This window comes from Coturnix japonica, unplaced genomic scaffold, assembly GCF_054131305.1.
Source record: "Coturnix japonica strain WE unplaced genomic scaffold, WE-NBRP24 Scf045, whole genome shotgun sequence".
NCBI lineage: Eukaryota > Metazoa > Chordata > Aves > Galliformes > Phasianidae > Coturnix > Coturnix japonica.
In genome coordinates, this window is record NW_028188948.1 from 84,868 (window position 1) to 156,585 (window position 71,718).

The 71,718-nt window shown below is 42.6% G+C and overlaps 1 protein-coding gene and 1 long non-coding RNA gene across 2 annotated transcripts; both read left to right on the forward strand.

Annotated features, from left to right (window-relative positions):
• Positions 1-34,066: 34,066 nt before the first annotated feature.
• LOC146752405 (uncharacterized) lies at positions 34,067-36,244 on the forward strand. Its single transcript, XR_014940602.1, has 2 exons — positions 34,067-34,342; positions 36,189-36,244. It is a non-coding gene; the product is annotated as an uncharacterized LOC146752405 (long non-coding RNA).
• A 4,461-nt stretch (positions 36,245-40,705) lies between these two features.
• On the forward strand, positions 40,706-59,315 carry LOC146752406 (kinesin-like protein KIF20B). Its single transcript, XM_085531869.1, has 18 exons — positions 40,706-40,968; positions 41,613-41,882; positions 42,519-42,785; positions 43,414-43,680; positions 45,437-45,685; positions 46,181-46,242; positions 46,446-46,565; positions 47,785-47,980; positions 50,431-51,634; positions 52,075-52,213; positions 52,943-53,065; positions 53,465-53,626; positions 54,577-54,741; positions 55,376-55,495; positions 57,004-57,204; positions 57,643-57,723; positions 58,452-58,578; positions 59,116-59,315. Exons 1-18 carry the CDS (start codon positions 40,719-40,721, stop codon positions 59,286-59,288), a joined length of 4,176 nt encoding a protein of 1,391 aa, XP_085387995.1. The 5' UTR covers positions 40,706-40,718; the 3' UTR covers positions 59,289-59,315.
• The last annotated feature ends 12,403 nt before the right edge of the window (positions 59,316-71,718 follow it).

Below are 71,718 nucleotides of genomic sequence, written 5' to 3' on the forward strand. Positions count from 1 at the left end.
TTCTAATCTAGGCATTGAGGATTCTAAGCATTGAGGATTCTAAGCATTGAGGTTTCTAAGCTAAGCATGGAGGATTCTAAGCATTGAGGATGCTAAGTATTGAGGATGCTAAGCATTGAGGATGCTAAGCATTGAGGATTCTAAGCATTGAGGATTCTAAGCATTGAGGATTCTAAGCAAAGTATTGAGGTTTCTAAGCATTGAGGATGCTAAGCATTGAGGATGCAAAGCATTGAGGATTCTAAGCATTGAGGATTCTAGGCATTGAGGATGCTAAGCATTGAGGATGCTAAGCATTGAGGATTCTAAGCATTGAGGATGCTAAGCACTGAGGATTCTAAGCATTGAGGTTTCTAAGCAGTGAGGATTCTAAGCTAAGCAATGAGGATGCTAAGTATTGAGGTTTCTAAGCATTAAGAACTCTGTGCTTTAAGGTTTCTAAGCATTGAGGATACTGAGCTTTGAGGATTCTAAGATATGCATTGAGGATGCTCAGCATTGAGGATGCTAAGCATTGAGGATGCTAAGCATTGAGAATGCTAAGCATTGAGGATTCTAAGCATTGAGGATTCTAAGCTATGCATTGAGGAATCTAAACATTGAGGATGTTAAGCATTGAGGATTCTAAGCTAAGCACTGAGAATGCTAAGTATTGAGGATTCTAAGAATTAAGGACTCTGTGCATTGAGGTTTCTATGCATTGAGGATGCTAAGCATTGAGGTTTCTAAGCATTGAGGATACTAAGCATTGAGGATTCTAAGCATTGAGGATTCCAAGCATTGAGTATGCTAAGCATTGAGGATTCTAAGCATTGAGGATTCTAAGCATTGAGGATTCTAAGCATTGAGGATTCCAAGCATTGAGGATGCTAAGCATTGAGGATTCTAAGCATTGAGGATTCTAAGCTATGTAATGAGGATGCTAAGCATTGAGGATGCTAAGCATTGAGGATTCTATGCACTGAGGATTCTAAACATTGAGGATTCTAAGCCAAGCATTGAGTTTTCTAATCTTTGCTGTTTCTAAATATTAAGGCCTCTATGCACTGAGGTTTGTAAGCATTAGGGATGCTAAGCATTGAGGTTTCAGAGCAATAAAATTTCTAAGCAATGAGGATTCTACGCATTGAGGTTTCTAAGCAATGCATGGAGGATGCTAAGCATTGAGGTTCCTAAGCAGTGAGGATTCTGAGCTTTGAGGATTCGAAGCTAAGCAATGAGGATGCTAAGCAATGAGGATGCTAAGCAATGAGGATGCTAAGCATTGAGGATGCTAAGCATTGAGGATTCTAAGCTATGTAATGGGGATACAAATCATTGAGGATGCTAAGCATTGAGGATTCTAAGCATTGAGGATTCTAAGCTAAGCATAGAGCATACTAAGGATTGAGGATGCTAAGCATTGAGGTTTCTAAGCATTGGGGATTCTACGCATTGAGGATGCCAACCACTGAGGATTATAAGCCTTGAGGTTTCTAAGCAGTGAGGATTCTAAGCATTGAAGTTTCTAAGCAGTGAGGCTTCTAAGCTAAGCACTGAGGATGCTAAGTATTGAGGTTTCTAAGCATTAAGGACTCTGTGCATTGAGGTTCCTAAGCATTGAGGATTCTAAGCATTGAGGATTCTAAGCATTGAGGATTCTAAGCATAGAGGATTCTAAGCCAAGCATTGACTTTTCTAATCTTTGAGGTTTCTAAGCATTAAGGCCTCTATGCATTGAGGTTTGTAAGCATTTGGGATGTTAAGCAATGAGGTTTCAAACAATAAAATTTCTCAGCATTGAGGTTTGTAAGCATTGAGGATTCTAAGCATTGAGGATTCTAAGCTAAGCATAGAGCATACTAAGGATTGAGGATGCTAAGCATTGAGGATTCTAAGCTATGCATTGAGGATTCTAAACATTGAGGATGTTAAGCATTGAGGATTCTAAGCACTGAGTTTTCTAAGCAAAGCATTGAGGATGCTAAGCATTGAGGATTCTAAGCATTGAGGATTCTAAGCTTTGAGGATTCTAAGCATTGAGGATTCTAAGCATTGAGGATTCTAATCTAGGCATTGAGGATTCTAAGCATTGAGGATTCTAAGCATTGAGGATTCTAAGCATTGAGGTTTCTAAGCTAAGCATGGAGGATTCTAAGCATTGAGGATGCTAAGCATTGAGGATGCTAAGCATTGAGGATTCTAAGCATTGAGGATTCTAAGCATTGAGGATTCTAAGCTAGGCATTGAGGATTCTAAGCATTGAGGATTCTAAGCATTGAGGATTCTAAGCAAAGTATTGAGGTTTCTAAGCATTGAGGATGCTAAGCATTGAGGATGCTAAGCATTGAGGATGCAAAGCGTTGAGGATTCTAAGCATTGAGGATTCTAGGCATTGAGGATGCTAAGCATTGAGGATGCTAAGCATTGAGGATGCTAAGCATTGAGGATTCTAAGCATTGAGGATTCTAAGCTATGAATGGAGGATGCTAAGCATTGAGGATTCTACGCGTTGAGGATGCTAAGCACTGAGGATTCTAAGCATTGAGGTTTCTAAGCAGTGAGGATTCTAAGCTAAGCAATGAGGATGCTAAGTATTGAGGTTTCTAAGCATTAAGAACTCTGTGCATTAAGGTTTCTAAGCATTGAGGATACTGAGCTTTGAGGATTCTAAGATATGCATCGAGGATGCTAAGCATTGAGGATGCTAAGCATTGAGGATTCTAAGCTTTGAGGATGCTAAGCATTGAGGATTCTAAGCATTGAGGATTCTAAGCTATATAATGAGGATGCTAAGCATTGAGGATTCTAAGTATTGAGGTTTCTAAGCTAAGCATTGAGGATGCTAAGCATTGAGGATGCTAAGCATTGAGGATTCTAAGCAATGCATGGAGGATTCTAAGCATTGAGGATTCTAAGCATTGAGGATTCTAAGCATTGAGGTTTCTAAGCAAAGCATTGAGGATGCTAAGCATTGAGGATGCTAAGCATTGAGGATTCTAAGCTATGCATTGAGGAATCTAAACATTGAGGATGTTAAGCATTGAGGATTCTAAGCTAAGCACTGAGAATGCTAAGTATTGAGGATTCTAAGAATTAAGGACTCTGTGCATTGAGGTTTCTAAGCATTGAGGATGCTAAGCATTGAGGTTTCTAAGCATTGAGGATACTAAGCATTGAGGATTCTATGCATTGAGGATTCCAAGCATTGAGTATGCTAAGCATTGAGGATTCTAAGCATTGAGGATTCTAAGCATTGAGGATTCTAAGCATTGAGGATTCCAAGCATTGAGGATGCTAAGCATTGAGGATTCTAAGCATTGAGGATTCTAAGCTATGTAATGAGGATGCTAAGCATTGAGGATGCTAAGCATTGAGGATTCTATGCATTGAGGATTCTTAACATTGAGGGTTCTAAGCCAAGCATTGAGTTTTCTAATCTTTGCTGTTTCTAAACATTAAGGCCTCTATGCACTGAGGTTTGTAAGCATTAGGGATGCTAAGCATTGAGGTTTCAGAGCAATAAAATTTCTAAGCAATGAGGATTCTACGCATTGAGGTTTCTAAGCAATGCATGGAGGATGCTAAGCATTGAGGTTCCTAAGCAGTGAGGATTCTGAGCTTTGAGGATTCGAAGCTAAGCAATGAGGATGCTAAGCATTGAGGATGCTAAGCATTGAGGATTCTAAGCTATGTAATGGGGATACAAAGCATTGAGGATGCTAAGCATTGAGGATTCTAAGCATTGAGGATTCTAAGCTAAGCATAGAGCATACTAAGGATTGAGGATGCTAAGCATTGAGGTTTCTAAGCATTGGGGATTCTATGCATTGAGGATGCTAAGCACTGAGGATTATAAGCATTGAGGTTTCTAAGCAGTGAGGATTCTAAGCATTGAAGTTTCTAAGCAGTGAGGATTCTAAGCTAAGCACTGAGGATGCTAAGTATTGAGGTTTCTAAGCATTAAGGACTCTGTGCATTGAGGTTCCTAAGCATTGAGGATTCTAAGCATTGAGGATTCTAAGCATTGAGGATTCTAAGCATAGAGGATTCTAAGCCAAGCATTGAGTTTTCTAATCTTTGAGTTTTCTAAGCATTAAGGCCTCTATGCATTGAGGTTTGTAAGCATTTGGGATGCTAAGCAATGAGGTTTCAAACAATAAAATTTCTCAGCATTGAGGTTTGTAAGCATTGAGGATTCTAAGCATTGAGGATTCTAAGCTAAGCATAGAGCATACTAAGGATTGAGGATGCTAAGCATTGAAGATTCTAAGCATTGAGGATTCTAAGCTATGCATTGAGGATTCTAAACATTGAGGATGTTAAGCATTGAGGATTCTAAGCATTGAGTTTTCTAAGCTAAGCATTGAGGATTCTAAGCATTGAGGATTCTAAGCATTGAGGATTCTAAGCACTGAGGATTCTAAGCACTGAGGATTCTAAGCATTGAGGATTCTAAGCATTGAGGATTCTAATCTAGGCATTGAGGATTCTAAGCATTGAGGATTCTAAGCATTGAGGATTCTAAGCATTGAGGTTTCTAAGCTAAGCATGGAGGATACTAAGCATTGAGGATGCTAAGCATTGAGGATGCTAAGCATTGAGGATGCTAAGCACTGAGGATTCTAAGCATTGAGGATTCTAAGCATTGAGGATTCTAAGCTAGGCATTGAGGATTCTAAGCATTGAGGATTCTAAGCATTGAGGATTCTAAGCATTGAGGTTTCTAAGCTAAGCATGGAGGATACTAAGCATTGAGGATGCTAAGCATTGAGGATGCTAAGCATTGAGGATTCTAAGCATTGAGGATTCTAAGCATTGAGGATTCTAAGCTAGGCATTGAGGATTCTAAGCATTGAGGATTCTAAGCATTGAGGTTTCTAAGCAAAGCATTGAGGTTTCTATGCATTGAGGATGCTAAGCATTGAGGATGCTAAGCATTGAGGATGCTAAGCATTGAGGAAGCAAAGCATTGAGGATTCTAAGCATTGGGGATTCTAGGCATTGGGGATTCTAGGCATTGAGGATGGTAAGCATTGAGGATGCTAAGCATTGAGGATGCTAAGCATTGAGGATTCTAAGCATTGAGGATTCTAAGCCAAGCATTGAGTTTTCTAATCTTTGTTGTTTCTAAACATTAAGGCCTCTATGCAATGAGGTTTGTAAGCATTAGGGTTGCTAAGCATTGAGGTTTCAGAGCAATAAAATTTCTAAGCAATGAGGATTCTGCGCATTGAGGTTTCTAAGCAATGCATGGAGGATGCTAAGCATTGAGGTTCCTAAGCAGTGAGGATTCTGAGCTTTGAGGATTCTAAGCTAAGCAATGAGGATGCTAAGCAATGAGGATGCTAAGCAATGAGGATGCTAAGCATTGTGGATGCTAAGCATTGAGGATGCTAAGCATTAAGGATGCTAAGCATTGAGGATTCTAAGCTAAGCATAGAGCATACTAAGGATTGAGGATGCTAAGCATTGAGGTTTCGAAGCATTGGGGATTCTACGCGTTGAGGATTCTAAGCACTGAGGATTCTAAGCATTGAGGTTTCTAAGCAGTGAGGATTCTAAGATAAGCACTGAGGATGCTAAGTATTGAGTTTTCTAAGCATTAAGGACTCTGTGCAGTGAGGTTTCTAAGCAATGAGGATGCTAAGCATTGAGGATGCTAAGCATTGAGGATGCTAAGCATTGAGGATGTTAAGCATTGAGGCTGTTAAGCATTGAGGATGCTAAGCATTGAGTTTTCTAAGCTAAGCATTGAGGATGCTAAGCATTGAGGATTCTTAGCATTGAGGATTCTAAGCATTGAGGATTCTAAGTATTGAGGTTTCTGTGCTATGCATTGAGGATGCTAAGCATTGAGGATTCTAAGCATTGAGGATTCTATGCTATGCAGTGAGGATTCTAAACATTGAGGATTCTAAGCATTCAGGTTTCTAAGCAGTGTGGATTCTAAGCTAAGCATTGAGGATGCTAAGTATTGAGGTTTCTAAGCATTAAGGACTCTGTGCATTGAGGTTTCTAAGCATTGAGGATTCTAAGCATTGAGTTTTCTAAGCTAAGCATTGAGGATTCTAATCATTGAGGATGCAAAGCATTGAGGATGCTAAGCATTGAGGATGCTAAGCATTGAGGATTCTAAGCATTGAGGATTCTAAGCATTGAGGTTTCTAAGCAAAGCATTGAGGTTTCTAAGCATTGAGGATGCTAAGCATTGAGGATGCTAAGCATTGAGGATGCTAAGCATTGAGGATGCTAAGCTTTGAGGATGCTAAGCATTGAGGATTCTAAGCATTGAGGATGCTAAGCATTGAGGATGCTAAGCATTGAGGATTCTAAGCTATGTAATGAGGATGCTAAGCATTGAGGATTCTAAGTATTGAAGTTTCTAAGCTAAGCATTGAGGACGCGAAGCATTGAGGATTCTAACTATTGTGGATTCTAAGCAACGCATTGAGGACTCTAAGCATTGAGGATTCTAAGCATTGAGGATGCTAAGAATTGAGGATGCTAAGCATTGAGGATGCTAAGCATTGAGGATTCTAAGATTTGAGGACGCTAAGCATTGAGGATTCTAAGCATTGAGGATGCTAAGCATTGAGGATGCTAAGCATTGAGGATTCTAAGCATTGAGGATTCTAAGCATTGAGGATGCTAAGCATTGAGGATTCTAAGCATTGAGGATGCTAAGCATTGAGGATTCTAAGCATTGAGGATTCTAAGCATTGAGGATTCTAAGCCAAGCATTGAGTTTTCTAATCTTTGTTGTTTCTAAACATTAAGGCCTCTATGCAATGAGGTTTGTAAGCATTAGGGTTGCTAAGCATTGAGGTTTCAGAGCAATAAAATTTCTAAGCAATGAGGATTCTGCGCATTGAGGTTTCTTAGGAATGCATGGAGGATGCTAAGCATTGAGGTTCCTAAGCAGTGAAGATTCTGAGCTTTGAGGATTATAAGCTAAGGAATGAGGATGCTAAACAATGAGGATGCTAAGCAATGAGGATGCTAAGCATTGAGGATGCTAAGCAATGAGGATGCTAAGCAATGAGGATGCTAAGCATTGAGGATGCTAAGCATTGAGGATGCCAGGCATTGAGGATTCTAAGCATTGAGGTTTCTAAGCTAAGCATTGAGGATGTGAAGCATTGAGGATTCTAACTAGTGAGGATTCTAAGCAATGCATGGAGGATGCTAAGCATTGAGGATTCTAAGCATTGAGGATTCTAAACTATGCATGGAGGATTCTAAGCATTGAGCATTCTAAGCATTGAGGATTCTAAGCCAAGCGTTGAGTTTTCTAATCTTTGAGGTTTCTAAGCATTAAGGTCTCTATGCATTGAGGTTTGTAAGCATTTGGGATGCTAAGCAATGAGGTTGCAAACAATAAAATTTCTCAGCATTGAGGTTTGTAAGCATTGAGGATTCTAAGCATTGAGGATTCTAAGCTAAGCATAGAGCATACTAAGGATTGAGGATGCTAAGCATTGAGGTTTCTAAGCATTGGGGATTCTACGCGTTGAGGATGCTAAGCACTGAGGATTCTAAGCATTGAGGTTTCTAAGCAGTGAGATTCTAAGCTAAGCAATGAGGATGCTACGTATTGAGGTTTCTAAGCATTAAGGACTCTGTGCATTGAGGTTTCTAAGCATTGAGGATCCTGAGCTTTGAGGATTCTAAGATATGCATTGAGGATGCTAAGCATTGAGGATTCTAAGCATTGAGGATGCTACGCATTGAGGATTCTAAGCATTGAGGATTCTAAGCATTGAGGATTCTAATCTAGGCATTGAGGATTCTAAGCATTGAGGATTCTAAGCATTGAGGTTTCTAAGCTATGCATTGAGGATGCTAAGCATTGAGGATGCTAAGCATTGAGGATTCTAAGCATTGAGGATTCTAAGCATTGAGGATTCTAAGCATTGAGGATTCTTAGCATTGAGGATTCTAAGCTAGGCATTGAGGATTCTAAGCATTGAGGATTCTAAGCATTGAGGTTTCTAAGCAAAGCATTGAGGTTTCTAAGCATTGAGGATTCTAAGCATTGAGGATTCTAAGCATTGGGGATGCTAAGCATTGAGGATGCTAAGCATTGAGGTATCTAAGCATTGAGGATGCTAAGCATTGAGGCTGCTAAGCATTGAGGATGCTAAGCTTTGAGGATGCTAAGCATTCAGGATGCTAAGCATTACGAATGCTAAGCATTGATGATGCTAAGCATTGAGGATTCTAAGCTTTGAGGATTCTAAGAATTGAGGATTCTAAGCATTGAGGTTTCTAAGCAGTGAGGATTCTAAGCTAAGCACTGAGGATGCTAAGTATTGAGGTTTCTAAGCATTAAGGACTCTGTGCATTGAGGTTTCTATGCATTGAGGATCCTGAGCTTTGAGGATTCTAAGCGAAGCATTGAGGATGCTAAGCATTGAGGATTCTAAGCATTGAGGATGCTACGCATTGAGGATTCGAAGCATTGAGGATTCTAAGCATTGAGGATTCTAATCTAGGCATTGAGGATTCTAAGCATTGAGGATTCTAAGCATTGAGGTTTCTAAGCTAAGCATTGAGGATGCTAAGCATTGAGGATGCTAAGCATTGAGGATTCTAAGCATTGAGGATTCTAAGCATTGAGGATTCTAAGCATTGAGGATTCTTAGCATTCAGGATTCTAAGCTAGGCATTGAGGATTCTAAGCATTGAGGATTCTAAGCATTGAGGTTTCTAAGCAAAGCATTGAGGTTTCTAAGCATTGAGGATTCTAAGCATTGAGGATTCTAAGCATTGAGGATGCTAAGCATTGAGGATGCTAAGCATTGAGGTATCTAAGCATTGAGGATGCTAAGCATTGAGGCTGCTAAGCATTGAGGATGCTAAGCATTAAGGATTCTAAGCATTGAGGATGCTAAGCATTGAGGATTCTAAGCTTTGAGGATGCTAAGAATTGAGGATTCTAAGCATTGAGGATTCTAAGCTATGTAATGAGGATGCTAAGCATTGAGGATTCTAAGTATTGAGGTTTCTAAGCTAAGCATTGTGGATGCGAAGCATTGAGGATTCTAACTATTGAGGATTCTAAGCAATGCATGGAGGATTCTAAGCATTGAGGATTCTAAGCATTGAGGATTCTAAGCATTGAGGTTTCTAAGCAAAGCATTGAGGATGCTAAGCATTGAGGATGCTAAGCATTGAGGATGCTAAGCATTGAGGATGCTAAGCTTTGAGGATGCTAAGCATTGAGGATTCTAAGCATTGAGGATGCTAAGCATTGAGGATTCTAAGCATTGAGGATGCTAAGCATTGAGGATGCTAAGCATTGAGGATTCTAAGCATTGAGGATTCTAAGCTATGTAATGAGGATGCTAACCATTGAGGATTCTAAGTATTGAGGTTTCTAAGCTAAGCATTGAGGATGCGAAGCATTGAGGATTCTAAGCATTGAGGATTCTAAGCCAGCATTCTGTTTTCTAATCTTTGAGGTTTCTAAGCAGTAATGCCTGTATGCATTGAGGTTTGTAAGCATTGAGGATCCTGAGCTTTGAGGATTCTAAGCTAAGCATTGAGGATGCTAAGCATTGAGGATTCTAAGCATTGAGTATTCTAAGCTATGCATTGAGGATTCTAATCATTGAGGATGTTATGCATTGAGGATTCTAAGCATTGAGGTTTCTAAGCTAAGCATTGATGATTCTAAGCATTGAGGATTCTAAGCATTCAGGTTTCTATGCAGTGAGGATTCTAAGCTAAGCACTGAGGATGCTAAGTATTGAGGTTTCTAAGCATTAAGGACTCTGTGCATTGAGGTTTCAAAGCATTGAGGATTCTAAGCATTGAGGATTCTAAGCATTGAGGATTCTTAGCTAGGCATTGAGGATTCTAAGCATTGAGGATTCTAAGCTAAGCATTGAGTTTTCTAATCTTTGAGGTTTCTAAACATTAAGGCCTCTATGCACTGAAGTTTGAAAGCATTAGGGATGCTAAGCATTGAGGTTTCAGAGCAATAAAATTTCTAAGCAATGGGGATTCTATGCATTGAGGTTTCTAAGCAATGCATGGAGGATGCTAAGCATTGAGGTTCTTAAGCAGTGAGGATTCTGAGCTTTGAGGATTCTAAGCTAAGGAATGAGGATGCTAAGCATTGAGGATTCTAAGCATTGAGGATTCTAAGCTAGGCATGGAGGATGCTAAGCATTGAGGATTCTAAGCATTGAGGATTCTAAGCAAAGCATTCAGGATGCTAAGCATTGAGGATGCTAAGCATTGAGAATTCTAAGCATTAAGGATTCTAAGCATTGAGGATGCTAAGCATTGAAGATTCTAAGCATTGAGGATTGTAAGCATTGAGGATGCTAAGCATTGAGGATGCTAAGCATTGAGGATGCTTAGCATTGAGGATGCTAAGCATTGAGGATGCTAAGCATTGAGGATTATACGCTTTGAGGATGCTAAGCATTGAGGATTCTAAGCATTGAGGATGCTAAGCATTGAGGATGCTAAGCATTGAGGATTCTAAGCATTGAGGATGCTAAGCATTGAGGTTTCTAAGCACCGAGAATTCTAAGCTAAGCAATGAGGATGCTAAGCATTGAGGATGCTAAGCATTGAGGATGATAAGCATTGAGGATTCTAAGCATTGAGGATTCTAAGCTATGTAATGAGGATGCTAAGCATTGAGGATTCTAACTATTGAGGATTCTAAGCAATGCATGGAGGATTCTAAGCATTGAGGATTCTAAGCATTGAGGATTCTAAGCATTGAGGATTCTAAGCTAGGCATGGAGGATTCTAAGCATTGAGGATTCTAAGCATTGAGGATTCTAAGCAAAGCATTCAGGATGCTAAGCATTGAGGATTCTAAGCATTAAGGATTCTAAGCATTGAGGATGCTAAGCATTGAGGATTCTAAGCATTAAGGATTCTAAGCATTGAGGATGCTAAGCATTGAGGATTCTAAGCATTGAGGATTCTAAGCATTGAGGATGCTAAGCATTGAGGATGCTAAGCATTGAGGATTCTAAGCATTGAGGATGCTAAGCATTGATGAATATAAGCATTGAGTATTCTAAGCATTGAGGATGCTAAGCATTGAGGATGCTAAGCATTGAGGATGCTAAGCATTGAGCATTCTAAGCATTGAGGATGCTAAGCATTGAGGATTCTAAGCATTGAGGATTCTAAGCTATGAGGATTCTAAGCCAAGCATTGAATTTTCTAATCTTTGAGGTTTCTAAGCATTAAGGCCTCTATGCATTTAGTTTTGTAAGCATTGAGGATTCTAAGCATTGAGGATTCTTAGCATTGAGGATTCTAAGCTAGGCATTGAGGATTCTAAGCATTGAGGATTCTAAGCATTGAGGTTTCTAAGCAAAGCATTGAGGTTTCTAAGCATTGAGGATTCTAAGCATTGAGGATTCTAAGCATTGAGGATGCTAAGCATTGAGGATGCTAAGCATTGAGGATTCTAAGCATTGAGGATGCTAAGCATTGAGGATGCTAAGCATTGAGGATGCTAAGCATTGAGGATTCTAAGCTTTGAGGATGCTAAGAATTGAGGATTCTAAGCATTGAGGATTCTAAGCTATGTAATGAGGGTGCTAAGCATTGAGGATTCTAAGTATTGAGGTTTCTAAGCTAAACATTGAGGATGCGAAGCATTGAGAATTCTAAGTATTGAGGATTCTAAGCAATGCATGGAGGATTCTAAGCATTGAAGATTCTAAGCATTGAGGATTCTAAGCATTGAGGTTTCTAAGCAAAGCATTGAGGATGCTAAGCATTGAGGATGCTAAGCAGTGAGGATGCTAAGCATATAGGATGCTAAGCTTTGAGGATGCTAAGCATTGAGGATTCTAAGATTTGAGGATGCTAAGCGTTGAGGATTCTAAGCATTGAGGATGGTAAGCATTGAGGATTCTAAGCATTGAGGATGCTAAGCATTGAGGATGCTAAGCATTGAGGTATCTATGCACCGAGGATTCTGAGCTTTGAGGATTCTAAGCTAAGCAATGAGGATGCTAATCAATGAGGATGCTAAGCATTGAGGATGCTAAGCATTGAGGATGCTAAGCATTGAGGATTCTAAGCATTGAGGATTCTAAGCTATGTAATGAGGATGCTAACCATTGAGGATTCTAAGTATTGAGGTTTCTAAGCTAAGCATTGAGGATGCGAAGCATTGAGGATTCTAAGCATTGAGGATTCTAAGCCAAGCATTCTGTTTTCTAATCTTTGAGGTTTCTAAGCATTAAGGCCTCTATGCATTGAGGTTTGTAAGCATTTAGGATCCTGAGCTTTGAGGATTCTAAGCTAAGCATTGAGGATGCTAAGCATTGAGGATTCTAAGCATTGAGGATTCTAAGCATTGAGTATTCTAAGCTATGCATTGAGGATTCTAATCATTGAGGATGTTAAGCACTGAGGATTCTAAGCATTGAGGTTTCTAAGCTAAGCATTGAGGATTCTAAGCATTCAGGTTTCTATGCAGTGAGGATTCTAAGCTAAGCACTGTGGATGCAAAGTATTGAGGTTTGTAAGCATTTAGGATCCTGAGCTTTGAGGATTCTAAGCTAAGCATTGAGGATGCTAAGCATTGAGGATTCTAAGCATTGAGGATTCTTAGCTAGGCATTGAGGATTCTAAGCATTGAGGATTCTAAGCCAAGCATTGAGTTTTCTAATCTTTGAGGTTTCTAAACAAAAAGGCCTCTATGCACTGAGGTTTGAAAGCATTAGGGATGCTAAGAATTGAGTTTTCAGAGCAATAAAATTTCTAAGCAATGGGGATTCTACGCATTGAGGTTTCTAAGCAATGCATGGAGGATGCTAAGCATTGAGGTTCCTAAGCAGTGAGGATTCTGAGCATTGAGGATTCTAAGCTAAGCAATGAGGATGCTAAGCATTGAGGATGCTAAGCATTGAGGATTCTAAGCATTGAGGATTCTAAGCATTGAGGATTCTAAGCATTGAGGATTCTAAGCAAAGCATTGAGGATTCTAAGCATTGAGGATTCTAAGCATTGAGGATTCTAAGCAAAGCATTCAGGATGCTAAGCATTGAGGATGCTAAGCATTGAGAATTCTAAGCATTGAGGATTCTAAGCATTGAGGATGCTAAGCATTGAGGATGCTAAGCATTGAGGATGCTAAGCATTGAGGTTGCTAAGCACTGAGGATGCTAAGCATTGAGGTTGCTAAGCACTGAGGATGCTAAGCATTGAGGATGCTAAGCATTGAGGATTCTAAGATTTGAGGATGTGTCACGGGTTACTTAGATTTACTTATGCCCGTGACAGGGGAAGCCACCCCGTGGGCCCCCCTCCCGGGGCCCGGAAAGGAGGGGGAAAAAGGGAGTGGGATAAAACAGCGACAATCTAAGGAGGAAAAACTTATTTTACTAAATATGATACCGAAATACAAGATAACACAATATAATATAATTGAGGCTAACAAATTGAACGAAACAGAGAGAGAGAGAGTCCCCGAAAACCGAGAGGCCTACTGTGAACTCTAGGCGACACGGCTGGAACGCTTCCCACTCTCCGAGAAGTTCGAGAGAAGAAGGAGGGCACTCCAGCCTGGGAACGAGATTATACAGCGTCCTGGTCCCGTGACTTATCATTAACCCTGTTGTTCTCTGGGATATGTAGTCTTCTTCTGTGGACTGCACATTCAATAGAAGTATCCATACTTTACATGATGTTATGATGTGGAATACTGATAGCAAAATTACAAAATTACAAAACCATGACATTCCACCCCTTATTCTACATTATTACATCATGATAAATATATATATACATATATATACACGTATGTAAAATTATGATAGCTAAACAGTAGAATTACATGTAACATAACTAAATGTACAACTATAATAACTAAAATACACTACACATGGAAACATATATATATATAAATACATAAAATTATTGACTGCTCTCCCCCAGCATCAAATTCCCTTGTGGCACACATTGAACATCCCCATCCTTCTGCATTACCCACCAAGTGCACCCAGGTCCCTGGGCAAAGACAGTTCCACGGATAGGTTTGCCCTTTCCAGAAGCTGGAAGGACCCAAACAGCTTTTCCCAACATGTTCTTTACATGTACAACAGGGACCTTATCTCCTTCTACAGTGTGTAGGGGGCTAGATTGACTAGGACCATCACGATTGACAGATCCTCTAGTATTCACCAACCAAGTGGCTTCTGCCAGATTCTTCTCCCAGTGCTTAAATGTTCCACCACCCATTGCTTTCAACATAGTTTTCAACAACCCATTATATCGTTCAATTTTACCAGAAGCTGGTGCATGGTAGGGAATATGATAAATCCACTCAATGCCATGATCTTTGGCCCAAGTATTTATAAGGGAATTTTTAAAATGTGTCCCATTATCAGATTCAATTCTTTCTGGGGTGCCATGTCGCCACAGGACTTGTTTCTCAAGACCTAATATGGTGTTTCGAGCAGTAGCATGGGGTACTGCGTATGTTTCAAGCCACCCAGTGGTTGCCTCTACCATGGTGAGTACATAACACTTACCACTGCGAGATCGTGGCAAGGTGATATAATCAACCTGCCACGCCTCCCCATATTTATACTTTTGCCACCGCCCTTCCTCCCAGAGAGGTTTCATCCTTTTGGCTTGTTTAATTATGGCACATGTTTCACAATCATGAATAATCTGCGCAATAGCATCCATGGTTAAGTCCACCCCTTGGTCTCTGGCCCACTTATATGTCGCGTCTCTTCCTTGATGACCTGAGGTCTCATGAGCCCATCGAGCTAGAAATAATTCACCCTTATTCTGCCAGTCCAAGTCAATTTGAGCCACCTCAATTTTGGCAGCTTTATCTACCTGATGGTTGTTTTGTTGTTCTTCAGTAGCCCGACTTTTGGGCACATGTGCATCCACATGACGCACCTTTACAACCATATTCTTTGTTCGGGCAGCAATGTCCTTCCATAATTCAGCGGCCCAAACAGATTTACCCTTCCGTTGCCAGTTGTTTTGTTCCCACCTCTGTAACCACCCCCATAAGGCATTTGCCACCATCCATGAGTCAGTATAAAGATACAGCATTGGCCACCTCTCCCGTTCAGCAACATCTAAGGCCAGCTGGACAGCTTTTACCTCTGCAAACTGACTTGATTCTCCCTTACCTTCGGTGGCCTCTGCAACCTGTCGTGTGGGGCTCCACACAGCAGCTTTCCATTTGCGATGCTTCCGTCTGTGAATAGGGCATATTTCTTTTCATTTTCTGGTAATTCGTTGTATGGTGGGGCCTCTTTAGCACGTGATACCTCTTCTGCAGGTGATGTTCCAAACTTTTTATCTTCAGGCCAGTCCATGATTACCTCTAGGATTCCTGGACGATTGAGGTTTCCCATTCGCGCTCGCTGTGTAATCAGCGTAATCCACTTGCTCCAGGTGACATCGGTAGCATGATGAGTGGAGGGAACCTGTCCTTTGAACATCCAGTTCAGCACTGGCAGTCGAGGTGCCAAAAGGAGCTGTGTTTCAGTCCCGACTACTTCGGAAGCAGCCCGAACCCCCTCATACGCGGCTAAGATCTCCTTCTCAGTTGGAGTGTAGCACTCTTCAGACCCCTTATATGATCGACTCCAGAATCCCAGGGGTCGGCCTCGGGTCTCTCCTGAGGCTCTTTGCCACAAACTCCAAGTGGGGCCTTTCTCTCCAGCAGCAGTATAGAGGATGTTCTTTACATCCTGTCCAGTCCGTACTGGCCCCAGAGCTACAGCTCGGGCTATCTCTTGTTTAATCTGTTCAAAAGCCTGCTGCTGCTCAGGGCCCCATGCAAAATCGTTCTTCTTCCGCGTCACCTGATAAAGGGGGCTTACAATGAGGCTGTAGTTTGGAATGTGCATCCTCCAAAAGCCTACTGCACCCAGGAAAGATTGTGTCTCTTTCTTGCTAGTTGGTGGAGACATGGCAGTGATTTTGTCGATCACATCTGTTGGGATGTGACGACGTCCATCCTGCCACTTTATACCTAAGAACTGAATTTCCTGGGCGGGTCCTTTTACTTTGCTTCGCTTAATAGCAAAGCCGGCTTGTAGAAGAATTTGGATGATCTGCTCTCCTTTTGTGAAAACCTCTTCTGCTGTATCACCCCACACAACAATGTCATCAATGTACTGCAGGTGTTCAGGAGCACCACCTTGTTCCAGTACAGTTTGGACCAACCCATGGCAAATGGTTGGGCTGTGTTTCCACCCTTGGGGCAAACGGTTCCAAGTATACTGAATGCCCCTCCAGGTGAAGGCAAACTGTGGCTTACATTCTGCAGCCAAAGGAATAGAGAAGAAGGCATTGGCAATGTCAATGGTGGCATACCATTTGGCTGCTTTTGACTCCAGCTCGTACTGGAGTTCCAACATGTCCGGCACAGCAGCGCTCAATGGGGGTGTGACCTCATTCAGGCCACGGTAGTCTACTGTCAGCCTCCATTCTCCACTGGCTTTACGCACTGGCCATATGGGACTGTTAAAAGGTGAGTGAGTTTTACTGATCACTCCCTGATTCTCCAACTGGCAAATCAAATCATGAATGGGGAGCAAGGAATCCCTGTTGGTGCGATACTGCCGTCTGTGCACTGTCTTTGTAGCAATTGGTACCTGCTGCTCTTTTACTCGTAGCAGCCCCACAACAGACGGGTCCTCTGACAGGCCAGGCAAAACAGACAGCTGCTTAATGTTGTCCATATCTACAGCAGCTATCCCAAAGGCCCATCGATACCCCTTAGGATCCTTGAAATGCCCCCTTCTGAGGTAATCAATACCCAGTATACATGGAGCCCCTGGGCCAGTCACAATAGGGTGTTTTTGCCAGTCTTTGCCAGTGAGGCTTATTTCAGCCTCCAGCACAGTCAATTCTTGAGAGCCCCCAGTCACTCCAGAAATATGGATTGATTCTGTCCCTTCATGACTGGAGGGCATTAGGGTGCACTGTGCACCGGTATCCACCAGCGCCTTATATTCCTGTGGTTCTGATGTGCCAGGCCATCGAATCCACACAGTCCAATAAACTCTATTATCCCTTTCCCTCCCCTGACTGAGGGCAGGGCCCCTCTATTGGTTACCTGTGATGACTGGAGCAACTCCACTGGTGGTTGGTATGTCTAGTAGTTCTTTCACCCGTGCTCGTAGTGCAGAAGTAGGCTGATCATGCCACTTCCTCATGTCTTCTCCACGGTCACGTAGGTAGCGCCACATGGAAACACGCGGTGCAATCGTACTGTTGTTCTTTGCTCGAGCTGGGAAGCGTGTGCGTTTAACAGCTGAGACTTTTGATGATGCAGGTGAGGAGTAGGACTGGAATACTTTGATCAGATCCTTCATTAGACCTGGTGGCCCGTACGAGGATTGACCTTCATCAGTTGTTTCTGATACTATTACGGGATCATTGCAATTAGTTGATGGAAACAATTTCTTGCACATTTCATCTACTCGGTTTTCTAGCCGTGAGATGGCAGAAACTGCGGCATGCAGTTGAGGGAGCTGCTGATCGGTGGTTTGAAGCATTATAATCAGCTCAACAACTCGGGGCCATCTGTCCACGAACCCTTTAGAACCTGTTACCAATGACTGTGCCATTCTCTCTGGTGCTGTACTTGTGATTTTCTGCCACATGTCAGGATCGGCCCTCACTCTCTCAGGGTCAAGTTCGCTTGGATCAGGGCTGTACAACATTTTCGCCATGGCCAATTCCCTCAAGCGCTGAATACCTTTTTGGACGGTATTCCAACTATCAAATTTAGGCTTCAAAGCATCCTTATAGGGGTACCTTTCTCTCACGGCTTCTAACAGCCGCAACCAGAGAGTGGCAGCTCCATCCGAACATCTGCTAATCCCTCTGTCGATACCTGCATCTTGGGCAATGCTTCCTAGTTGGCGAGCTTCATTACCATCTAGAGACAAGCTGTTGGCCCCGTTGTCCCAGCAGCGAAGCAACCAAGCAAGGATACCTTCATCTTGACGCCGTGTGAACTCCTTTCTTGAGCCTTGGATTTCAGTCAGCTTCAGAGGTCGACAATAGGTGATTTCCTCCTCCTCATCAGTCTCTTCTTCATGCCTCTTGGTTTTTGCCTTTGCTTTTTTCGGTACTGCTCCATGCCCGGCACCTGGGTCTTCTGCAACCCCCCCCTGTGCTTCTCCTTCTTTTCGTTCTAGACGCATGGACACCCGTTTCCATTTCTTGCCTTCCACAGGGGCAACTGATATTGCTACTGATGCCTCCTGTGACTGATCAGAATTAACTTGGGCTTGAATCTCAGATCGGAAACTCTCTCTCTCCAGAATAGTATGATACAAAGCACGGTATGCATAAGCCAAACCCCACATAAGGTTTACCTCCTTAGATCTCTGACCCAAATACTCACTTAATTTCTTAGGGTCCCTTAGGTGTTCAAGAGTGAAATCCCATGACACTGCGGGTCCCCATGCTTCTAAGACTTTTCCTAAACCTTTCCATATTCCCTGCCAGTCATCATTCTCTGGTTCTGGAGGAGACTTCCGCATAGAACGAATGCATAGGAACATATATGCATTCATTAATAGTGATAACATGGATGCAAGTATGAACCCTATCTCAGTTACTGAAAGGCGTGTGGAAACCTGAGAGTACAACCTAAATAAAAAGGGTTTTTTTAGCCTGTACAATGAATTAAACATGGTGCTGTTTGTAAAATTGCCTGTTCCATCTGGGATGCAAGTACTTGTAAGATTCGCAATTCCATCTGGGATGCAAGTGTTTGTAAGATTCACAATTCCATCTGGGGTGTAGGTGCCAAAATTCTGACCATACCACATCTCATAAAAGTACCAGGCAGGTGTCTCCATCAGTATCCACCTTATTAGGCTATATACCTGCACAATTCCACAACACCAAATTATGGTGTTAATAGTTGACCAATACTTTAAGAAGATCATAATTGCTTTCAATCCCTTAAACAGAGCAACTGGGATGAAGAGTGGATTCATAGCTGGCAGGCTCTGTAAAAGTCAGAGCTAGCTAGCTTTGCTCTAAGGGAGAAAGAAATCCCTTTGTTTTCTACACAAAAGTTAGACAGCAGTGCTGAGAATGTACAGCAGCCCTTAATGCTGACAATTTGTCTGGTATTTCAAGGTCACGTTCTCAGTGAGCAGCTACGAAAAGATAACACTCCCCTAACGAAGCTCTTTAAGAGTAAAGAGAGAGTCGTTCTAAAAGCTAAAAAGCTCTATGCCCGCATTCTCCACCAAAAAATCTGTCACGGGTTACTTAGATTTACCTATGCCCGTGACAGGGGAAGCCACCCCGTGGCCCCCCCCCCCCCCCGGGGCCCGGAAAGGAGGGGGAAAAAGGGAGTGGGATAAAACAGCGACAATCTAAGGAGGAAAAACTTATTTTACTAAATATGATACCGAAATACAAGATAACACATATAATATAATTGAGGCTAACAAATCGAACGAAACAGAGAGAGAGAGAGAGTCCCCGAAAACCGAGAGGCCTACTGTGAACTCTAGGCGACACGGCTGTAACGCTTCCCACTCTCCGAGAAGTTCGAGAGAAGAAGGAGGGCACTCCAGCCTGGAAATGAGATTATATAGAGTCCTGGTCCCGTGACTTATCATTAACCCTGTTGTTCTCTGGGATATGTAGTCTTCTTCTGTGGACTGCACATTCAATAGAAGTATCCATACTTTACATGATGTTATGATGTGGAATACTGATAGCAAAATTACAAAATTACAAAACCATGACAACTGGTCATTACATTTACAGAACATGGAACGAATGGTCGACAACGTGGGATTCAACAAGCCAAAGGCAAGTGCAATGCCTCTGACTAAAAGTTCTTAGGACACCAACAACCAAACCTCAGTGCACCCACAGTAGAGAACTGTAACTACTACTGTTGAAATATCAACTGGTAGAGCAGTGTTGCACATTGTATAAATCACAGTTGGACATCTATGGACAGCTCATTATAAAGTAGTCGTTGGGGAAGAGCTGGATGAAACACTGTTAAAAACAAATAATCATTTTAGCTGCACGTTTGTAAGCATTTCTTTTCATCCTCCCAAAAACAGTTTCATGGCAGAATCAAGAGGACACATTCACACAGACGTTTCCACAGCCAGACTATGGAATAATCAAAGAATATCAACCAAAATGTGTTTCCTACCAGTTACATGAATCTTGAAGGTGAGTTTCTGGCCAGCAGCCTCGCAGCTGTACTCCCCTGCATCTTTCTTCTCCACCTGGCTCACCACCAGCCGACGCTGTTTGCCCTCTGACTCAGCCTTGAACTTCTTGCTCGAGGTGATCAGTTTCCCCTCCTTGTACCACTTCACCTCTGTCTTCTCCTGGGCCACCTCGCAGCTCAGCGTGGCATTTTGAGTCAGTACAGCCTTCACCTCTTTTTGTACCTTGTCCTTGTTTGTAAACACGTCTTCTTTCTCTGCAGGGACATCACAACAGTCACACCGTTTTGCTGTAGTCTGCTGCAGAGCTAACTCCAGTTCCCCGTTTTCACTATACTTGCCCTTCACAGAGAGCATCGTGATGCCTCATTAAGACAGGAAAATACTTTCCCCTCTATTTTGCCTTGGGAAATGATAAGCATATCATTTCATATCACATCATATCACATCATATCACAAAGCTAAACATTTCTCAGTCTGATAGCAGATTTGGACATGAGATTTAGAACACCTGCATGCACTGCTGAACCTCCTCCCTTCTCTTTTTTTCTTCTGATGTCTCTCTACATTTCCAGAAAATCAGAAGGGAACGGCCCTCTAGAACAGGTTGCCCAAGGAGACTGTGGATGCTCCATCCCTGCAGGCATTCAAGGCCAGGCTGGATGTGGTTCTGGGCAGCCTGGGCTGCTGCTTGGCAACCCTGCACATAGGAAGAAGGGGGTTGGAACTGGATGAGCACTGTGGGCCTTTGCAACCCAGGCCATTTATGAGTCTGATTAGTGGCATTTTCCACCTAATTGTGTCATTAAAATTTTGTAACCAGATCTCTTCAAACACCTCCCCTTTTCTCACTCCTTGCATGCCTGGTGTGCTCTTGCACTGTAACCCTGCAGACACCAGCTGACTACAAGAGCTGCACAAGTTACCCTCCTTGCCTATTGTTTGTTGCAGTAATTCATTCCTCGATGGAAAAGCACATGTAGAAAAGAGTTGCTATGACACTAGATGACAAAGAAAGTCCTATAGCCAAAATGTTTTGCACCAGAGAGGCTGTCAGTTGATCCTCCCAATGCAAGACACACCAAATGAAGCGTTCCTTTATCTCTGGGATTCCAAGCATTTTCTCACCTCTGACTTTCACTTGGAATGTTGCTTTGTCATCTTTTGTTTCACAGCTGTAGCTCCCTTGGTCTTTCAGGGTCACATATTTGACCATGAGCTTGAGGTGCGTCCCCTGGGAAATGATGGTTGTCCTCTGGTCCTGCTTCACCTCTGTTTGATCTTTCTTCCATACGACAGCTCCGCTTGCAGCTGACACCTCACACACCAGCTCCAGGTCTTCAGAAGGACTGACTGATATTTCGGGAGTCGTTTTGGACTTGCTGACAAGATTAATGGCTTCATCTGAAGAAAAAAAGAGAAAGTGGTTTACATCCTGACTCAGGCTTATTCGGCACAGCATGAAGATACAGTTAGAACTGATTGTAATGTCTCTGCTCATTACATTTGGGTGATTGAGTTTCACCTCTGGAGGTACTCACATACAAACATCTGCTTGATTCTCCTGTGTAAGGAAAGAGTAAGTTCTATGCAGACAGTTCTTATTTCTTTTAATCAATTCTGTATTCTGCACATGTTCTTCTGAAGCTAAAATGAAGGCAGCTAAGTAACGTGTTTGCAATACATGAACAAACCTATTCAACACCTTGTCTCTAAGCTAACAAGCAGCGTTTGATGAGCACATCAGTATTTCATGCCCTTCATTCCATTCACACAGAACCTGCCTGAGGAGCAAGCTGATGGCTGTTAGCTACAGGCAGACCTAGCTTAGTATTGCATTTCTTAGAGCAACAACTGTCGCTTTCAGTCACTGAATACACCAAGGCCAATTGCTATGCCAGGCACATTTATGGCATCAGTGAACAAATAATTCGTTAAAAATTGTAATAGACAGGAGCCATGTATTCTTTTAAAACTAGATGACCAAAGAAGAACAGTCCCTCTAGAGTCAAGCTGTGAAGAACTAATAGCACCAACCAATATCACATAGATAGATTACTTCCCTGCCCTAAACCATCTTGTGACCATTTGGTGCTATTAATTAAGCCCTCTTGATGGCTTTTTTGTCTGAGCCATGTGACATTTTGTGATAGGAGTTACTGCTAGTGTTCCCTTAACCCAACACCAAAGTAGGAGGCATCCATTCTCAGGGAATCATGCAGGCTTCCTCTGTATTTGATGCTCAGAGACAGCCCCAGAACTTTTTAAATCTTAGCTTAGCTCTCATCCAATAATGTTCATCAAACAGTGCAACTTGTCCTTTGGGGATGTCCTTTGTTCTGCATCAACCAGTTCCAACGGAGTCTTCTTGGCTTTTTTTAGATCAGTTTTTCAACAGATAAAGCCAGGGTCTTTGAATTACAAAGTGAAATTGCAGAATGCATGATTCTCAACCAAACAGAACAGCAGGTGGGATGCAGGGTGAACACCTGAGCCAATACCACCTGCAAGCAATCCTTCAATATCTTAGGAATCTCTAGCCATCCCAAATCCAGTGTTGTGCTTGATCTATCATCTCTGCTGAGTTTTTAGCTAGCTGATGGTGAGCATCATGGTGGTGATGGGTGAGCAGTCGGACTAGAGGGTCTTAATCAACCTTAAGGATCCTGTGATCAGAGGAATGTGAATGTGCTGTTAGAGGTCACAAGCGCTGTACTGCAGCATGAGCATACACAGCGAAAGGCTTTCAGTAGCGCTTCAGTTCATAAATGAGGACTGGGTTATGGAAAAGAGGCTCAAGATAGAAACCAGAAAACAGATCTTAACGCCAGGTTCTGTGAATGCAGCCAGCAGAATTTCACAGATATTGAATTTCAATGACAATTTCTTGTGTTATTTTACCCTCCAGCTCCACCCTGAACAGGAACATGTCAGTGACAAGCATTACTCCTCCAGGCTTGACCTGACAGTGCTTTACTTGTACTATGAGCTAATGCCAGGAAGAGCAGGAAAAGAGTTTCACCCACGTGCCTTCTCCTTCCTTAGTAAAACCAGTGTGAAACTGCAGCCATGTCAGGCTGAAGGAGACGTCTCAGATGTCCTGCCTGGATGCAGGAGGTCACGTGTCAGAGGATGTCTGGCACGTCAAGTCTCATGGCAGTGCAGTGCATGACAAACTGCAACAACACTTTCCTGTGGGCTCCTTTGGGCACGAGGCCCAGCGGGTGACACACCTCTGGCTGCAGCTCTTCAGAGCCTCCCAGCAGCCACGTGATGCCCATGGGAGAGACACAGCTGACCCACACAGCAGACGATTTACCAGCTAGCTCTGGTTTACAGCAAGAGAAGATACAAGTGGCGATGCTGAATGGTGAAATACTGCGAGTGTGTGGCATGGGTATAAGATTGGTGAGCCTGAGGATGTTCAAAGTCAGGCTGGACAGGGCTCAGAGCACCTGATGGAGCTGCGGTGCCCCTGTTCATTGCGGGGGGAGTCCAACTAGCTGACCCTTAAGGGTCTCTTCCCTATCTATGAGATACACGAAAGCTGATTCTGCAGTAACCAAGCTACCAACAGCAGTTGTTTGTCTTACAGTTTGCCAGCACAGATTTTAAAATAACAGCATTGATTACTCATTTGATAGTCACATTACAGTGCAAAGCACATGGAAAAGTCCATCAGCTAATTCAATTAATTCTGGGGGCAGACCTGCCAGTACAAAATATTATGCTAACATGACAAAGAGAGAGAAGAAAAGCAAAATTAAGACTAGCTGACAAGCCTTGGCAGGAAGTTCTTTTCTCCATAAATTTAGTCCCATTATTCAATTCTGTTTGGAGCTGTCTCCATGCCTCTCTGCAGTTCGTTCTTTGAGAAGAAGCAATTAAGTAAGCTTTCCAGTGCCAAAGTGCATACACTGCTCTAGGGCTTTGTTGTTTCTCCATGGACCAACAAGGGTTACAAGCCAGCAGAAGATGATGAAGAGCCTCATGCATACTCAGTGTGAAAAAAAAAAAGGCAATTGTTGCTGGGAAGAAGGTGCATTTGCATTTGTGTCATCTGCAGAGGGTACTGCAGAAATGGAAAGTCTTCCACTGGAGCAAACAAAGGGCTCTCATTTATTGCAATCAAGGCCCAGCGTGTGGATCTCAGAGATCAGACCTACACCCTGCAGCAAAACAGAGACCTGCGTGGGAAAGTTCAGTTTCTCTCTACATCTGTGCAAGAAAAAGCCCACCATGGAATGACAGCTAAGTAAACATCCCTGTGATTCTTCACAGGTCTCTTCTACATTTGGGATCACTGCTACAAAAAGAGCATTTTACATCATCTCTCGTGGCCACCCTGAGAGAAGAGCAGGAAGGCTGGGATGCTCTTTTTCCTCTCTTTCCCTTGACTTCCTCTATATCTTAGGGACGAATCACAGGACAGAACACAGAAATCAAATGGCTCTACAAAGCAGATTGGCCAGTTCAAGTCAAAACAGCCACTGAAAACACCCCAGATGCTGTCTTACAACAGCTGGACTGTCGGGGAGTCAGGTGAATGCAGTCTGCTGGCCCTGGGCAGGAAGAGGACAGCCCAGACTGTCACATACCTTTCACTGAAAGCTGATAGAGCATTTTATCCCCCTCACAGATGCACTGACAACTTCCAGCATCATCCATAGAGACGCTGTGAATTTTCAGGGTGTGTTTCTTCCCCTCAATGTGCAGTTCATAATTTTCACTGGCCTTGAGCTCCTTCCCATCCTTCATCCACTCCACAGTAGCACCTGTGTCTGAAAGCTCAGCCTGCAGTTTGGCTTCCTCACGCAGCCGAGCGCAGATCTTTTCTACATCTTTGCTCTTATTGGTAAATCTCACTGCAGCACCTGTCAGGAGCAAGGCCTCGTTATTTCAATTGATATCAGGCTAACATGGTCAATATTTGCTGCAAGATCTCTGAAAAAGTATCACCTTTTGCTCCTGCACTCATCATTGTGTCAGTGCTGAGCAATTCAAGATATTTCATTTGGTCTTCTTACAGGATTTACTAAGTAAAAATCAACCAAACATCTCCTTCTACTGATTAAGAATGCTCTAAACATGCTTCTGCAGAGGTTTCCACCCAATGACAAACAGCTCCTCCCATAATGAATCTTTATTTGTTCTACTTTGTCATGCTAAGCTGATTGATAGAGATATTATTGGAATGATTGCTCCCCTACTTCTAAACTATTCCAGCGCAATCAGAAAGGCTGTCTGAACCTGGAGCTGAAAGTACTGCTCTATGGTGATGCAGTGGTAAACATGGTGACTGAATGCACTGGCCAAGAGCTGTGAACTGCAGACATTCATCAGCTGGCATGAAGCAATCTGGTTCAGATACCAAGCAGCTGGGTAGATTGGCTTACCCTACAGTCAGTGCTATCATGTTTAGGTCATTACCAGGACTCACATCAGTCCATGTGATGCAATTTCAGGTATTTGGTACAGTCAGTGAATGCCTGCAGCCCCAGTTCTAATCATCAGATCACAGCAACTATGCCTTGACTGTAAGAGGAAAGGAGAAGGATCAAAGCAAATACCTCTCACTCTCATCTTGCTGCTGACATCAACATTTTTGGCAACAAATTTCACTTCTGCTCCATCATCGTTCTTGGGGACGTTCTCCATGATTAGGCTGGGAGTAGTTTGGGTTCTCTTGATGATGCAGGTCTCGCTTTCCTGTAAGACTTTACCATTGAGGCATCAAGTGCCGCAACACGTTGTTGTAAGGTCAATAGTAAACATGGCATCCCCTCCAGGTACAGCTTCACCAGTTGTTAGGGGGGATTTCACAACCAGGACTGGGTCTGAGGAAGAACAACGTTTGTCTTAATGCTCTTTAGATGCAAGTCTGGTATCTCATTTAGAGATGGAAGATTAAATCATAGGTACATTTCTACTTCTCCCTTTGCATGAGTGCTTGAAGAAGCACTTCTATGCTTAAGATCTGCTACAGAAAGTTCTGCCTCTTGCACATGTGACATATCAAAAGATAAGGATATTCATGTCTCTGTCACAGAAACATAACTCGTATCACTTTAGTGGTATCTGGAGGTTGATAGGAGATAGGAGAACTGGGAATAAAGGAAATCCTTTGGTGTGTTAATGCACTACTGTCCTTAAAGTCAAAGGAAGCATCTTTAGGGAACCAACACAGCTGCTCAGCACACACTGACCCATTTCCATTGGGGTTTTTGTGCTTACCAAGGTGCACGCTCCCTGGGAATTCCAGAGACGGGCTCTGTCCATGCGCATTGACTGCAGACACTCGGAACTGATCATCAGCCTCTTCAGACAGATTGCTCACCGTGAACTCTGGGACGGGGACATGAGACTTGTGGCACTCACCCACGTGAAGCCAGTTAGTTTATTGGGTTCCACAATGTAGCCATGGATTGGAATGGGGAGGTGCATCTTCGGAGGGGACCATGCCAGCGTCACTGACGTTTCTGTTTTATTTTTCACCACGGGGTCAGTTGGGGGCTGGGTGGGAGGTTTTCTGGGAGCTGAACAGAAATAAATACAGAAATATTAGCATAAGGTCATTTAGGCTGGAAAAGACCTTCAAGATCAGCAGACTCAACTTTCAGCATGACCTACTGAGTCCCACCATTAACTACTGTGGTACCTGAGGACATACATGACAAGCTTATTCCTGCAGGTATTTGCATAGTGAATATATTGACCCTCTGGTTGCTTTGGAACATTTTAGAGGTTAAAATCCCATCAGACTTTTTCACTGTGTGCAGCCACTGATACAGGCAGGAGGCTGGGAATTACCTGATGGGCTCTAGTTTCAGACTACTGACACAGTAAAGGATTGATTTCATTTCATTTTGGCCATCAGAAAGTTTGGTGTCTGGTTTCAGTCAGCCATCTAGACTCCAATTATAATCATATGGAGAACAGCGCATTTAGGAGAACTCATCTCAATAAACCTGAATGAAATCACAGAATCATAGGATCACAGGAGGGCTTGGGTTGGAAGAAAACATCAAGATCATTCAGTTCTAAACACCCTGCCATGGGCTGGCTGCCCACTAACCAGCTCAGGCTGCCCATCACCCATCCAACCTCGCCTTCAACACCAAGGACAGGCATGCACAGCTTCTCTGGGCAGCCTGAAATGGAAGCAATGAGCCACATGTTGAAGATACTCAAATATTCATGACTGTAGAGAGAGCCAAATACTCCATACATATTGCCTGCCTGGTAAATGGCATTAAAATGCCAACAACAGACTCATCCAGCTCATTGAAAATGGTGTGAACATGGCGTACAGGATTCTTCCAGCAGCTAGTTAGATCTGCAAAGTGTAAAAACATGAAATCTCAATGCGATACCATTTTCCCTCATAACATAAACAGACACATAACTGCTTTGGGGTGCACTGTTACCAGCCTGTCAGTTGCTGTTAGTCAGTGCTAGATGCCAAAGGTCCCACTAACACAGCATGAAGCCGAAAGCTAGACGCTGGAATCAGATCTCCTGACCTTACCATCAGAAATCGAGATGTCATATTTTGCTCAGAGGTGCCTGCTTGTAGGAGGGACAGCTTCCGAGCTTTTTCTGCTCCAGGAACCAGCTCCAGCTTCAGAATTTAAACAGCAGTCAGAAATTAAACTGAGCTTTGTCACCTCCATCAAATAGAAGGAGTGGTTGGGTGGTACAGCTTTCCAAATCACTTAGAAACTGTCACAACAATCAGATGCCTACCTTTTCTTTTTGAACTTGTTAATACATAGAGCTTAATAGCATCAGAATGCCCCAAGCACTTCAGATAACACGACAGCTGTAAACCCTTCTTTAAGGATTCCTTTGTTTAACCACTGAGTAACTGTAATTCAGTGGTGCTGGTGGGAGAAGGGAAGTCCTAATCTTCCCAGATGGTGAATAGAGTTGATGTTCACATGCAGACTGGTGCTGCAGCAGAGCCAGAAACCACTCATCTGGGAAACACAGCACCAAGAAAATAATGGGAATAGCTTCATAAAATCAGGCAGCTTCACCCAAATTTCATGTCAGGTCCATTATTCTTCCTATTTTCAGGAAGAAATGTTTTCCCTTATTCTTGTAGTTTTATTTTCTTTTCCTTTCCAGCAAGCAGCTTTGTAGCTTACAAATTGTTTTCTAATCACCTCCTGGTGTGGACAAATCACACAGGTCTGACTCCATGTTTTACATAGTTAGCATTTTATATTTGTTCCACTATGGAACTGTACAGTCATAGAATGGCCTGGGTTGAAAAGGATCCCAAAGATCATCCAGTTCCAACCCCCTGCTATGTGCAGGGATGCCAACCACCAGACCAGGCTGCCCAGAGCCACATCCAGCCTGGCCTTGAATGCCTGCAGGGATGGGGCATCCACAGCCTCCTTGGGCAACCTGTTCCAGTGCGTCACCACCCTCTGAGCGAAAAACATCTTCCTAAGATCCAACCTAAACCTCCCCTGTCTCAGTTTAAAACCATTCCCCCTTGTTCTATCACTGTCCACCCTCATAAACAGCCATTCCCCCTCCTGTTTATACGCTCCAATCAAGTACTCAAAGGCCACAATGAGGTCTCCCCACAGCCTTCCATTCTCCAGGCTAAACAAGCCCAGATCCCTCCACCTTTCCTCATAGGAGAGCTGCTCCAGCCCTCTGATCATCACAGTGGCCCTCCTCTGGACCCCCCCCAACAGCTCCACATCCTTCCCAGGCCTGGACACAGTGCTGCAAATATGGCCTCACAAGAGCTGAGCAGGAGTGGACAATCACCTCCCTCTCCTGCTGGCCACCCCTTTTTCAGTGCAGCCCAGAACACACATGGATCTATCTTTTCCATACGGATATTTCCATCTGTGTACATATATATACCACACCTACACCCCCACAATCTGCTACAACTCCATAGAATTTTCAAGGTTGGAAAAGACCTGGATGATCTTATGATCTTATGATCTCAGATCTTATGATCTGGATGATCTTATGATCATCCAGTCCAACCATCACCAATACTTCCCAGTTAAATCACATCCCTCAACACAACACCCAAACTTTTTGTGAACTTCCCAGGGTCGGTGACTCTACATGAGAGAAAAGGGCACTCAGATAAGGGATTCTGCATTTGCTATTAGCAGAGGTGGGATGAGACCGAGCACTGCCCCAGCTCCTGGGATAACGCAGAAGGGCTGAGACCTTCCAGCTGCTTCCACCCAGGGTCACACAGCAAAGCCGACCCTGCAGGAGTCTGCATCATTCTTTGCATGGCATTGCTAAGAGGAAGATCCCCCCCCTACCCTTGGCTCTACACTCCAGCTGCTGTCTGCCATCTGTAAAGCCACCACAGCTCTCCTACTGGAGTTCCCATCTGCACAGTGACAGCTTGGTTTCTTCTTACTGTCAAAGCAGCCACAGCCTCAGCCTTCAGCTGATTTCCTCTTTCTAGTGGCTGGGCAATTCCTCCCTCTCACAGTCATCCCTCTGCCCCACTCTGTGCCCACAGACCCACAGAGGGCACACAGAGCCAGCCCTGTCCCAGCTGCTGCTGCTTCACATCTGACAGTCTCAGGAGCTGAGATCCAGGCCGAGACAGCAATGCCCAGACATGGTTTGTAGGACGTTTGTGATAGGAAATAGGGAGGTTTGTGATTAAACCTGCCCCCTAAGGAGGAAGGCAATGCTGCCTGCAGCCCCAGCAGGCATTACAAAACATCCCCATTTACAGGAGGGTTTTAAATAGCACAATTCAGGAACTACAACTGCACAAATTCCCGCATGCCCTGGAATAAGTTTGGGAATGGACAAGGTTCTACCACCTGTGCAATGCCATAGAAATAACAACCATCCACCTGTAAACCTCCATCCTCTCCCCTGCTGCACAAAGGGAAGCTCAACAGCAGTGCACAAATGTCCCAGCAATGTCTGAGCACTGCTCTGTGCATCCCAACCTGCTCATCCCATCCACTCCTGGCTGGGCAGCAGGATTGGGGTGGCACACTGCAATGGGCACAGAGGAACATGGAAGCCCCACACATGTGAGGAAGGGGCTGGCTGTGCTCCACACTCACGTTATCAGACGTGATTTGCCCTTCTGTGGGGAGCCTCTGCTCTTTCCCAGCTCATCCTCCAGCGTCTGGGACTCCAGGATCTCATTCAGGCTGTTGTTGGCTGCGGGGCAGCTCCATGAAGAGCCGCCCCTCCACCGACCGGCACACAACAGCCGCTCCCGCGCACTGCGGCTCAGCCAATCGGAGCCGGCGGAGCTGCCGCTGCCCGATGGGACCCCCCCCCCCCACGTATTGACCCCCCAGACGAGGAAGAGGAGGAGGAGAGCGACGAGGAGCTGCCGCAGGAGCTGACGTTGGGGCGGGGGGGCAACGCGGGGGGGGGTCGGCAGTGGGGGGTGGGGGAGGGGGTGGGGCAGCATTACCCCCGGACCCCGTGGACCCCCCCCAGCCAAAGTGCTGCTCTCCGACCCCCGCGGGCTCTTTGTGCAGCCGCTGCCATCCAGGTAAAGACCACGCCCCAATTTGTGACCCCCCCCCCCATATTGCGCTTTGCCCACCCCCTCCCCCAACCCCGCAACCCCCCCCCCTCCCCACATCGCCCCCCTCCCCCCCCCGGGTGGGGTTGGTGGGGGGGGTGTTGTCGACGATGTGCCTTAAGCCGCGCCGGGGTCGTGTGCCAAACCCCCCCCCCCCTCCATCAAGATGAATGGGGCGCTGAGGGGCGGGGGGCTCAGCCGTGAGGATAAAGGGGGGGGTTAATGGGGGGGGGGGGCGGCGCTATAGGGAACGCAACTGATTTAAGCCCCCCCCCCACATTAACACCCCATTGTGTGTGGGGGTGGGGCACCCAATAACCCAATAACCCCCCCCCCAGTGCCAAACAGCCCCAACACCCCCCTCAAAGCCGCTGCCTTACGCTGTGCCCCCCCCCGCATGAAGGCAAAATAGAGAGGAAAGTGTTTTCCTGTCTTAATGAGGCATCACGATGCTCCCTGTGAAGGGCAAGTATAGTGAAAACGGGGAACTGGAGTAAGCTCTACAGCAGACTACAGCAAAACGGTTTGACTGTTCTGATGTCCCTGCAGAGAAAGAAGACGTGTTTACAAGCAAGGACAAGGTACAAAAGGAAGTGAAGGCTGTACTGACTCAAAATACCACGCTGAGCTTGCCCAGGAGAAGACTCACCAAGATTCATGTCACAGGTGAGAGAAATTGTTTCGACTGTATTGAATCCCCCAACAAAGAAGGAGGGGAAAGTTAAGTGGTTTGACACATTCAGTCCCAGCATTCAGTGATGTAGACGGTGCTTAAATTCTGTTTATTTCATGCACTGTTTTGTTTGCCTTCTGAAGCTATGAACACTTAGGACTTGGGTAGCCTCAGCTTAAGACAGACTGGAAATAACTGGGGAATTTCCCTGGGGATCTCAAGTAGATGCAATGATAGCAAAATGAGAAGTCAATAATTTCAGGGGAAATTAAAGAATATTAAAGATATCTTCAGGGCACAAGCACACCCCTGCAAATGCTTCTTCCTAAGTAGTCTCAGAGACAGCATTTGGTCACAATGCTAGAAGGCGGCATTGGTGGTTTCTATTAAATTAAAGAAACCTGCAACTAAAAAGGTTTTCCTGTATTTTCTTTTGTTTTCTTCTCTATAGCAGGTACAAAAGAAATGCTTAAAAATAGAAAGGCTTCAAGCTGGTGCTTTTCTTTCCAAAATGGAGGAAGACAGGCGTTCTATTTATTAGGAGAGTCTGATAGGAAAGTGGAAAAAGGCTTTTTACCAGGGTCTGTAGCAACATAACAAAGGGCAATAGTTTCAAAAGTGAAGAGGGTAGACTCAGTTTGGACATGAGAAAAGTTCTTTATGATGAGGGTGGTGATACACTGGAACAGATTGTCCGGTGAAGGTTGTGGGTGACTCATCATTGGAGTGTCCAAGGCCAGGCTGGATGGGGACCCTGGGCAGCCTCATTTAGTGAATGATGTCCCTGACCACGGCAAGAGGTTGGACTGGATGATCTTTAAAGCTTCCTTCTATACCCAAATCGTTCTATGATTCCATAGGGGAAACCATTTTATTACTGCCTCTGAAAACTCAGGAGATATTAGAATTGTTTTCAGAAATATGTAGGTGAGAAAAATACATTTCCTCACTATGACTTAATTACAAACAGAATTTAACCTTGACCCTCACCTGGCTTTTGCTGGCAAAGCAACTTACAGCTGTCAGCTTGTTTGGACAATTTAATGCCTGTCCCCTTGTATGAAACAGACTTTTCAATGACTGCGTATGCTGGTGTGCTGCTGGACAGTGGGGAAAGGGGTGTTTTTTAATTTTTGAAGATTTTGGAACATGATACTGGTGGAAATGAAAACAAGTTTAGGGCTATCTAAACTGTTTTGGTCTGGCAGGGAGGAAGTTCTTCACTGGCAATTGATATAGTTCAGATGTTGGCATTCAGTTCATAGCACTGTCAGGAAATGTGAGTGGGAAAGCTGTCCTCAACGGTACAGTCCAAAGACTAATTTGGGCATTTGGGGAAGGCTGTGTAGAAAAGATTCATGTCTTAAATGTGCCCGTTTGCCTTAAATTCCAGAAGCAGTGGATGCTTTTATCAACAAGGAGAAGGTGCAGAAGGAGGTGAAGGCTGCACCAACAGAAAATGCCACGCTGAGCTGCAAGGTGGCCCAGGAGAAGACGGAGGTGAAGTGGTACAAGGAGGGGAAACTGATCACCTGGAGCAAGAAGTTCAGGGTAGAGTCAGAGGGCAAACAGCGTCGGCTGGTGGTGAGCCAGGTGGAGAAGAAAGATGCAGGGGAGTACAGCTGCGAGGCTGCTGGCCAGAAACTCACCTTCAAGATTCGTGTCACAGGTAAGACAGGTGTTGTCTGAAATACAGCAGAGAACAGTAAAGTAAAATCTAGTTTCTATTATACAGTGATCCAGGTGCAGTAGTCTGTGCTGAGGTTTTTCCCCTATACTTGATTGCCTGGGTTTGTAGCAAGTATTTGGTTTTAGTATGGCACAAAGACCTGTTTCAGTCTGTCTGTAGAATAATAATTACTGATATATGTACAATGGAAGCAGTGTTCAAGATATTATTCAAATCTCTCCTGTGCCTGAGATCCCAAACTGTAATTCTTGTTCACCGAAACATTTGACTAAGATAAGTATGTGCAGTGAGGCTGGAGTGCATGTTCTACGTGCAGCCTTTCATGGCAGGAGAAGCAGGAACTTCTCCTAGTAGTACACTGCCTTTTTACTATGCCTTTATGTTGGAGGCTGCATCTGGATAGGTGAGTCTGCTACTCACAGTAAGAGACCTGGTAGAGCTGACTATTCCCAGAGCTCAAAGTAAAATATATATCTGCAAATCACACACAAAGAACAAAGGACTGCGTTGGTGAGCATATTTCCTTTGTGCCTTTGACAGTCACAGTTGTGGCAGTGGTAGAGGCCATGAGGAGTCTGTTCAGGAAGCCAGGAGTACTGTTCTGGGTCATGAAAAGGCAGCCAGTGGTTTGACTATCACATGTTTATGTGTTTTGATGTTTCACAGTGGGTCTTAAGTAAAAGGAACTCAGGTTTTGGTTGCCTGCAGGACAGATGTTCTTTTGGGTTCAATATGTTTGCATAGTGACTTGCAACCATGGGACTGGTGTTCAAGGACTCTTGGTTCCTTCAGTTCCTAGGTTCTTTCTTGCCTAGATTTGACACTTTGTTTCAACAGAAGAGCTGATATTCTCTAGTGAAGGCTATTAGTTTGGGCACAAGTGGTAACCTAAACCTGTTCCAACCTGTACATACAAACCTGCAAGATGGTCTCATTTCAGTCCTTCTGTTTTTCTTTTCTTCCCTCAGAGCCAAAACCTGTGTTTATAAACCAGGAGCAGGTGCAGAAAGAGGTGAGTGCTGCCCTGGCAGCAAGTGCCTCCCTCAGCTGTGAAGTAGCACAGGATACAACCAAAGTAAAATGGTACAAGGATGGAAGACTGCTTGCCTCCTCCAGAAGGTTCAAACTGGAATGTGTGGGCAAAACACGGCGTCTGGTTGTGGAGCAGCTGGAGAAGAAAGATGCTGGAGAATACATCTGCGAGGCTGCTGGCCAGAAGATGACCTTCGAGCTGGAAACAACTGGTGAGCATTCAGAAATTCTCAGCCAGGATTTTGTAGCCTTGTTGTGAACTGGGTTTTAGGGTGAAATCTCAGTTTTCTTTGCACCTAACAGTGTGAGAGTTTGCTCTGGCCCTTTGTGTACCTCCCCGGTGCTCAGCTGTTCCTTCCCTTACTTGGGGATAACGTCATTTATTCAAGGTGATGTCCAAACGGGCTTGTTAACAGTCCTCCGCAGTGCTTTAAGCTGTCATAGGTCAGCCAGAATTTATGCATGTTCTATAGCTATTCCTACATGTTGAAAACACTGCACTGTGCTTAAGCTTCAGCATATGTTCCAGTAAGTACAGTTCCATTAATTCTAGGGAATTGGGTGAATTAAGCATAGATCTGAAGGCTCCCTTTGCTGAGTGCAGAGATGGAAGGACTAATGTAGATTTGACTTGATATTTTCCCTTCTATGATGGGAAGGAGCTCCGTCAAAGTAAAAAAGTGGGCATTACTTCCCAGGGAAATAAGAGAAGTCTCATTATTCACAGGTGGTGAACTCTCATTTTCTCTCTCAGTCTGCAACCAGGTTGGGTTGCTGTTTCAGTACAGGCTGTTTTATGCAGGAACTCTGCTCCTCTGGTTAATCCAAGTTGTATCCAGGCCCTTCAGAAGGAAAGGGAAATAGCAGCACAGAAATATGGTCTGATTCTGACACAAATAAGTGCAGACCTGGAGAGTTAAAAGGGATTGTGTGATGTTCAAGGGATTTTGAAGCAAAGATGTCCCCTAGGTAAGATTTGTGGCTGACATTCCCTATACACTGTGGGCACACAAGCTAAGGAGAGACTAGTGATGAGCATGCAGAGAAGCCAATGATTCAGACAGGTTTGTAGTGACACGACATTGTAGAGTTCTGTCTAGTTCTCCTTGGCATAGTTTGGAAAATGAAGATGAGGAGATTGGTGGTAACCAATATGGGTTCCTCAAAGTCAAGCCATGCCTGACAAACTTGGTGGCCTTTCATGATGGAGTAACAGCATCAGTGGATAATGGGAGAGCAACTGACATCATCTACTTGGACCTGTGCAGAGCATTTGATCCTGTCCTGCATGACATCCTGGTCACCAAACTGGAGAAAAATGGTTTTGATGGATGGACCAGTTGCAGGATAGGGAACTGTCTGGATGGTCAGACTTAGAGAGCTGCAGTCAATAGTTCAGTGTCCAGGTGGAGGGTGGTGTTGGGACCAGTGTTATTTAACATTTTTGTAGGCAACAAGGACAGTGGAATCAAATGCAGCCTCAGCAAGTTTGCAGATGACACCAAGCTGAGCGGTGCTGTTGATGTGCTAGAGGGAAGGGATGCTACCCAGAGGGACCTGGACAGGCTGGAGAGGTGGGCCCTTGGCAGCCTCATGAACTTGAGTGTGGCCAAGTACAAGGCCCTGCACCTGGGTCAGGGCAATCCCAAGCACAGGCACAGGCTTAGAGGAGAATGATTTGAGAGAAGCCTTGACCCTGAGGAGAAGAGTTGGTCTGGAGGGAGGTGTCCCTGCCTATAGCAGGGGGACTGGAACTAAATGACCTTAAAGATTCATTCAGTTCTATTGTTTTTCTACCCTTAATTTTGCTTGAAAGGTTTTAGAATAAATGAGATTCTGGTTTCCATGAAAACTGTTTGCAGGGAGCTCCATTGTAGCTAGTAAGTCTATCTTTTAGTTCAATGGCAATAATGCATTGACTGTGTTGAATAGAGAAATGACTCAGGAATGGATGATGGTTTAGAATAAAACATAATCCTACTTATTTTCTATGCAAATATGTGTAAGGAAAAGATGCTGCACTCAGTTCTGGAAATACCCTGACAAATATATCTCTAGTGTTTCACAGCTGGAGATATCAAGATTGTTAAAGCACTGGAAGATGTGGAAGTGAATGAATATGGGAGTGCATCTTTTGTCTGTGAGATTTCACACGATGAGGTTCAGAGCCAGTGGTACAAAGATGACAACAAGCTGAAGGCTGATGACAACATCAGTATGCGGCAAGATGGTAGGGTGTAAGAGGGGGATCTTTCTCCTGAGTGGGGGGTGGGTTGGAGATCAAGCATATAAGACATCTGAAATGAAGAAGGTTCAGAAGGGAGTTCCCCTTTTGTTTTGGGACTGAGGTTAGGGTGGAACAAGTGACATGGTGGGATGCTTAGTGTGGGAAGTGTGATGCTATCCCACCATCCCACACTGCCGGGAGCAGGTAGGAAATGAGTGCAGTTATTTCGAAAGTGGGGGTGAACAGGGCAGTCAGTTCACCTCTCCAAAGAGGTTTTGTCTGACAGTGAGTGTGATCCTTCTGTATCAGGTACTTTGAAGGTGACGGTGGCCACATTTGGTCAGTCCTTGTAGAAGCCATGTTTAGATTCCGCTTTGGTGGGGATGTGGACGTGGAGGAATGTGTGGTTTCATTGACATGAGAGAACAGGCAGTGATGCTGTGAAACCAGATGGATGATGCTCAGCCTGGCCACGTGCCTCAGAGCTCTTTGCTCAAGGAAGCCAAGTGTAGTTGTGGGTTTGCTCTCAAGAGCACAGTTTGGTAGGGATGAGCTGGCGGTTGGACTAGATGACCTTAGTGGTCTTTTCCAGCCTTAGTGACTCTGTGGTTCTCTGCTTCAGGAAAGAGCTACTCGGTGACTTACACACGTGTCCAAGTCAAGGATGCAGCAGAAATAAAATCTCTAGCAGAAAAGGCAGAATCTCGTGCCCATCTTTCAGTTAAAGGTAATTATGCTTCTCATGACAATTTTGATTAAATTATGTTATAAATGAGCTAACATCCTTTGCTTTAATTTCAAGGAAGTTAAACACCACCAGGACCTTTCACAGAAATAAAAACTCCTACCTACCTACCTTTCTGCCCACAAAATATCCAGCTTCTCTTTTGCAATTTACTTTCGCTAAGTAAAACAGATTATTTTCTTAGGAGGTTGATTTTCTACGTTTAGACTTCAGATTTGTGTTTGAACGTTGAGGGATAAAAAACATAGCTTGACTTTTTCTTCATTTTCTCTTGCTGTTTGAAAAGAGCACAGGGTTGTTTTTTTTTTTTTTAATATATACAATGTTAGGGTATATATATGATGTTAAGTGTGATAAAGAAAAGGGAGACATTTGAGTTAGCACACTACTCAAGAGTTCAGTCCCCACCTTTGCCACTGTTAACATTATAAGGGCAAGAACTTCCTGGAAAATGAATTTCTCCTAAGTAGAGTCATTACATTTGAGCTACAGAGACCTTTACTAGGTGAAAACTTGTTGTTCAGAGCTAAGTTGCTGTATTTAACCAAAGTAATTATCAATGTCCGTGTTTCATTGAACCTCTTTTCCATTTCGTAATGCGAGGAGTTTGATACCGGGATGGGAAGGTCATGGTTTGATTTGGATGTTGGACTGGGAATCAGAAGATCTGGGCTCTTTTCAGGTTGTCAGTCTTATTCTCTGACTTCTTAACAACATTCTTTTCTTTCTATTATTTTTTAATGATGTTTTAAGGCATTCTGAGCTGATAGGTGTAGTGTTCATGTGCAGTAATGCTGACGTGAGTAAGTGGGGTGATAATGTAAGGGTTTTTTACATTCCTTCTAAATCTCTGCTTTCTCTTGTTCCATCCTTCTTAAAGAGCAATCCATTAATCTAGTGAAGGAGCTGTGTGATGACTATGTGACTGAGCCTGAAGAAGCCAAATTTGAATGCGAGATATCCATTCCTTCTGTGAAACCTCCCAAGTGGTATTCCTACGTGGGGAAGTCTTACAGGCTGGCAGAAACTTGATTATGCAGCAAGAAGGCACCATCCACCAGCTGACCATACCGAAAACCACCACTGATATGACAAGCACCATTCAGTTCTCAATTGGCAAATCAAAATCCACAGCCAATCTGCTTGTCAGAGGTAACATATCCAGGCTTGGTTTACATCATGAAGATGAAGAATTAATTAACGTACAGCCTTCCTTCACTGGGGTCTTTGAAATATTGTGTGTGTGTCTGGAGGGTCTGCTCCATTTCCAGTTCAAAGCCGTTGGACAATCAATGAGACAGCTGCATCTCAGTAAAAGATCTGTTTGAATAGCTGTGATGTGCTTACTATTCAGATCTACAGAGCTGAGGTTTTGTCCTTGGCTATACCAAAGAAGTCAGATCAGGTGAAATTAATTGTATTTCTGAACTAGACAAGTTTAAGTTTGGTAGCACCTAAATTTGATGCAGTTTGTCATTGATTTCATCTGAAAGAAACTTGCAGGCTTTTTATCTGCTGTTGTCCCCAGCGTAAGAGTCTCCATTCACATCCTAAAGTACTTGTTATATTTTCAACTCTCTCTTATTCAACTCAACTCACTCTTATTTGAATAAAAGCCTCAAGAATTGGGAGCAATTTGTTTTGTGGGAGCACAGAACAAGAGCTGGACCTTGCATTTGGTAGATAATATACAGTATTACTTTATAGAAATGTAGTCAATGGCATTCCCTATAGACAATCGTTTGTTTTATCTTTAGAGTGGTTCAAAGAACCATTGTGAACATGACATTAATTGGAATGGAATACACGCAAGAGACTTTCCTCTTCTTCCAATTGTCCTCATCCTTTCTTCTCTTCCACCCCTGCTTTGCAGATTACCATATAGAAATCACCAGGAAGTTGGAGGACAAGACAGCTTTGGAACGTCATTCTGTCATCCTGTCCTGTGACTTCAGGCCTTCTCCAAAAATTGTGAAATGGTTCAAGGGCCACACACTCATCAAGCCCTCTGAGAAGTACAAGATCAAGAGGGATAAGCATTCAGCAGAGCTCAAGATTCTGAAGCTGAAGCCCGATGATGCTGGTGTGTACAAGTGCAAGGCAGGAATTGCAGAGACTGAGGCCACGCTGACAGCTGAAGGTATGAGCAGGGAGGGTGGCCTCTTCCATGTCCTATTTCACCTCAGATTTCTCTTCTTGGGGTTGATTTCTGCCATTCTCTCCTGCTAAATTTATAAACGTATAATGTTCACTGAGAAGATTACACAAAGATCATCTAGTCCTACCATTCTACCACATCCCAGTATGATTTATAGTAACAGTGGTAACAGTTCACCTTGTTTCCCCACAGCCTGCAATGTAGAAGTAACGAAGCACCTGCAGGATGTGGAAATTGAAGAAGAGAGCTCTGCTGTCTTCTCCTGCGAGCTGTCCCATGATGACGAGGACGTGGAATGGTTCCTGAATGGCAACCTCCTTTACACCAACAATTACAATGACATCAAGAACGTTGGCAATTGCTGCACACTGACAATGAAGCAGGTTAAGCCTGAGGATGCTGGCACAGTGACAGTGAAGTCAGACAAGGTGTCAGAAAGCGCACCTGAAGGTGATAGGTGGGTCTGATCACACCCCTCCTGGATGTAAGAGATGCTAAGGAGCTCCAGTTCATTCTATTGTGCAGCAGTCCTGCTTCTAAAGCTGACCTCTCTGGGGTGACAAATCATCAGAGGCTTTCTTCCAGTGGAAGGTTCCATTGCAGCAGATATCAAGGAAGGAGGATGGTTTTGGTGTCCTGCCAAAGCATTCCATTGCTTTTTATCATCATTTTATTTAGCACAAGGAGAGTTACAAGAGCAGTTTCTTTTACTGCTTCAGTAACATGCAGTGTCAATGCTGTTGTCTCCAAGGATTTATGACTGAAGGAGAGATCATTCAATGTGTGTTTTGCCTCTGGGATGACTAATGACCAGGCTGTGAGCAACCTGATCTAGCTGTGAATGTCCCTTTTTATTGCAGGGGATCTGGGCTAGATGGCCTTTAAGGGTCTCCTCCAATTCTAAGGGTACTGTGATTCTGATCTGCTCTCCCCAGCAATTAAGCTCTTTTACTCTATGCGCTCAGAGTTTGAAGGATTTCCTCTTTCTCCTTTCTTTTGCATTTGGTGGAAGTTTTTTCCCCAGTATAAACATCTGATGTGTGAAATAGAAGATAGATAAAAGGAGTCAATAAAACGGGAAAATCAAAATTGTTCAGCAGCTAATCCTCTTAATCCTGTGGCCTGCTGTATGAGCTCTGCTCCATGTGAGGGCAATGCCAGCTCTCCAGCTTTAGAAGAGCTGCATCCCAATTACTTCATATGATATCAGTCCCACCCACCGGCAATGCAGGCTGTCCCTCCTGTTCCCTGTATTCTCCTACTGATTAGTTCAGAATTCCATAAAGTGCATTCAGTCAACAGACATGAAACCACTTTAGGTTCTATATTGATGTCATCAGTACTGGTAAAGATTTATTTATCCCTCTTTAAAAATCTGAAAGCAACTGGAAATGTCTCAACTTCTGTATCACATTGTTCTGTTTTGCCTTTTTAACTGCAGAGAACCCTGCTGTCTTCATGAAGTCCTTGGATGATGTTTTTGGTGAGGAGCGGGGTGTGATTAAATTGGAATGCGAAGTCTCTAAAGAGAAGGTCAAACCAGTGTGGAAGAAGGACGGTGTTGTGCTCACTTCTGGCAACAAGTATGAGCTGGTACAGTCTGGGAAGACCCTATGTCCCCTTATCCATGACCTTGAGAAGTCAGATGCAGGTTTCTATACCTGTGATATTGGCACTGATGTTGCCAAATCAAAGGTCGGCATTCAGGGTAAGTACTGTGGAAAGTAAAGGAGTGCTAAAAGCACATTCAGTATGGTCACTATGTCTTACACCTATTCCCCCACGAGCCTTAATAGTTTCTACAATAGAAGTGTATTACTGCAATTTAGCACAGTGATGTCTGGAAAATTCCCATTGCTTTTGATGTAAATGTATCTCATTTTGCCATGAAAATCACCAAACATGTCAAGAATGTCCTGGAAATATTTCCTTTCTAAACATCCCTAAAATGGAGAAATGGTTTGAACACCAGTAGGGGTAGGATGGTAACAAATTAGCTAATAGAAACAGTTAATTTCTTGTCATAGGCAAAACCCTTTTTCTCACCCAGCTTCCTAGAGTTGTCCTCTCTGTTAGGTTGTTCCCTCTGTAGCTCATTGAATCTTCATTCTGCTCCATGGACTGAGCTGCTCTAATTGTAGTTCTTCCAGAGCAAAGACAAGAGATTTACGTCTCTTTTTTTTTATAGCTTTCTGGTAATTCTGAGTGGAGAATGTCTTAGAGAATACATCAGTAAGGAACACAGCCATGTTCTGCAAATCCTGAGTTAAAACACCAGTACTGCTACTCATGTCAGTCACAAATGCCTTTTCTCCATATAAACCTCATACTAACCTATCTCTTACCTTCCAGAGCTGAATAGTGGCATTACCAAATGGCTGAAAAACACTGAAATCCAGGAGGGAGAAGATTGTACTTTTGAATGCATTCTGTCCCATGAAAGCATTGATGAGTTCAAGTGGACACTGACTGGAAGCAGAGTGGAAAGTGGTGGGCGATTTAAAGCTTCTAACGTGAGTCGGAAATATACTCACATTATCAAAAGTGTGACTCCTACGGACACTGAGGAAGTCGTTTTTACTGCCCGTGGTCTAACCTCCAAAGCCTCTCTGTCTGTGAAAGGTAATGAGATGGGAGAGATTCTGAGGCCTGATTCCTTCAACTGTCTTCTGATAAGATTGTCGTGAGAGCTAACTCATAATATGGTTAAAGTGAATAGCAACCTTCTACTTGAACCTCAAAGCACTGAGAATTTCTCTTAAAAATAAGTAAAAGGAGGAAACATTTTACACAAATGTGAGAACTACCCAAAGCACTGGGGTAGTGTTGGAAATGGGCATCTCACTACAGCTTGTTCCATTAACAGTAAATCAGGAATGATCTGTTGAGGGAACTGTGGGAGCAAATATCCTCTAAGTATAAGCTGAAGGGATGGCCTTCACATCATCTAGCTGTACAACAAATTCCTATCTAGAGCATGTGCATCTGAGAGCATCATCCGAGGCTCCCAGTGTGATGAGTGGAGAGAAGAAAGAGGCAGTTTTCAGACATGGTTCATCATCCTCAATTGGGTAGATTTAAGAGAGAATAAATGCTGCCTGGAATTCTATTGTCTGTACTTTGCAGATTACTGCTGGCTGTAGGATGGCGTCTGTTGCAAGTGCCTCTCTAACTTATCTCCAGCATGTAGATGTATGTATTTTGAGAGAGGCATCCTACCCTAAGTGTATGTTACTCAAAAAGCTTGTTTTCTTCCAGGAAAACCTACTGAGGTTTCAAAACAGCTGGAGGATAAGACAGCAGCAGCAGGGCAGGACATCAGCCTGAGCTGTGAGCTGTCAAAACCGGATTTGAACATCAGGTGGTACAAGGATGGCAAAGCAATCAGAAAAAGCCAGAAGTACGACTTGCAGCAGGAGGGAACTGGGGCCATTCTGATCATCCATGACTCTACTGCCAAGGACAGTGGGGAGTACCGCTGTGAGACAGAGGACTCCATAACAAAAGCCAGGGTCACTGTGCAAGGTGAGTTGAAAAGCACACTGGGGATGGCATGTAGAGAAGTCGAGGTAAATATCTGCAGCATGTGGGTGATGTTTTTCTCTTCTGTTTCCTTGAGCAGGATCAATTCTTAGTTTTCAGAAAATATGATGGATTAAAATCTTTTCCTTAAAATAATCTGGAAACTGAATGATTCTCCAGTGTGATGTGGATCTGGGCAGCCTGATCTGGTGGTTGGTGACCCCTTGGAGGGGGTTTGAAACTAGATGCTCTTTGAGGTCCTTTTCTACTCAGGCCACTCTATGATTCTGTGATCATTCTATGATTCTATGATCTTGGGTGTTAGTGAGCCAAGAAAAGATGGCAATCTGAATTAGTCTATATTGAATATGTGTAATCAAAACTATATGCAGTTTATCAGATGAGATCCTAACAGCGCATGTATAATGGTATTGAACTTTCCAGATATCTACTGGAATTATCAAACCTATGTAAATGGGTGGACTCTGTGGTCTTCTTAGACTCTTTGCATCTCTATGTGATATTCTGAAATGAGGGCAAAGGAGATTCAGGACACCTCTGTATGCTTGGGACTTGTTGGGGTAACAAATCCCTTTGTCCTACACCCTCATCCTTTTTTTTTTCCTTCCAGAAAAACCTAATTACTTTATCAAGGAACTTTCAGATGTGAAAATTGAAGAAAGTGGAAGTGCACTTTTTACATGTCAGAGCGAGAAAGCTGCATCCTTCGTCATATGGAGGAAAGGCATTGCTGAGCTCAGGCCTGGCAGGAAATACAAGAGGGCACAGAAAGGACGAGACCTGCAGCTGAGCATAAAAAATCTGGAGAAAAGTGACAGTGACGTGTACACCTGTGACATTGGTGATGCCCAGTCCAGAGCCAAGCTGGTTGTACAAGGTATGTGTGAGAGCCATATGACTGCGCATCCTGTTTCTCCACTACCAAGACATTATCCTGGTAGAATTTGTACATTTATGGCAGGTCTTTGGGGCTGCAGCTGTCTGGCCTGAATAGCGGTTCACAAGCCATGCACAGAGCAAGCTGCACAGAAAGGCAGCTACCGACCAGAGCAGTGCCACTGAGAACTTTATGTATCATTTAAAAACCAAAAATGCTGATGTACGGTGAGGCTGGTGACCCAGAAATCAGTGTGAACTTTCTATCTCTGACCTTTCTGAGTTAAAAATAGTCCTCCAGAGTTCTAGGCAAAAATTCCCTTATGCTGCATTCTGGGTAGTTGTCACGGTTTAAACAAAAATCTACCTGTGTCCGTGACAGGGGGGCCACAGGCAAGCGAGGTGCTAGAAGGAGCTGAACCTCTGTCCCAACTACTTCAGAAGCAGCCCAAACCCCCTCGTACACGGCTAAGATCTCCTTCTCAGTTGGAGTGTAGCACTCCTCAGACCCTTATATGCTCGACTCCAAAGTCCCGGGGGTTGGCCTTGGGTTTCTCCTAAAGCTCTTTGCCACAAACTCCAAGTGGGACCTTTCTCTCCAGCAGCAGTGTAGAGGATGTTCTTTACATCCTGTCCTGTCCGTACTGGCCCCAAGGCCACGGCACGGGCTATCTCTTGTTTTCTTTGCTCAAAAGCCTGCTGCTGCTCAGGACCCCATGAGAAATTATTCTTCTTCCGTGTTACCTGATAGAGGGGGCTCACTATGTGGCTGTAGTTTGGGACATGCATTCTCCAGAAGCCCACTACTCCCAGAAAAGATTGGGTCTCTGTCTTGTTGGTGGGCGGAGACATAGCAGTGATTTTGTCAATCACATCTGCTGGGATGTGTCGATGCCCATCTTGCCATTTTACACCTAAGAACTGGATTTCCTGGGCAGACCCCTTCACCTTGCTGCGCTTAATGGCAAAACCAGCTTGCAAAAGAATTAGGATTATCTGTTTTCTTTTCTTGAAAATCTCTGCTGCTGTATGGCCCCACACGACAATATCATCAATATACTGCAAGTGTTCGGGAGCAGTAAAATTATTCATGCTTTATATGATGTTATGATGTGGAATACTGATAGCAAAATTACAAAATTATTAAACCATGACACCCTGGTATTTTTCTTTTTTTTTTTCTTAAATATTTTCCTTTTTACTATTTAAATGTTATGGGCACATCTTAAAGAAACACAAGGCTGTTTACAAAGAAGTGCATGCTGTGTTGCTGTATGATGAGCAAGATACATCTATTCTTCATCTAGCAGGAATAGTTGCTGAGCCTTAAGAACAGTTTCAGAAAGCTTTGGGAATTTGGGCGTTTTCCTTGTTTCTGCAACACAAAATGAAAATTTACGCTGTATACAAAGAAAAGGGGAGTCCGAACTTGTACGTTAAATTTGAAGGAGAACAATCTGGGGTAATATTTTAAAAAAAAAAAAAAAAAAAAAAAAAAAGGGAGCGCGGTCATCAAATACTATAAAATATATTAGCTGTTACTAGAATGCCACTTATCTTCCCCCCATACGAATCACTGTCATGTTGTATGTGAATTTGTGAGGTGGGTTTTGAAGCTGAAATTAAAAACTTCTTGTATGGCTGTCTTCATAGTGGCTATCCAGACTATCTGAAGAAATAACAGCTATTATGTAGTCAGCTATTCACCAGTTTTAACTGATTATAAATTACGTTTCAGGGTGGAGAACATAGCATAGTGCCTGACACCTGTGTTGATCCTGAGGGCATTCTTGATTCTGTGCATTATGATGTCATGGATATTAAAGAGCAAGCTGAGGCAGCACATAGTTCCATTGTATCCCTGGGGGACCCGAAGGAAGATACTGGCTGGTTTGAAAAGCAGCTGGAGAAAACTAACTTTGAACTGATGGAGACCAAAGAAGAGCTAACAGAGAAAAACACCAAACTACTTAAAACTGAAGAAGAGCTAATGCAGAAGAACAAAGGTGAGTTATGCGATGTGAAAGGTAGAAGACAGAAATAGTTCATTAATATAAAATAGAAATAACCAGTTTGAGTAGGAATTAGAGGAGATGTTCTACCTTTGGAACCATAGCCTGTAGATAAGTGATAGTTTGTTCCTTGTGTATATTCAGGTTCAGCAATTCCACGGTTTTTGGTTATTTCTTTTCTTTTTTCCTCCCTCTCCTTTAAACTGCAACTAGCAGCTTTACGCTTTCGTAAGTATGGGGTTAAATGTCTATATCTTGATTTTTACTTTTATATTGTAATCTCTACTCTTCTTTATGTCTTGTTGATGCAATGTTTTCGTTCCAAGAAATATAGAAAACTTTTGAATCACTCCCAATAAGTGAAGACCACATGCAAATTAATTAATCTGTTCAAAAGCTACCTAAACATTAGAATATCTGGAAAAATTGATTACTTAATAAACTATCTATTGGCTACTTATGTAATACAACCTTTTCTGTGTGTTACAGACTTTGAAATGCAGATGATTAAATTGGATGAGTCTGTTGAGCAACTTAAAGAAGCAACTGAGGTAACTTTATCAAGAAGATGTTGTGTAAAATTGTTTTAATACCAACTTGTGGTAGCTTAAAATGCTATTCCAGTAGGCTCCATTAATAGATTTCTTACCGAGCTTAGCTTAACTGAATTTGCCTTTAATGCATTGTGTAATTCAGCTACTTAACACTCCATTAGAATCTGATGACTGAATTTTTTTTATTTTTTATTTCTAAGAAAATGAATGCACAAAATGAAAGGGTTCGAGAGCTAATGGACATCGTGGTGCAGAAAGATGACATTATTACAGAGCTACAAGACTTAAAATCTCATTTAGAGGAAAAAGTAAAAGATTATGTGAGTTTTACACATCTCCATATCCTTATACAAAAAAAGAAAAACACTAATTCTATGCTTGTAATCAACACATTTTTGGAAAACTGATTTTCTGTATGTAGCTGGTACTCGCTTGAAATTGTAAACAATTCAAATTTATCTGAAGGTAGTTGTTGTTAACACAAACAACAAAAATATCAGCGTGTTCCACTAACTCCTGCCTCACACTCCTACATCAGAGGAAGAGCAACAGTAAAAGTATGTTGAGTAGAGTTGGAAGTACGAGTATGAATGGTCAGGATATCTCCACGATCTATGCAGTCCATAAAACTTTATCCTGACTAATGTACCGCGAGCTAGTGAATATGTGAAGACTAGCTTGATTAAGTATGTGTGCATACCACTTCTGGTGGTTTTTGTTCATTTTTTGATGTTTGGTAGCCTGAAGTAGCTCTGAAAACATTTATAGTTAATTCTGTCACTCAGATCTCTAACCTTGTAAGCTTAGCAACTTGACCCTTCTTAGTCTTTGACTGTCTGCATCACTGCAACTTAGTACTTCCATGGTATTAAAGCTGACTGTGATGAGTAGTCATGTCCTCACCTATTACTTCTTCCAAGAACAAGGCTCCAACTCTATCTGTGAGATTGTGTGGCCTGAACACTTCTGAGGCTTTTCTTTTCATAAGTTACTAAAGATGAATAATCAGTCCTTGGCAGTGCCAGCATGGCTTAACAATCGTCATCTTGTAAGTAAGGAAGCTTCACTTGTGGTCAAGGACACAATCTAAAATATGCGTGACAGAGCTGACTAAGCTTTAAGGTTGGATTATATCTGTCACGATGAAAGTGATTTTAGCAGCTTAGCAGAAGTGTGATGTGATGAACTTGTATGAGAGCTGACCATTTGCTCTTTGACCATGTTTGTAATTTTGTTGACTTCTTGGAAACAGGAAATTCTTTGATAAACTGGTAAACTCTTGATTGTGTGCAAGTCTTTTACTTTGTAACCTGCTAGGCTCTTGCTTTCCCTTGTATACTCTACCGAGTATTGCACTTGTCATTATCTGAAGGTGTACTTGTTCTGTCTGCTATTGAGATTTGTAACTGATGTCTATAGAGTCACCGGGTAAATATTTTAGCTGTATGGTTTTGTGTAAATATTTGCCTACAGAAGATTACTGAGACTTAAGTGCTCCTTTTGTTAAGCTTCAATGTAACTGATCTTATATCAATACAGGAAAAGACTACCTACCATTTAACTACCATTAAAGCAGAACCGGCAGAAGAGAACACTAATAAAGGAACTGAAAGCAGCCAATTTTCAGTGCTTTCAGTTAAAGCACTGAAACAAGATAAAACTGAGTTGGAAGTGGGAAGAAAGCGCAGTACTGATGAAGATAAGCCTACTGTGGAAGAGCCACCTCCAAAGAAAGGTACAGTTTCTTCCATCGTTGAACAGGGTGTCTTCCAAAACAATAAATTGCTTCCTATTCCGGATAGGAAGCAAAAGGCTGTGAAGCACGTTACCTTATGGTATAAGGAGAAAAGCCACTGTGTTAAACTGTAAATAGAAGTAACTGTTATGTAAATATCCCTTTTTCAGAAGGTCCTATGCTGTTCATTTTTGAATGTTATTCAATTAAAAGTTTTTTGCACTATTTTTTTCCTTTTTGCTGCTTTTTCCTCATCTGTTGATGCACTTTCAGATTTGGTAATAGTTTTAAAGCAGTTTCTTTAGGATTGTTTCAACTGCTGTTGCTGATCTTCTGAGTAGCATCAGCTGCTCAAGTGCTTTTTTTTGTTTGTTTGTTTTGTTTTTCCTGAAGCAACTATCAAAATTGTTGAAGACCTGCTAATTGCTCGCTCATGGGCAATATTTGAGCAAAATGGTTTGGATAAGCTCTGATGCATTTAACTTCACTTCTGGGCACAGCTGAGCATCAGTGTTCCTAGAATTACGGAAGGCATATACAATGTAGAAGGGAAACTCTAAAACTTAGCTGTAGTCCCTTCCTTTATTGTATTCCTCTTGCAAAATATGTGCAAGGGAGAAAGTCAAGGCCTTCTTTGGATAAGATGCTGTTCTTGGATGATTTGTCCCTGCTGCCTTTATTTGGCATAAATATTGAATCCTAATGTGACCACTGAATGGCATCACATATAAGCATCTTACCAGAGACTGAGGGAGGGATGTGGACTCCTCCATACTCCAAATAGTAGTGGGTTTGTTCTAATCATATGACCAAAGCTCTCATTTAAAAATTAATGACAGCAATGCTCCACATAGGAATTAAAATGGGTAGCTGATAGTCACAATGTCAGCATGAAGTTTTCGGTTAAGAAGTACTGAGTATTCAATCATTTTAAAATTTTCTTCTATTTGTGAGTATTAATAGCGTCCAATTTCAAAAAACTCTTAATATATATTCTTTAGCTATGTTAAATATACACAGTAGAACAATGAGCACAGGTATGTTGTGCTGGTTCTTTTGTAGAATTAGTTATATAAGTAGCACGAGCAAAAGTGTTTTAGGAGATGCTAGGTTATCTCAGCTTAAAGTTCAGGGTATTTACACCATTCTCTGTGCTTTTAGGTCTTGTTTCCTATGCTCTGTAATAATGCTTTTTCCCTACTTCCTGTGTAAGGAGCTTCTAGACTGAACATTACACATCTTCTCCCTAGTCTTATTTATCTTGCTTTAGTGCTTGCTTGTTGTTTTCAGCATAAAGTGTTTAGATTACTTATAAATCATATTCCCCTCACTAGTGTTGCTGGGAGCAGCAGTCAAAACCCAAAACCTGGTTTGGGGTGGAATATGCCACTGCTGTTTCTTCAGTATGACTTTTAAATCAGTTGAGGGCTGTATATAAAACTCCTTAGATGAGTTAAGAGGCTGTTTCCATGCAGTACATGTGAATCTGTATGTAATGCAGGCTGCACGTGGGCGCTATAAAATTCTCCATTTCTGTAGTTGTAGTAATAAAAGGACTGTACAAGAATCACCATTGAATATATTGTTGTGGTGACCCAATCCCTAGTAAGTCTTGACTTATATTTATTTTTTTTAATACTTAAAGTATGCATATTATGGAATGGACATAACTGGATTCTAAAGCAATGATGAAATACAGCAGAAGTCGCTTTTGATAGAAAGAAAATGCTTGTGATTTTAGCTAATTGCTCACCAGTTAAAGAAAAAAACAGCCCCAAGAAAATGGAATATTTATGGAAACTTGAATCTGCAAATTTGTACAACTTTATGAGTGAACTTTATATGCAAAAGAGTAAGTGTGGACAGAAGTAGGAATCCTCATATTTTGTTTAGAGATGAACTGAATAAGAGAGACAGATATCAACACTTAAGTGATCAACTTGTCCAGGGTTTTATCTTTCTTTTGAAAGTAAGAGGACTGTGAGTTGGAATGAAATTTCTTAGAGAACTGTTTATCTACCATTTAGATGTAGATGGAGTGATTCCTGGCTGCCTTATAGGGATTGCTGAAGCATGGGAGATAGAAAGAATATAGCTGTGAATTATCTATCTCGTTCCCATGTTTCTTAAATCTAATTAGATTTTCTACTGGTGTGGAGTTGAAGGTTTGAGTAGTGCCATGGTAAACGTGTTCTTCCAGCCTGAAAACCTTTTGCTCTTAATTCTGTATAGAAATCTGAGGCACCTGATTACGTGTTCAGAGGACTTTAATTCCTTCACTAGTATCAAATACTATGTGATGTGAGGGTATGGCTTGCATATTACGACAGTGTTTCACTTAGAAGTTGCTACTTGGTGTTGTGAACTGCTATGTAATAATTATTTTAATCAATCTGAGCTACATTCCTTTTCCCCTTTTTTTTTGGTTTGTTTGTTTGTTTGTTTTACAGTAGTTGTAAATGAGAGAAAGAAAAAGAACACTGTAGAGCAAAGGACAATTGAACACATGAAACAAAAGTGCTCCGCGTACCGAAAGGAAGTACTAGCACTGAGGGAAAGAACTGAAATCTTGGAACATCATTTAACTGTGCTTGAAGAACAATGCAGAAGAGAAAAAAATAAAAAAGAAGATTTCAGTAAGCAGGTAACAAGCCTGCGTATTCAGCTTTCTTTTTCTGAAGAAACAGCTGATGTCCTCCGTGAACAAATTCTGCAGGGTCAAGCTGACTATCGGGAAATTGCTTCTGAACTGGATGAACAGAAATCTATAAATATGACACTAGAAGACAAAAATGCCCAACTAACTAACAACATAGAAGTTGCCAAAGAATATATAATTGATAAAGTGTCACAAGTAAAAGAAATGCGGACCAAATTAGATGAATTATACAAATGTCACTTAGAGTTTCACGCCATCGGTACTGACTTTGTCAGTGTAAAGGATTCCTCAGACTCTGAAAAAGATGAGCCAGGGACATCTCAAATTAGTTCTGCATGCATTCAGTCACAGACTTCTTCCATCTCAGATCTTGTGCAGGACCTCTCCTTTAACTATAGTCTTGAAAGGATTTGGGAAGTATGCAGAAGTATTGTTGATGTTTCCTCACAAAAATGTCAGCACATCAAAGCACTGCTTCAAGACAATGAAAACCTAAAGGCGGGACTGAATAATGCTGAAAATCATAATCGTCAACTTGTAATGAAGCTATGTGAGATTACAACTCACACTAGTCAGGAAGATGATCTTGTGAATCAGTTACATGAGCAAATAGAAAAGAAAACTCAGGAGTTTGAAGAAAAGACTGCAGAAGATCAGAGAGTGATTGCACAATTTCAGGAGGAAGTTGCCAACTGTGAGGTAAAAATAAGAGAGCTTGAATATCGCCTGGAGGCTTCCAAGACAATGGAAGACAATGTGTCAAAACTCAATGAATTACTTAAAGAAAAAGAATCTATTATTGTTAATCTGGTGACAGTTACAGCAACTCTGCAGGAGAAGTCTGCAAATGCAGACAAAAAGGTTGAAGAGTTAAGTAGCAAAAAAGCAAATCTGATTCAAGAAGTTATGCAGCTGAAAAACAGCTTGGAGCAGATGAAACATTCTCTTCGGGAAAAGGAAAAGAGTGAAATGGAGAAAGTGCAACGTATAGAATCGTAAGTAACCACTGAGTTAACTTAGAGCCCTTTGAGAATGAACTAGAGTTAAAAATAGTTAATGGGAACATCCCTTCGACTTAATGCATTTGCATGCTTATCAATGGCCAAACTACTACTTTAGGATGCTTTGGTATGCTACTTGAGTTCCAAGGGAAAACAGGAGTGTGCAAGGAAATAAAGAATAATATGGGGATTTCTGGTGGTTTTGTTGTCCATCCCTCAGAATAGCATCTGAATAATTTATTGCTTCAGAATCTGATTATGAGAAGCAAGCTGAAATTCAAAAGTAATTGTTTAAATCTTGTCACTGGTCTAGATAGATTTAAGAGTCTATTTACAAATAGAAACCAACAGGCAGGGCATGGATTAAGCTGTAATTGCTGTTTCCATGAGATGTGTAACAGTAATGTTCTTTGTCTCTTTATTTTTAACATAAGGCTAGAAAATATTCTTTCTGAGAGTTCTGCCCTTGTACTGAATTTGAAAAAAGATTTGCAGAGGAAAGAAGAAGAGTATGCAGATCTAAAAGGCAAACATTCTGATGCCGAGAAACAAATTCAGCAACTACAAAGCGAGGTTTGTAGTCAACTGAGATATTTTTTTCTGTAAGATTATGCTTGGCTTTCTGCTGTTAAAACTTCTCAAACTTTAACTATGAAGCTGGAAATTTCACACTAGTGTGGCTAGCAGCAAATCTTAGGTAAAGTTGCCATTGAAGCTCTAGAGGGGACCAGAAGTTAAAACATGGTTTCGCATAGATAATGAACAGAGGAAAGTAAAGTTGGTTAGTAGTCTGGAATAAGGTTTGTGAAGAGAATAGCTAATCTGCCTCTGGAGGGGACTTGTTATTATCTCTAAGTTACTGGTGACTTGCCATTGGTATCCGTGGTAACTCCAAAGCCTAAAACCTAAGTCTTGTGAAAAAACGCTGATAACTGGGAAGAAGAATGCTATTTACTTGAAGAGAAATAGACTAATTTCCAGAGGCTCTTTAATATAAGCATGTATATTTTTTTTCTTCAATTTCAGCTTCAGTGATGTTAATAGTTAAAATTTAATTATTAAACAAGTAGATATTTTAAAACCCATTTTGCAGGATCTTAGTCTGAAAGTTTATTGGGTGTGCTTGGGGTGGAAAATTGAAGCTTAAAAATGAATTCATGTCTTCCTTGGTAACCTTGCACTTGCTGTCGTTTTCCTACTCAGCACTTGTTTGTGAATTCCTCTTTATTTAACAAAGAAGTATTTGGCCAGGTTGGATTACAGAAGTCTTTTAATGAACCGTGAGCTGTGCTTACATTACAGGTGTCCACGATGCGTTCTGTGGAGGAATCCCTCAGGAACAAGATGGAAGAACTTGAAAGGATTAATAACCAGTTTAAGGATGAGCTGGATTATAAAGACTATACTATCCAACAACTTAAACAGGTATTTTTCTTGCATCATTCATTTAATAAAAATTAAGAGCACCTTTTCCAAGCAACAGGAAAAAGGTCAAAAAAAAAAAAAAAAATTGGAGCGAAATGAAAGTGGCCAACTGAAATTAGCGGTAGACCATGAAAGATATTCAAATAATTAGTCACTACAGAGCACTGGCAGATTGCTTTAAATACAATAATCTGCATAGTAAATACATATATAATACATGCATATAACCTGATCTTGTTGAGTGACATCACGATATGTTAATTGAAATGTCTTACCATAAACTCTTTTTATCAGCTTGAATCCTTATTTACGCTATATGAAAAACTTATTAATTCTAGTCTGTCTTAAAGATTCTGCTTGTTTCTACTGTGTATGCTTTTCTTTCAACATGAAATATAGGAGCTGGAGGAAAAGGACCATAATCTTCAAAAGTGGCATGAGGAGAGAGATCAGTTTGTTGAAGCTTTGGAAGAACAGCTCAAAACTTTGGCGTCTAATGCCATACAAAAAGAGACAGAAATAGCAGAACTGAGACAATCTGCCTTAAAGGATTCAAGCAAGGTCAGCTCTCCTTTCCTCCTACCTGATTAGCTACCCATAAATTCTGTAAGACTCCTGTACCTGCTCTTTGTATTCTGGGTGTGCTTCTGTTCTTGAACACTGTCGTATTGACATCATGTGCAACTAACCAAAAAAAGCACCAGCTTTTATTTTTGTTCTTCAGAAACAGAATTTCTGTTAATTACTAAAATTTCAGTTTTTTCAGTAGTTCAGATAAGCAGATGTCAGTTTGATGCTTATGATCCTACAATCAGACTGGACATCTGTAGCTTTTTCTGATAATTCACAGCATTTCCGGATCCCAAGCTAGGCTCAATACTCAGACAGTAGTTCTGTCTCAGGTTTCTTACTTTCTTTGCTTTCTCTGAGGTAGTATCTACAATGGCATGAAAAGACAGAAGGGGACGTGGAGAGAGATTAAGGGAAGCATCAAAAAGCAGAGGGGGGATGATCTCTGGAAGTTGCATTTCTTATTTCAACATCCAGCTTTTAATCAGGATAGCCAATCTAAGCCGTAGCATAGAATTTCAGAAGCTAAACAGAAGACTAAATGAGTTGTGCTCTTTTGAGAATGTTTGGATTCACTTTCTCTGAGAAGAAAGATGTTCTCATAGCAAAACTTCCCCTACAACTGCCGACTTTCTCACAGTACTGAAGATTTGGGAACAAATAAAAGCTCGGGTTATTATATCTTAAGGGAGATGAAGGCTGAAGCACATAAGTAAAATAGAAGAATCAAAATATATTGTATTACAACTTCCCAGGCAATTCTGTGACTACTGCACTTGTAACAGTGACCGTACAAATCCGTGAAATGTTACTGTTCTTGAATAGTTAAGTGTTCTAGCCTGCAATTCTAAAACTGATGCTACTAAGTAATTGCAATACTGCTTGTGTGTGTTAATTCCTTTTGCCAATCCCACAACTCAGCAGTTTTTACTGTTTATTAGGATAATGCAACTGTGATAGAAGTGTTAAGAAAAGAACTGGCTGACAAAGATGAGTTTATAAAGGAATTAAAACAACGCATTAACCACAGTAGCCCTCAGTGTTTGCCAGAAATACCTTTACTTGAAGAAAGACAAAGTAGAAGGAATGACTCTGTAAATGAAAAGGTATGATTATATTTAGAGAAAGTCAGTACTTAACATCTTGTTAACCCCTTTTTGTTCTTCTGTTTTCCTAGGAGATACTGGAGCTGGAATCATTTTTCTTAGCATATAGTCCTTTAACTACATATTCAGTGATGAGTACGTGTTGGTTCTTTTTGTCTTCCACTCAAACATGAGCTCTCATCTTCTCAAAAATATTTTATTTACTAGAACACCATCTCTCTGTGTACATTATGGAACTTTTCCATGCAGTTTTCCATGTATTCGTATGTGGATGCTGAAGATTAGGCAGAGGTTTAGCCTTTGGTGTTCTAACATAGCAGCTGTGAGCGTGCAGAGTATGGGGGGAATGGATGACAAAACGACCAGCGTTACAGATTTTGTCCCTAAATAATGTCTCGCTTTCTCTCTTTTGGAGGCAGAATACTGCCTGAGACTGTTAGTGAGACCCAGTAGGGTATATCTGAAGATCACACAATGAATAGATGTTACTACCTTCCCACACTTGTGCTGTGTTTCAGCTTACGTGTTCATGTGGCGTCTGAGCTTGAGGTTTTACACTGTAACTTCAGAAAACTCAAGATATTTTGGAGGTCTAATGCATAGCCTAATCTTTACTCCTTTTAAATATTTACAGCCTAGGAAACAACAAAGCAAAACTAAAACTGGAGAAAGTATTCCATTAAGATGCAAAGCTGAAGACAATTATTTGTCACCTCCATGTACTAGGAGCCTCACTTCATTAAATGAATCTGAGGTTAGTATGAAACTTCAGATCTGAAAATGTTGTGATTGTATTGCTTTTGATAAGGAATGAGTAGGAAAAGATCTCATGTTCTCTAAACAATTCCCAAGTTTTAATTTATTTATCCCTTTCAAGGTGATCAGATCACCTGTTTTTATAGCCTTTGATAGGAATAAAAGCTGTTGAAACAATTGTGTGATGAATTTTTGTCAGGTGCTGTTGAAAACTCTCCTCATGTTAATGCTTATGAAGTGGCTCATGATTAGATAAGTTACTTGGAAAAAATTCATGGAGCCACTGAAACGGGCACAGCAAATTGAACTTATTTTCTTCCTCTGCAGGATTTCTGGATATTGTTTTGTTAGCAGATGATGTTAATCATTCCTATATAAGTTTTTAATTGCTAACTTTCATAAGATAGCAGTTACATATATTTTAAAAACAAAGTATTTATTAACCAACTTAATTCTTGGAAATACAGTGGGTGGTGATACTCCATTCAGATTCTTAGCAGAGCCTGATAAAGTGGCTCTGACTACTTTTTGTCTTTCTACAATCTTTGGTAACTTTTTGAGAGGAAGAAGACTCCCCTCAGGGGGTCGGAACAGTGTAAGTAGTAAAAGCTGCTAGTCTGTGTTTGGGACACTGGAGTTTGCTAGTTACTAGCAGCAGTAGAAGCAGCCATCTACCATTTTCTGATGTCCCCAGCAGCCTGTCTTCCATGTGTTCAACCAGCATCTGAACTCATTTTTGATATGCTAGCTGAATTCCTGCCATAGAGAAGGAGGAGTCCAGGTGATCTCAGTTCTGACTTTGTTGTTCCTGTTGAAAAAAACAGGATTGGGTGGATTGTGGACAGTAAGTGCTGCTGGGGAAATGCATACTGACATTTCCCTGTCACTTAGCTGTGCATTTGCTGCCATTTGACCATGAGCAGGTACATGATAGCCTTCAGCTTAAGTACGGTGTCATTGCTTGAATGCCTGTATTCTCTCCAGGGAAAAGATAGCAATGGAGTTCTTTAATGACTTGTACTGGGCTTGCACCTTGCCAGCTGGACCTTACTTATGTAAATAACATCTCTAGTGTAGAAGAGGAAGGGCAAATTCCCTAAGATTAAGCTGGAAGTTAATCGAACACTTGAATCAAATGCTCCTGTTCCTGCCCAGTTCTGACACAGCAGAGTTGAGATGAAGAAAATCGTGTCAGTTCTACCACCACTCTCTATTTAAAAAAAGTGTAGTTGTCTGTGCCCTTGAGAAAAAATGACTTGTAAAGTATCAGGCTTAGTTTAACATGGAGAACTTTTTTTGTGATCATAGATTGGAAATAATTTTAAATGTAACAAGTTCTAGGAAAGAAGGGTAAAACTCTGCTGTAACTGAAATAGACTCCTTCTGTTACAAGTGTTCTTACAGCAGGAAAATTGAATGCTTACCTATCCTTTTCCAGATGCTTTATAGCTTTTTAATCTCATGGCTACCTTAACACTTGCACTTAAAATTCTTCTGTGCTATCAGGAGCATTTGGAAACTGTCCTCGACTCTTCTGGAGTGTCCGCAGAAAATGGCAAAACTAGTCGGTTCCCAAAGCCGGAGCTGGAAATCCCACTGACACCTCTGCAACCTGATAAGATGGAGATAAAGCAGCACGGCAGCATGATACCTTTAGGAGTGAAAATGCCTAAGGCAAAAAAGAAAAGAAGTGATGACATGGATGAGGTATGACCTAGACCCAACAGAAAACAAAATATCTGATGCCTTTTTACCATTCTCATTTAAGCATTAAAAAAATGCTATTTCTACCTCAGTAAAGTAGTTGAAGAATTTAATCAATGAACTGCTTTAATGAACAAAACTAATAGCCAAGCTCAGTGATAATGGTTTAAGAGAAGGGAATTTCTCTTAACTCCATTGTGTATTTTCTTTGAAACCTGTAGACATAAATCAGCTTTTTAGACATCATGAGATGTCTAATACTGATATCTTAATGTCCTGTTTTTATAATTGAATGCTTATTTATTATTTGATTTACAGTGGAATAGTTACCACTAGCAGATACTTCCCTACTATTAGCAAAAGTGTTTAAAGTGTTCACTTTTGTGACATCAATTGTTCTTTCCAAAAGAATCATGGCTGAAACTTGTCTTATTTTCCCAGGATTTTGTGAAAAGTGAGAACACGAAAAATACAAAATGTGTCATGGCTTTTAATTCACCCTCTGCAAGTGACGAGAAAATGGTTGGTTTTTGTTCTAGTTTTGAAGCTAGCTTGGGACTTCCTGTAATTGTGTGGTCACACGAAAGAAGCAGTGTCTTATCCTTATGTGTATACCTGAATGGGAATCTTACATGCTTATGAGCTCTTCCTATTAAATTCCATAAGCTAACCAAAGGGCAAGTCAGTCTGTCCCCAGAGCGTGTCATGGCTGTACTGTGTAATGATTTGGAGGGAAGGATATTGCACATTGAATAGTTGAGAAGAGAAGCTTTAGTGTATTATCGTGTGCTTTTGTAAGTGAAGCCCTTGTATTAAACTAAGGTTCATATCATTAATATGCATGGCAGTTATTAAAAACAGATGTTCACATGTGATAGCAGTATCCTTGGCATGGTCAGAGTATGAGTAGTAGATTTTTCCCATCTGTTGTCTTCTGTTTTGTATGTTTGTTTGTTTTATGTAATTAGAACAGCTTATGTAAGAAACAACTCCACCGCTTGGGAGCTATTTTTAAAGAAACTACTGCCTTATTAAGAAACTTTAAGAAACGTATGCCTTGAAATAGCTGAGATTTTGACAACTCCCTAAAGGGTATAAAATTGTCTGCATTACTTGCCGTTGTGGTATCATCAGCATAATGAACAGAGGTGTCAGTAGTAAAGCTCAAAATGTCAACTTAAAATAACGTTGAACTAAAATGAAGTTTAAACAATGCTCTTGTTTCACATGTTCACATCTCTGTTGAACAGAAATCCGGAAAAGACTACTTCCTGAGAAAGCGAGTACATGCTTCAAGACTGACTAAAAAGAAGGATGAAACACTGCAAAAAGTTGGAGATTTTATTCAAAGCTCTCCTTCTATTATACACTCTAAAGGTTGGTGTAGAATAAGTTTTATTCCATGTTTTCTAGACATTGTAGAATGGCTTGTTTCTGCTGTAGGCTATTAATGTATGTGTTCTTAGACTTGTCTGCCATGTTAAGTTGTCCTTTGATTTATGAAGTAAATGCATTCATTCGTCTCTTCAGAGATTCATTATTACATTTGTGAAAACCTACAAGTATACAGAGAAAGTTGGTTCTGTCTTGTGCTTCTGTCAGCTCGAAAGTTAGGCCTGTTGTTTAACTCCTGCTGAAGTTTCTGACTTCCAACGACTTCTGAGCCATGATTGTCTTTCATACTCCATTTTAATGCGTGCTTTAAGCTGCCATACCTGAAGCTATAAACAGTTTCAGCTATAGAAGCAATAAAGAACCTCGATGAACAAATACAATTTCTGAGTATTTTCACTTAAATTTTACGTGTCATTTATAAACCAAGTTTGTTACGAAGCTTTTTTTGCATTCAGTGATTTAAAGACTCACAAAACCAGTAAGTTGATTGGTTTATGTATCAAAACAAATTTCTTCTAGCCAAGAAGCTGATGTCAGCAGTAAGTTCTCCTAAATCAAACGAACCTGAAAGTCTCGAAGAAGGAGAGACCAAGCCAAAACGATGCAAAAGGAAGCTGTATTCCACTGTCGTTTCTGGCCCTCTAGATATACCTGCTTCTTCGGTAAGCGATTATACTGTAGTCTTGGCTTAAAATAAACTACTAAGGAGTCCAAACAGACTGGAGGTTTCATCTATTTGCAGGAGGAGGTTGAAAGTACTGAGGTATTTCTTTATTCTACCAAGTCATTCTTGTTGGTCTTCCTGCTGTTCTGTTTTAGTTTGTCCTCAAAGATCTCTGTGTTTGGCTGGCTTACAGTTTACTAAGTAGGTGATGTAGCAATCACGGAGATGTCTTCTAATTTGGAATCATAGATAATTTCAGTGTGTCGAAGTGGGATTATTCTACTACACGCTTTTCTAGAGCACAACTTAGACAGCTTTTTAGGTATGCTTAAACTATGATCTCCTGTCTAAGCCAACTTGCAAGGATCTGATGTGCCAGTTTCATGACTCTGTCAGCAGCTATTGTGCTAAGAACATTCTTGCTCTGTTGGAACTGCATCTTTTAATTATATTAGAGTCCTTTTTCTGTTCAGCATAGTGATCATTTGCCCATACTGTAATATCCCTCTGAATTTTTTGATGATTTGACGAATGATAGGGGCAGAAAAAATGTTATTTTTTTTTGTTAGAGGATGAAGAAGATGAGACAATTTCTTCTCTCACTGTAGTTCTGAGAACATGGAACTGAACCGAGAACTGAAATTCTGGGCAAGTCATAGCTACAGGGATTGAGGCTAAAAATGTTTTCTGAACGCTTCATGTTTCACAAACCAAGTATTATAATACTCTTTTGAAAACAAGTATTTCAAAATGAAAGCTGCCTTCAGGCTTTCCTCAGATGTGTGTGCTTTTTTAAGATAAACAGGATTTTGTACATTCTCCATATTTGTTCCTTGTGATTAAGCTGCATTAAAATGATCTCGGTATCCCATAGTTTTCTGAATAAAATATAATAAGCAAATGCCATTCTGAAATCCATTTAGGGGAAGAAATATGTTTGCGTGGGTCAAGAAGAGCTTGTCAGTCTTGTGTGAAAAGATGAGTAACTTTTGAAATGTTTTCTTCAGGAATCTGAGGAACAAAAGAAGGAAAGTGATCATCTGATCATCAAGCGACGGCTGAGATCCAGAACAGCTAAAAAACCTTGAAGAAGCGTGTTTGTTCCCCTTTCTCAGGACATACTTTTATCGTAGTATTAAAACTGGTTGTTAATAAACAGTAACAGTTACTCCGTTGTGTTCTTAAATTTGTATATAGGTGTTTGTTGCAGAACGGCGGGAGAAAAGCAGACGACCACACCTGTCATTGACATATGATCAGCGAATCTCATTTATTCCTTGGCTGCGTGTACCTTTATAATACGGATAATTAGCTCATACATATTGCAACATATCTCTGTTTCGTTCGATTTGTTGGCCTCAATTATATTATATTGTGTTATCTTGTATTTCGATATCATATTTAGTAAAGTAAGTTTTTCCTCCTTAGATTGCCGCTGTTTTATCCCATTCCCCTTTTCCCCCTCCTTTCCGGGCCCCGGGGGGGGGGGCCCACGGGGTGGCTTCCCCTGTCACAGGCATAGGTAAATCTAAGTAACCCGTGACACCATCCAAAGCCAATCTTCCCTCTTTCTGCCTGAAACTGTTTCCCCTCCTCCTATCCCAAGTGACCCTGCTAACAGCTTTAGAAAGCCTTCATGCAGCATGAAAACGTGCCTGTGAGCAAACAAGCAGAGAGAGCAGCAAGGATTGATGTTGCACTGCGTCACGCCGCTCACTGCCCTCTCCTCCCTTACAGGTTTCAAATGGAATTGGTCCCCAAACTGCCGCCCCTGATACACCGCAAGTCCTCCGGGAGCTTCTCTGGGGCACGGAAGCCAAAAAAAGATGAGACTTTGCCACCTCTTTCCAAGGGCAGGAAAGGTAAAGTGGCTTCCAGCTCCTTTCCACGGCACAGGCAACCAACTGGAGGTGGGCAGTCTCTTGCTGACCATCATCCCAGGGCTCTCACTTGTTTCAAACCTTCCTGCCGGCTCAGCATGGCTTCTTCCCCTTAGATAATGGTTGGCCTGTCCAAAAGGGAAGTGCTGGGTGTGACGTACCCCCATCCCTGGCTATGGCAGGAGGATGTGGGGATCTCAGGCCCTGCCCTCCCCCAGTGGAAGGGCAGGGACCCCAAAAGTCATTCTGCTGCCTTCTTGTCACCAGCCAGGTCCTCTTTCCCATAGCCAACGTCCCTCCTGCAGCCCCAAAACAGAGCTGAGCTGCAGAAAGGAGGCCCTCCTGTTCATATGCTCCCTTCAAATACTACAAGGCCGCAGTGAGGTCTCCCTGAAGCCTTCTTTTCTCCAAGCAAAACAAGCCCAGTTCCCTCAACCTGTCCTCGTAGGAAAGGTGCTCCAGCCCTCTGATCATCTTCGTTGCCGCCCTTAGCATTATTTGCATTTCTCTTTTGCCTTCCTAAAAAACACACCTGCTTCCGGGCACATTTCATCCCACTGTTAGGCCTTGTAAGAAGCACTATGGCAAGTCCACATGCAGAAAACACTGTCATTCCATTCAGTAACAGAGAAACCATTCTGCCCTTGCTCATGACTCTCGTCCCTGTTTCCTCCTGAACTGGGCAGTGTTTGTGGGCAATGAAAGAAATCCCCATATTCCAGAAAATAAAGACAAATAAGAAATAGGCAGAAAAGCGGCACTAATACTTTGTCACTGGTGGGAATCTCCACAGAATGTGTTGTGCTGAAGGTGTGAGGTTAAGGGATCATCACTCTCAAGATAAAAGTCATAGCATGGAAGATTTAGGGATGGCGTGCTGACTAGAAGGAATAAACAACACTTACCTTGTATCTTATTCATTTTCTCTCTCTTATCATCGGATAACTTATCCTCATCTACAAAGCTCTGAGGTTGTCCAAAGCCTGTTGCCATGAGCTTTGCTAAACGCAGCAGTGCTGTGGCTCAGAGGTATTACACCAGCACATAGCATAGGAGAACTCCATAACCCAAGTGTCAAGGGAAGAAGAAAGGGGAACTGTTACAATTAATTACCTCCTCTAAATTGGTAACTGTAGGCTTCTTGTCACACACTCGTGCCTTAAAGCAGAACACCACAGATGTTGACAACCATGACAGGGATTTCTGCATACAAGCAACCACACGAGGCTGGGCACACTCTCCTGTCTCTTTGCCATTCCTAGAAAGACCCAGAAGAGCTCAGTGTTCTCTTGCTGTTAGTTTACATCCTCCAAGCACTTCCAAAGGCACGCTGCTCTGTAGAAAAAGCTGAGCTGTCCAGAAAGTTTGTTCAGGAAGAATGCAGCAGTATCAGTGCCCGTCATCCTGGGGGATCTGAAAGCATTTGTGAAGAGAACAGGGAAAGTAGAGCTAAGAGAGCAAAAAACCAGGCACTAGCAGTGCTGCCCACAGGGGGCGGGGCTTGAGGCAGGGCCTGTGCCAGAGGGGGGCCTGGCACAGTTAGGGCCAGCTCAGGGCCCAGAGCAGAGGGGGAGCAGGCAGAGGCAGGGCCTTGGGGCCCAGGATGGAGGAGGACCAGGCACAGCTGGAGCCAGCTCAGGGCCCAGACTGGAGAGGGACCCAGCACAGTTGAGGCCACTGCAGGGCCCAGGTGAGAGGGGAACCCAGCACAGTCGGGGCTGCTTTGGGGCCCAGGCTGGAAAGGGGCCTGGCACAGCCAGGGCCTTGTGGCAGCACTCAGACTCTCCAGTTCAACCGTTAACCATAACCTCAAATGGTAACTGTAGTGGAAGGCAGGAGCTGATACAGCTGCTTTACTCTGTTTTAATTTTCCAAAGAATGGTGAAGGACTCGAGCTAGTATCCAAAAAAAGGAATTTCTGAAAAAAAAACCCAACACAAATCTAAACAAAAAATCCCAAATACACTTTTCTGAAGAACAGGATTCACAAAATGTTGCTATGGAGCAGATCTCCAAATAGAGACTCTTTCTCTTAGACAGCCAGCTCTAACATGAGATTAGGGAGGGCAGCAACCAGGCTCTCCCCCTTTTTTGCACATATGAAGTGCTTCCAGCTGTGCTCCACAGCAGAACATCTTTCAATGAAGATTAAAGCCTGTGAAATGAAAGAATCCATTCCTATTTCTTTCACATTTGTGTTCATTGACTTCAGTTCCAACCAGGTGGACTCGCAGTGTCTTGCAAGTGACACCTGGAAGCAGGTACAGAGTGGAGACCCAGCACCCTCAATCTCCAGGTGAGTAACAGCAGCCAAGGAGGCCTTTGGGCTCTGCAGGGTCCAAGTGTGGAGCATTACACACAGGAACACCTGAGTATAAAGACAGTGGCAGAGCTGTAGAGCTAGCCATAACAGAGAGGCACAGTGGCTCAGTTAATTTCCTGCAGTAACACAGAAAAAAAGAGCCATGAGGGAAATGCAGATGCTTTCTGCCTTCCTCTTTTGTCTCATGCCTTCTGCCCCCATCAGAGGGGAGGAATGAGCTGCACTTCCACAGAGACATTCCCCTCACAGCCACTCACACCTCAGGTGTGGAGGAGCTAGCTGGGGCTGCTGGTGGCAGCTGTGGAACACTGCCATCTGTGGTGCCCCATCCTACCTTTGACACTGTGCAAATGACTGCAAGCAGAGATGTAGCAGAGGGAACACAAAGCATTTAATAGCTTATCAAACAAAGCAATGAGTAATAGAAATGACAGTATTTCCAAAGAAGTGGCAGGGAACTGGGGTTCTGTAGCAGGCTTTAGAGGCTCTGCATGGAACACAGCCCCAGGACACAACCCATCAGCTGCTGGGGCAGCAGCATCCTTGTCAGTGGGGGATGTCGCCAGTGGTGGACAGGGACAGAGTGAAGCCACACCTTGATGTAGCTCTGCATCTGCTCCTTTCCTGCTCATGTCCAGTCCTTTCATCTATTGCACTTTCGATCTTCTGTCCTTCTTTCTTACCTTTATCCTTTCTTCTTTTCTGCTCTTTTCCTCTTCTTAAGTTGTTTTACCTGTATCTGCTTTTCCCCTCTTCTGTTGTTTTACTGCTCTGGTCTGCATCCGGTGTCTGCACCACAGCTCTAGGTTGGACTTTGTGTTGGGATGGAGAAAGGTTCACAGGGCATAGATTTGTACAAGAAGAGCTCTCGTGCTGTGCCCAACAGGTGATGAAAAGGAGCCCTCAGGACCCAGGACCACAAAGGCAGCTTTTTTTCCCAAAGGCCACAGCGTAAGCTCGTGTAACTGGGAAGGATTCTGTTGTATATCTCCTGGAAGTGCCTTTGAATGAATAATTTTCTGATTTGTTCCCAATTGTTGCTCAGAGGAAATGAGGCTTTTATCCTTGTATCTTTGCAGGAAGACAGAGAGGAGGGAACCTGTCTGGTGAAATGCTCAGGTGCTGTTTCCTTCCTTGCACCAACAGCCTGTTTGTGTCCACGCGATGCCAGTTGTCCTCCTGACAGTTTCTACTGATGTTTCCCTGAGACCTTCTGCTAAGCTCTACTGTTTCTGTTTTCTCAAAGCTTTGTTAGGACTAAAAGAGGAGTGGATAACAGATGGAAGGATCTGGCCTTCTGCTGGATGATAGCCACCTGCATGTCATGTTCCTGCTTTCTCTTTTCCACAGGTGGCATTGTGCTTCCCAAGGAGCATATGGACCTTTTAGATGGGAGTGCACAGCAATGATCCAACAGGGTCTCAGCTTCCTTCCTGCTCTGCACCTGAGTGAGGGACACCGTGACCTGCTTAGGAGGCAAGATGTCATGTCAGGGAGGTGCGTTTTCCTTGTTTTTTTTTTGTCATCTGTGCTTTGCTGTGCTGTGATATTTTTTTGCGTTGCAGTGCTATGGTTTTCTTTCCTATTTGGTGTTTTCTATGTCTTATTCATTTATTTATTTTTATAATTTTTTTCTTGTCTTTCCTTCTTTTGACTTGAAGGGGTGGAGCCTGGCTGCACCTCTCTTACAGCTCATTTCAGGGGGCTGACTGCCCTTGGGTGGGATTTTTTTCTGTTGATTTCTCCTCTGTGGAGTTTGTTCTGTGCACTTCCATCCTCAGAGGTGGGTGAGCCATTCTTTCCTTGCCTTTGTAATATTGTGCTAGTCTTTCTGCTGCTACAGATAGTATGTGGTTGTTTTTTCTGGGTTTTTTTTTTTTTTTCTGGGTTTTTTTATACTTAGATTCCCTGGTCTTTGGCTTGCTTTTTTCTTTATTTTTCTTTGTATTGCTTTTTTTTTTTTTTTTTTTTTTTTCCTTAATTTGCTGTGTCATGTTCTCCTTTATGGTGACATTTGCAAGAGACTGTGAATTCTCCTGGTTCAAACTGCAGTCGGCTTCATCAAATGTGTAAGAAATATATAAGGGCTGCTGAGGCCAGGCTAGATTTCCATTTCTTTATGAACTGGGGTGTTGCTGCGGATGCGTTTATCTCCTGTTTTGTCTCTTGTGCTTGTTCAAGAATTTTAGAACATACTATGTCAGTGTTTGTTTCTATCCTGCTTTCTCTTCTCTCTGGCAGGTCAGCTTATGCTAGAAGTTGATGGCATCACTGTATGAATCGAGGTCAGTTTAGGAGCAGCTGCTGGTGGAAGGAATCAAGTCCAGGCTAATAAATGGAAGCATCTCCTGGTAAGGTGTCAGAGGCGGCAGTAATGATGTCTGTCATCGTAAAAACCAGAGGGCAGGCTCATCCAAGTTCTTGCTGGCTGATGTTTGGGAGTATCTTGTTTTCCAGCTGAAAGATAAGAAAGCTAAACATGCTGAGCCGTTACAGCTTGAGCTGAAGTTGTGAATGTGCTCCCGGATGTTTCCTTTAGTGGTAAATCATGTTCTGGCACTGTGGTAGTCCTATCTCTGTCATGATTTGGAGCACAGTGTCTGGTTGCGAGCCTTGTGTGCCTGTTTCCATGAACCTTGCTTTCTTTCTGTCTTCAGAGTAAGTGCAGGGTGCTTCCTTGCTTTTGGTGGATTCATCCAGGAGGCTTTCAGAAGGCCAATTGCAGTATTCATAACACAGAGGGACACAATGGGAATGGACTGTTGTTACCACCAGGCAAAAGTTTCTTATGTCATGAACAATATAAACAAAATTCTTACTTCTGGCCTGGCCCTGAGCTGCTGCAGCTTAAAGGCTGTTTGCTTTTGGGTGGCCCTTCGTGGAATTACCTGATGAATTTTCCCCCAATTTTTTAATGGCATTTTTAATGGCACTCATAGCTACTAAATTTGGGAGAGGAGTTAGATAAGGTTAGGGTAAGCTGCTTCTTTTTTTTTCTATTCTCCTAGGTGACTGTATTTTCTGCCAGTGCTGTGCTAGCTCTGTAACCGGGGATGGTCCTAATGCTCATGAAAAGGCTCTACTGGCAGCACAGAATTTGACCATTGGGCTGCCTGCTGGATTAATTTCTGTAGATTGAACAAACCATCTCAAAAAGCATACAATCAGTTTATTTTTTGAAAGGCTGTCAGCTTTTGAGGTCGCTGAGAAGTCTTGGTTTATCAGTCACTAGCAGCTTGCTGGAGCTTGAAGTAGTTGAATCGTCCCTTACAGAGCTGTTAAATAAAACCTTCTAATTACTTTGGCATTGTAGCTCTGAGCTAGGCTATACCGCTGGTGTGTGTGCCTGTGCTGCAGATGCCATCCTTCCTCATCCTTCTCCTCCTCCTTGGCAGAAGGTATCACCATCAGCTTTCTACCTCACCCAGCAGTTGTTCTCTGAGCAGAGACTTGGTCGCTTCCCAGTTTCTCTGTGGCACCCCCCTAGGCTGTTAGTTCTCTCTTTTTCTATTGGTGTTCTGTGTAGTCTTCAGTTTGCCCTTAGATGCCAGGCCACTTGAAAAGAGTTTTCAAATCATATCCATCCTGATTTCTTTACGTGTTGTCCTTTTTAAAAACAAACAAACAAACAAAAAATCAGCAACAACAACAACAAAAACCAAGAGGAATACTCTGGAATTTTCTATAGCAATCACCATTTCAGACTTGTCCATTATTCCTTTTGAGGCTGTTCTCTAATTTATTTAGTTCAAGATCAGTCCCCGTCCTTTGTTCTCCCTGCTTTTCTGTCCTGTCTGTATTTATTTGTTTTTCTCTTCAGCCTGCTTTCCTTCCAGTGCTGACAGTCATGGGGAACTCCTAGTTGTGTCAAGGAAAATGAATGCCACAGCACACATTCCTTCTTGATGTATAGCGGGTGCTGGTGATAGCAGAGCCCCTGTTCTCTGTGAGCAACTTGTGCTTAGCCTGCATTCGTTGATCTCTGATCTGCTAACCTTGTGAGAAGATGAAACAGAGCATCCAGCTACTTCACTGGGATTGTGGTTTGCACTGCTTTGACTTTAGTCCTGCAGGCCAGTGATGGACAAGGCAGAGGTGTTGGGATACTGAGAGAAGTGTTTGTGTTTGGAACTCTGCATTTTTTTATTTTTATTTTTTTCTTAACCATCACTGGGGACTGCTTCAGTTTAGCAGAGGAGCCTTAGTGGCGTGGTTGCCTCAGGTGTACCTGATCTCATGATGGTATGTGGCCTTTTGGCAGAGTTTGGGAACTGACCCCTCAAAACAGTGTTTAGAACTAGTTGCAGGTGATAGCAAGGCTAATCCAGTAAGGTTTTGATGAATCTGTCACAGAAGAGTTACCTGTCCTTATGAGCATGGCTGGTGTGTGGTGTATGTTGCTGCGACCTTCCTCCTTCTGTGTTTGATGAAGTAGATGCTTTTTGGTAGGGACGTTAAGGCCTTGGATGTGATAAGTTGGAATCCTATTGTGAGCCCAAATTCAGCAAACAGTTACTGCTTAACAGGGGCCTCAGGCATATGTTTTAAGTTTCTCTGTTTCCTGTAGGACTTAAAAACATGTTTATAGCTTTGCGGAGTATATATGGCACAAGGTGTGCTTGAGTATCTTGTGTTCTCTTTGGAAAGGACGTAATAAAAACCAGTCCTGGATGTTTGGTGAGGGAGCAGTGTTGAGAGGGGCGAGCCAAGTGGTGGTAGGAGTCCTGAGCCACCTAGTTTCTGTGCCTCTGTGTGGAGCTTTGTGCTTTGGAAATGCCCAGATTAGCTTTGGCTAAGCCTCTGAGCTTCTGGATGCTTCTCATAACCAGCTCAAACCTCTCAAAAGCTTGAGGATTGTCCATCGCTAATTTTCAAATGAATTGCATGGGGAAATGAAGATAAAAACCAAAACCCTCAAGTAGAAGTACTTGTTATTTTAAGAATAGAAAGGATAATGAATATGCCAGTAGTGTTTGATTGTTATGGAGGAGCACAAAGTAGTGGCCAGGAGATAGGAGAAATAAGGAGGAATGTCTCTTGGTTCTTTTCTCTAGGATCTTCAGGAACTGTTGATAAACGTAAAGATGGGTAATACACACATAAAGAATGATAGTGGTTTTAAGGGTTGGAAAAATATTGTGAAGCACCCGTGTTTCGCCCCAGATTAAAAGATTTGGAACTCTCCCAGAGTAGAGAACAGTTTGTCTGATTTCCATTTTGCTGAGCAGTTCAGGCCATCAGAGAGGACTTGCTGGCCTCTGGACAAAGGGAGAGTGTGAAGGAGAGGAGGAAATAAAGATGTTAAGATCTGTGAAGAAGGATGAATGGCAATGGTTGTTTGTCACCTTACTGCCCTTCTTGTCTCCCTAGAGCCCAGCTGACTTCCTGGGATTGCTGAATAGCTGCCTCTCGCTGCCTTTTGCTGCCTCCTACCTATCAGACTAAAAACCAGTGGTGTAAAACTGAGTGTGAATTTAGTGGGGTAAGTCCTTGAGTAATCGTTATTTCCGTAAAAGGCATTGGATGTCTCAGGATGGAAGTCCAGGTACCTGCCCAAGTGTATTACAGCAGTCATGGAATTTCTATTTCAGAGACTTTTTCAAAGCCCTTCAGATGGAAAGGCAAAGGGATGTGCAACTTTGGAGTAGTAAATGGTGCATATCAAAATGTAAAGAGGGCTAATTAATGTAAACAGACTCCAGTCATGTCGGTGTATAGCTTTCTTTAGGAGGGTACTCAGGAATTCTTTTCTGACAATGAGTGATAGTGTCCCAACTCCAGGTGCGTGCTCAGCTTGGAAATGCATGCACATAGCTTTTGCTTGGCCAGCTGCTTTGAATGCATCGCACTGCATCATCTTGTCTTGACCTCTTTGCTCCCTCCATCAAAAGTTTTGCTCGGTCTAGACTCGTTGCAGGTGCTCACTGTGTTATCTTGACCCACGTGAGATCAATACAGAGATGAATACAGAAAATTAAGTAGGGTTGTGCAGCACTAATTTGAACGTCTTAGGGGAATGATCGTGCTTAGGATAGGGTATCTTCCACACTGCTGATTGTCATCGTCGCCCACCCTTTGTGGGACTCAGACTTGTAGAACTAGCTCTTTGAAGAGAGGGCTCCCAAGGTATTAACCCATGTAAACTTCAGAGTACCAGGTTGTGTGATGGCATTTATGGGGCAGAGCCCACAGGGAATATGCCTCTGTGTCACTCAGTCTTGTGATGACACAGCGCCCGCTGCAGCCTGGGGTCAGTGGGACTGCAGGCACAGCGGCATGGAAGCTGAGCCAGCCACAGCCTGGTGCGTGCTGTGCAAGTTGCCCTGCCTGGTGCTGGGCTTAGTGCTGCCCTGTGCTGATGAAGGCAGCCTCGGAGTGGTGTGGGGCAGCACTTTTTGCAGCTCCCTGCCAATCAGGACCCCGACCAGCAGCAGGTTACTTGTGTGAGCAGGGGCGTGGGGGGGAGCCCATTTCACTTGCTGTTACAGCCTCAGAGAAATGTGGTTATTTTTAAAATGAAGCTTCTGACTGCCGGAGGACTCGTGTCATTCTCGCATCCCACTTTAGTGGATCCTGTCATGTGACTTGAAAGCACAGGCTGAGAGTGCAGGCTTATTGGATTTCATTTGATCTTTCCTGACGACAGGAACCAATGGGTGGCTTCCAGAATAGTTCAAGATGTCTCTGTTAAGAGCGAGTTTTACTACACGTAACTGGAACACCAAGCTCTTGATATTGTGCTGGTGATTAAAGCATTCTTTCCAATCAGCTGAAGAAATAGGCTTAGGAACACAGAGCATAATTCCTAGCTGCAGTAGATGATAGTGTAGCTTGAAGAAGTGTTCCCGTGGCGGCTCAGGTAGTTTAGATCTTAGTAGCATCTGGTAGTCTAAAGTGTGACTAATTCAGCTGATGTACTTCTCTTTGTATTTTTGGCTCTTCATTGTTGGTGGGTAATTTCAGCAACCAGCCCAGCAAAGACTACTGGTTGGCAGATAGGCTTCTGTACTTAGCCTTGGAAGGCAGAAGGATGCAGAGAGTAACATTTTGCAGAGTGCAGAGTGATTATAGAAACTGCAGAAGGTCAGCTTTGATAGGGATCATAGAGTCATAGAATTGCTCAGGTTGGAAAAGACCTTAAAGATGGTCAAGTCCAACCATAACCTGACCAAACGTACCCTAAACCTGACAACCTGCTGCCAAATCATGTCCCTGAGCACCACATCCAAATGGTTCTTAAACACATGCAGGGGTGGTGACTCAACCACCTGCTTGGTTTTTCCTTTGAGGAGCAAGCTGTCAGAGATGTCACTGCAGGAGCTGGTGCGGAAGCTGGACAGAGGTGTGTACTTGGTTTTCAAGAAGTTGCAGGGCCTAAGAATCTGCCTGGAGAAAGTGATTGTGGGGAAGCCAGAGACACTGCAAGTTCCATCACAGCTGCCACAAGGACTGTGGTGTTAAATCTCATAGAATAATAGAATTGCTCAGGTTGGAAAAGGCATTAAGGATCATCAAGTCCACCCACAACCTAACCGTACTAGCCTAACTCTAACAGCCCTCCACTACACTTTGTCTCTGAGCACCCCATCAAAATGATTTTGATGATACCTTTTGCATACCCCTTTTACCTTTGCCTTTTCTTCTATGTCACTTACCTTTTGCCTTTCCTCTGTTGAATTTGCCCTCAGGTTTTTGCTTTTCGCACTGCCATTTGCTTTTGCCCTTTGCCTTTGAATTTTGCATTTTGCTTTTGGTGTTTTCCTTTTGTCCTATGTCATTTGCCGTTTTCCTTTACCTTTGGCATTAGCTTTTTCACTTTACCTTTTGCATTTCCCTTTTGCCTTTGTCTTTTGTCCTCTGCAATTTTCCTTTTGCCTTTGCCTTTTGCTTTTTCTTTTGCCTTTGTTGTTATGCACTGTCTTTAGCCATAGCCATTTGCATTGACAAGTTGCCTTTGCATTTTCAGTTTTCCTTTTGGCTTTTGCCTTTGCCTTCTCTCCTGTGCCATTTGCCTTTTTCCTTTGCTTTGTCATTTTGCCATTTTCAGTTCCCTTTTGCCTTTGCCTTTTGTACTAACTGTCCCACTTAGCTTTTGCCTTTGCCTTTTGGAATCTGCCACTTACCTTTTGTCTGTGCATTTTTCTTTTGCCTTTCGCCTTTTCCTTTATGCTTTGTCTTTTGCTCTTTCCATTAGCTTTTACCCGTTGTCTTTGCATTTTCAGTTTTTATTTTGTCATTTCCCGTTGCCTTCTGTC

Excerpts from the sequence above, each read along its gene's own strand:
- LOC146752406 (XM_085531869.1), top strand. The coding sequence starts at position 40,719 with ATGAAGTCCTTGGATGATGTTTTTGGTGAGGAGCGGGGTGTGATTAAA. Across the intron at positions 43,681-45,436 it reads AGCCAAGCTGGTTGTACAAG|TGCCTGACACCTGTGTTGAT; the intron begins GTATGTGTGAGA and ends AACATAGCATAG. Across the intron at positions 54,742-55,375 it reads ATGACTCTGTAAATGAAAAG|CCTAGGAAACAACAAAGCAA; the intron begins GTATGATTATAT and ends AAATATTTACAG.